We start from the raw sequence: 72089 nt of genomic DNA, 5'->3' as shown, positions 1-72089 counted from the left end.
TCATCACTTCATAAGAGATCACGTAGCTAGGGGAGACATTGCACTCACATATGTTGAGTTAAAGTCAAACCTAGCTGATATTTTCACCAAACCCCTTCCGGAGAATGAATTTAGTCATTTAAGGAGGGAGTTGGGAATGTGTTTGGCTCCTTAGGCCATTAGAACTTCACCATGATCAATAAGGACTATTAAATTGACAAGAGTAATTGGGACAATAATTTGGGCAACTTGGGAACATCTCACACAATCTATAAGGTTTAACAAAATATTTTTGTTTGCTAGAAATGGGGTGAGATACTAGGAACAACCAAATTATTCAAAATGTATCATGCATCTCTTGAATAATTAGGTTGAAGAGACATTAATTGAGTATGGGGAACACCATTACATAATTCATGTGTAATTGGTTCCTAGATCTTACTCATATATTCCAACCAAGGAAACTTGGTTGGGCCTTTGCCTAGATTTGATCTGATTTTGATTAATGGGTTGTTTGATATGGCTGTTCATGATTTTGAATGAAAAATAAGACAGGCTATTGAAGTAATTCTAGCATTTTGAATATATTTTGACAAACTTGAAACTGTACATAACAAAGGTGAAAATTTTCAATTTTCAGGCCTTAAGTTGTTTGTTTTCTAAATGTCTGCAACCTTAAGGCTATAAACAAGTTCAGACCATAACTTTTAGGTAAGAGTTATGCTTGTAGATCCTCCAGGTTCTAGGCTCTGAACTTGGAAATTTTCCTAGAGAAACTTCCACGAATTATCGAACACGAGTTACTGAATTTACTATTTTCAGTTACTGAAATTACGGGAGATACTAGTATCAGACACTGATCGGTCTACGGACCGATCAGGTCAGCCTGGAACGCTTGAGCCCGCTACTGATCCCTTTCTGATCGGTCTACAGACCGATCAGAGAGTTCCCTGATCGGTCCAGAGACCGATCAGATCAACTCGGCACAAAACCCACTGATCAATCTCTGATCGGTCTACCGACCGATCAGGAATCTCGCTGATCGGTCAAGGGACCGATCAGTGAGTACTGATAGTCTCCTGATCGGTCCGTGGACCAATCAGGATGTTCCTGGATCGGTCCAGGGACCGATCAGGAGGCTTCTGATACCTTCTGATCGGACAACCGTCCGATCATTTCTTCACTGTACACCCATCTAAACCCTTAAAACCTCCCGATCCCTTCTTTTCCTCGTTCACGCGAAACCCTAGCCGACTCTTCCCACCAGCTCACCCTTTCTCTTCTCTTTGCACGCCAAACCCTAGCCGAAGCTCTAGCCCTCGGAAGCCCTAGCCTAAAGTTCAAATGGCACCAAGGTAACTTCTTACCTCTCTAGAACTTGGCATTGTGTTTTCATTCCTCACTGAATCTTCTGTTGTTCTGTTGTCTCGGTTCTTGATTGTTGGTGGCTCCGGTGCTCACTCATTGCCCCATTTTACCACATTGCTAACCCCTTAGGAAGAAACCAGTAGGTGAGGGTACTTCCAAGTCCAAAGATAAATTCAAGTCCAAAGAAACCTCCCGACCTCAACCGTCCAGTTCGGGGAGATTCCTCAACCAACAGTTTGAAAAATCCTTTAAGGAAAGGACCTTCAAGTTGCTCCCATGTAGATCAGTCGATAAAAACTACATGAATGAGTTTTGTCCAGCGATTACGGAGACCATAGCCTACTATAAACTTGATTCCTTGGTATATTTAGAGAGGGATATCAACCTTGACCTAGTTTCTGAATTCTATAACAACCTTCATCAGACTATTGATGGTAGTTATAGATCAAGAGTGGCTAAGCAAACCGTTGATTTCAGCTTAATTGCCTTCTTTGATTATTTAGGCTGTCGTTTGTGTTCGGGGACGGTGTTCTCATTCTATCCTGCTATGTCTGAACCCGTGCCTCATCCTCTTGATGTCTCATCTGACTCGATTTATGAGTACTTCTTTGGACATCCGAGACCGGATGGATTAGATGAGTTAGATGTCGACTTTCCTACATTTGTAGCCCTTGGCCTTTCTGCTCCTGATTACATTCTTTTCAAAATTGTCACAAACTGTCTACTACCTATTACTTCTAAACCATTGGCAGAGATTCGACCGTATCATTGTCTGATGCTTTATGGGTTGCGTAGGCGTCTTGACTTTGATATCATGTCAAGTGTCTATACTTCTATCATATCCCATAGCGAGCCAAGCGGTTACACCATCTATATGCCTTATGGGCATGTAATTACTGACTGGCTTGAGACCCTGGGTATTGACGTCTCTAAGGGGAGGATAGTAAAGATGGTTAGGCAGGATTGTCGACTTGGGAAACGCGCATTTTCCAAGTCTGGAATCTTAGGACAGGCTGGGGCGGTTAGGTGGAAGGATGGGAGGGCACTAGGTGAGTTACCTCGACGACAGGTTGCTGCTGCATATGGCGAGGCGGATCCAGATCTGCGCTGGCAGATCGCTGAGTTGGAGAGCCAATTTGATCGCCACGAGGAGATGATGGCTGCTGAGTTCGATGGGCTACACGTCCGGATTGACCAGCGCTACGATGATTTGCGCAGTCAGCAGCTGGCGACCCATCAGACGATTATGGACTGGATGGCCAGATATCCACCTCCGCAGGATTTCCCGGGCTATCCATCTTCGAGCAGCGGCTTGCCACCTCAGGGATCCTTTCCTCCCGCTGATATTGCTGATGCTCCTCATGATGAGGAGGCTGACTGAGACACACTGTTCTATGATATCATATTGATTGTATGTTTTGGATGATGGTTGCTAGATACTTATGTCTAACCTGGTTGATTGCTACTTACTGTTACGCTACTCATTCTTCTTTATATATTTGCTGTTCTTTTCTTGGTTGTTACTATACTCTTCATATGTCTTTTATTTCTTTATTCATTTACTGTCCTAAAATACACTTAGAAGGAACTCTAGGGGGATTAAGTAGAGGACAGTATGGATTAAGGGGGAGCTCTTTAAGTTATCTTACCTTGTTCACTCCTTTTCGGTGTTTGACAAAGGGGGAGAAGATAACTAAGTTTAGTAATGAATGAAAGGTTGATTTAAGGGGAGAGGATGACTTTGAGTCTTTTTGAATCCTCTTACCTAATTCGCACCTATTCGACTAAGTTAAGTGATGAATTGACTTCATCAAGTCAATATGAAAAAGGGGGAGAAGATAACTAAGGTATATCCGTCTTAGGGGGAGGATCCTGATTTCCCTAAAATTATGGGTATATAAGCATTTCTGATCTAAACTTAAATCGTGTTGTCAAACAACAAAAAGGGGGAGATTGTTGATACAGTCTGACCTGGATGTTGTTTTGCTGTTGACACTGATTTAAGTTTGTATCAGATATTTAACTCAGATTAATGACTAATCTAGGTTGACTAGGTTGACCTGATTGAGAAAGTCCTAACCGGGATGTTAGGCAGTTGGAAAGTCCTGGTGAGTGAAGCCAGGCAGATTGGAAATCCTGGTGAGTGAAGCCAGGTGAAAATCCTAGTGAGTGAAGCTAGGTGCAAGTCCTGGTGAGTGAAGCCAGGCAAGGGAAAATCCAGACGGATCAAGGGTGATCGGACATCTGGTGTTGAAAAGTCCAAGAAGGAAACTTGGCATGCGGAGTCAGAGAGGGTTCGGTAGCTCGTTCTCTAGGACCAGATGAAGTCGGAGAGGGCTAGGGAGCTCGTTTCTCCGGACTAGGTAAGAGAGGGCGCGACCCGAACTGAGTCAAGAAGCTGGATCGGTCGGCGGCCGTCGGTGGCTGGACACTGATCGGTCGCCGGCCGATCGAATCGATCGATGGCTCGAGCGATCATCGATCTGCGGACCGATCATCGATCGATAGCCTACTATGATTTTACCGATCGTTCGCAGATCGATCGAAATCGATCGGTAGCTCATCGTGATTTACCGATCGGTGCGGAGACCGATCGAGGGTAAGCGCTTGGGAAGAGCGACATCTGATCGGTCTCGGGACCGATCAGATTAGTGCCTGATCGGTCCGCAGACCGATTAGAAGCTGCGCGTATTTGGAAAGAGCGACATTTGATCGGTCTAGGGACCGATCAGATTAGTGCCTGATCGGTCCGCAGACCGATCAGCGATGATCCAGAAAGCGTGGATCGGTCTGCAGACCGACCCACGGTATTGTTTGTTTTGCATGCACTTTTTCTTCTTGCCGTATTTGTTTTCACCCGTCTGTTTTTAACCATCTGCTGTGAGTCTTTTTAGCTTGCAGGTTGCAGGTCACACTCTCATGGTTGAATTCAAATTAAGCTTCATTAAGAGAAGAAGACAAGTGCTCTTTTCACTGTGATTTGCTGCAACAGATGCATTTGAGGCATCAACGTTCACTGGCGAATCTGATTGCGTTTGGGCTGCGCTCAGTTTGACCTCTACTTATTGGTTCGTATCCAGAGACGCCAGTGATGACTGTGATTTCATTGGTGTGAGTTCAGAGAACCAGGTAAGGAGAAAGAGGGATTGGCTGCAGCACTGATTCGTGCAGTCTGACCATGATCGGGAACAGGGCTTCAGAAGCAGTAAAAACAGCGAGAGGAAAGAAGAACACAACAACAAGAAAGCTGAAAGAAAAGTCTGTTGGGTGTGAAAAACTTCTTCAGCTCTCGGGTGAACTGCGATCTCTGTTTTCCTTCACTGATCCTCGCGTGGTTGTAAGCATTTTTCATTCTTCTCTGCCACCGAGCTTCTGTAAGTCTTGTGCTTTAACTTAGATATTTCTTGAGACTTTGTGGAAAGGTTACTCCACCTAGAAGGAGGATCTTTAGCCGGAATTCTTCCGGGGTGCGATCTACCGAAGATCAAGGAGTCGTCCACCTTACGGACACGCCGAGGAGTAGGGGCAAGTTATCCCCGAACCTCGTAAATCTGTGTATCAGTGTTTGTGTGCTGGTTTTCGTTTTGTTTTAGTTTGCTTATTCCGCTGCGCTAACTAGTTTCTGTGTAGAACTCTCTGCTTAAGTTTTTAAAGAGGCTATTCACCCCCCCTCTAGCCATCTAAGATCCCAACAACCCTTACCTGACCAGAGTCAGACTGAATTTCCAACTCAAGTTCAAAAATTTGAGGAAGAAAATTCAAGTCTAAAAAATCAGGTTAAAGATTTAAAAACTACCTTAGAACGATTTTCTTTGGGCTCCAAGAACTTGGACTTAATTCTTGGGACACAAAGGGCCATTTACAATAGAACTGGGCTGGGATATAAAAGTAAATATAAATCTTACTTATCCTTAATAAACAAACAAAGTAGTAACTCAGTCCAAGCATGGGTCCCCAAGTCCAAATTGATCAATCAAGTTGGACTTGGTCAATACTGGGTCCCGAAGGATCAAATACACTACCTCGATAGACCATATCGAGGCCGTGATCCAGGGGGAGCAAAAAGAAAAACGATATTAAAAATATAAATTCAAAATTCAAAATTAACCTAGAAATTCAAAATTTGAAATTAAATTATAAATTCAAAAATTAAATTCAAAATTCGAAATTAAATTATAAATTCAAAAATTAAATTCAAAATTCGAAATTAAATTATAAATTCAAAATTCGAAATTAAATTATAAATTCAAAAATTAAATTCAAAATTCGAAATTATAAATTCAAAAATTAAATTCAAAATTTGAAATTAAATTATAAATTCAAAAATTAAATTCAAAATTCGAAATTAAATTATAAATTCAAAAATTAAATTTCTAAATTTGAAATTAAATTATAAATTCAAAAATTAAATTCAAAATTTGAAAATTCAAAATTCGAAATTAAATTATAAATTCAAAAATAAAATTTAAAATTAAAATATCGAAATTAAAGTTAAATTCGAATTTAATTAAATCAAATTAAAAGGAAGGCTCCAGATTATCTGGCACCTCCAAACTTAATCAACCCGATAAGAGTAACCAAGAGTAGACTACCCGGCAGGGTAATTAAGGTTAGATAAAATGAGCTAGGTTTAACTTGACCCACGGTACTGGTGATGTTTTTGGATGATAGTACGTTAGGGAAGCTAGGGCATCGCATGTCTAGGAAGATATGGCTTCGACCTGGTGCATTTGGTCAAGTAGAACTGACCGAAGTTACCCTTAAATGGATCCTAACTAGTTAGACCAAGGTTTAGTATTAAGCTCAATGGGTAGGACTATTTGGAAAACCTCGAAGGCATGGTTACTTTAATGAGCTCCTTGTGACTCATCATAGCCCAGAAGTTTATCCAAAGAATGCTTACTTGTTAAACCCAAAGCTAAACCTGAATCTAACACAAAGTTAAACACAACCCTAAAAATTGAAATAATTCATCTCACAAAATAATAGGATCCCCTGATTGAAAACAGACATCGCGTGAGATGACTAAGCAAATTAAAAATTGAATATTCCTCAAAGTTACTTAAACTAAATTTCAAATCAAATCAACTTAAACCATTTGAAAATTTGAATTAATTCTCAATTAAACATGTTAAAAATCTAGTCTACTTAAGCATCTTTAAGTTAATTAAAACATTAAAAAAAAATTCTGTATGGAAAATTCAAAAATAATAAATACTCCAATGGCAACCAACATCAATATTGACTCTGACCCAGTAGAAAAACCAGTAGACCCAAAATATTATAGAAGCGTAATAGGTAGTTTACTGTACCTAACTTCAAGCCGACCTGATATATTGTTTGCTGTAGGTATGCGCGCAAGATACCAATCCTGTGCAAAAGAGTCACACTTAACCTATGTTAAAAGAATACTTATGTACATTAAAGGTACACTAAATATAGGACTCTGGTACCCTAGAACTTGCACTCTTGACCTTCATGGCTATTCTGACTCAGATTACGCTGGATGCAAGTTAGATAGAAAAAGAACAAGTGGCATTTGTCAATTTCTAGGGCAATGCCTTGTAAGTTGGTCAAGTAGAAAGCAACATTGTGTTGCTTTATCTACCACTGAAGCTGAATATATAGCATTAGGTGAATGCGCATCTCAATTGCTATGGATGATGCATACTCTTAAAGACTATCAACTAGAATATCATAAAACAAAAATTTCAATTGATAATATAAGTTCAATAAATCTAACAAAAAACTCAATTCATCACTCAAGGACTAAACATATAGAGGTGAAGCATCATTTTGTAAGGAATCATGTAGCTAAGGGTGATATTATACTCAACTATGTTGAGTCGAAATCAAACCTAGCTGACATTTTCACAAAACCCTTACCTGAACTTGAGTTCAGCTCTCTTAGAAGACAAATAGGTATGTGTTGGGTAGAATAGATACTATAACCTTATATTCTTATTTTTTTAACTTCTAGGCAAAACTGATGTTCCAAATCCCCACTTTGCTAGACTTTCGAAAGTTGGATTTAGTCTAGGATTTAACCCTAGAAATCATGTTCCCCCAGGACTCAGCCAGAGCATCTCACAAACACCTAGGTTTACCTTGAGTGTGTTTTTAAAACATAGAACGGTGTGAGATGCATAGGGTACAGCCTAGACTCAAGAATGCTTATTTCTGTGCATCAATATGAGTCTGGGCGTTAAATATATGATTAACAGTAATCAAATCAAGTCTTCCAGCCTAAGCACAATCTAACTGGATCAATTGACTTGACTTGACTAACCAAGTGAACACTGTTACCCTCTAGGCAATCAGCAAGTAGCTAAACGGTTAGACAGTTGATGGAGGAAATAATAAGTTTAAGCATGTCTGTACTTAAGGGATCTGATACCTGATCAAAACAAATCTTTACTCATGCTTGGACTGTAGGGCTCTGATACCTTATTTAAGCTGAAACCTCTTCGAAATTTGGAAATTTCGAAATTTGGAAATTTGAGCTTAAAAACCTGAATATGTTCTTTCAAGAAATTTTTTTTGAAATTGAAAATTCTGCTTGAAAATCTTTAAAGTTGAAAATTTTATTAGAAAATTTCTGAAGTTAAAATTTTTTTAAAATTTCTGAAGTTGAAAATCTTGTTAGCAAACTTTTGACGTTGAAAAGTTTTAAAATTTCTGAAGTTAAAATTTTTTGCTTAAAAACATTGTCTACAAATTTCTGCAGTTAAAATTGTTTTTACAAATTTCTGAAGTTGAAAACTCTGTTAACAAATTTCTGAAGTTGAAAATTAGGTTTTTCAAAACTGGCTCATTTTTTATGTATGGCAAAGGGGGAGAGTAGAGAAATTCAAAGAAAGAAATAAATTCAAAGAAATTATTCTTAAAGGGAGCTTGTATTAAGGGGGAGCTATGTTTATGCCTATTTTTGCTATCACGCTTATCTTGCTTATCTTGCTTCTTGTGCTGCATAATTTTAACTTAACTTTGAATTACGTGTTGCCATAATCAAAAAGGGGGAGATTGTTGGTGGGGGAAGCATCCGACGATCGAACCCGAGTTTTGATAATGACAAAGGATTCAAAGTTAAGGTGTTTTGTGATCTGACAGCTTTTGCTGAGTGTTTCAGGAAAGTCCTAGCTGCGGTTAGGCAAGGGAAAACCCTAGGGGGCGGTAACCCTAGGTCATAGGGGGTGGTAACCCTATGCGGAAAGTCTTGGCAGGTCGATGGCTTCAGGCAAAAGTCCTAGGGGGTGGTAACCCTAGGTGGAAAGTCCTGGTGTCGCGAACCAGGTGAAAGACTGGACTAGCCGGGAAGCGGATGTCCAGCAGGAAGTCCGGAAGCATCGAGTGCTGAGCAAAAGTCCAGTCAATCTGGAGGATCGACTGGCAACAGGTAAATCTCCTGAGTGGAGTAGGTGAGGACGCGTTCCCCGTAGAGGGAACAGTAGGCGTCGGGTCGACCTAGGATTTCCGGTAGGAAATCCGAAGTCAGACTCGGACAGTCCGAAGACTGTCAATTATTCTTTACAATGTTTTATCTTATTCTAACACTGTCTTGCAGGGGATTTTGCTCGGACTAACCTTTGTTTGCAGGTGAGGAACCTGCTGGAAAAAGGCTGTCCGGGCGCCCAAAATTTATCCGCTTCGCCACGTGGAGCATCCTGGTTGGTTGGCCACGTCACACTCCAGGCGCCCGGAAGGGATCCAGGCGCCCGGAACTTCATATAAAAGAAGGGTCGAGGTGCAGCTTCAAAAATGACAACCTTCTAAGCAATCTCCCTGCGACAAGCTGCTAACGACTCGATCCAGAAAGTGCTGCAACGACACCCCGACAACCCGACAACCCGGAGCTTTAGATTTAGTCTTTTGTTGTCGGTATAATCTGTTTACTGCTTTGAATTGTAATTAGTCTGTAATATCTTTATCGTGCTTATAGTTGTTGCCCACGGAAAGCGATCAAGGATCGCGGGCCTTCGAGTAGGAGTCGCCTTAGGCTCCGAACGAAGTAAATCTCCTTGTCTCTCTGTGTTTATTATTTCTTTATTCCGCTGCATTTTTACTCGTTTGTTTTACGAATCGAAAGAAATAGCAACGAACGCTATTCACCCCCCCCCCCTCTAGCGTGGTCTCGATCCAACATTTTCTTTGGAGGAACCTGCAAACAAAACGATACCTTTCTCGGTTCCGGCGTTAGTCTGCTCGTGTAACTCAAGTTCGCAAAACAACTCATCTAATTTTAACTTAGAGAGATTCTTCAAAATCTTGTGGGCATCTACGATGGATGCCCACAATGCATTTCGAGGAAACGTGTTTAGAGCGTACCTGATTAAGTCGCGATTCTCCATTTGGTAGCCTATCGCGTGAAGTCCGTTGAGGATGTCTTTGATCCTCGCATGGAGCTGACTTGTCGTTTCTCCTTCCTGCATTTTAATATTAAATAGTTTATTTAAAAGAAGGTCGTGTTTAGTTACCTTGGCATCGCTCGTTCCTTCGTGTAGTTCGACCAGCTTGTCCCATAATTCCTTCGCATTTTGGTGTGGGCCCATTCAGTTCAGCCCTTCCCTCGTCAGTCCGCATTGCAATGTGTTGAGGGCTTTGAAGTCCGTTGAGGCTTTCTTTCTCATGTCTGGAGTCCACTGTTCTGGGTCCAATGGATTTCTGGAGTTGTCGACCGATGCCTTGTAGCCTCTGGTGACACTAAACCACTGGTCAAAGTCGGTCTTTATATAGACCTCCATTCGCTTCTTTTAGTAGGGAAAGTCATCCCCGTTGAATAGAGGGGGACAAATAGTGCTATATCCTTCGTTCAGGGTCATAGATCTTGCACACACAAAAAAAAAAGGAGAAAAATCCCAAGACTTGGTCTTAGATTAGTAGTGCTGATTAAATTAAAAACTAAATTGGTGTTGCACCAGTTCAACTTAATTGCTACAAACAAAAACTTCCAAAAAGGTAATAATACCAGTTTAGATTATAACGTAAAACTTAAATCCGAAAAAAAATTGGAAAAGAATTTCACCCCCTTGTCTGATTGGTGGTTGCACCAAACCAAAGCGGTATCTGCTATGATACCACTTGTTGGATCGTGAAAGTCGATAGAGGGGGGGTGAATATCGATCTAAAAGTTATTTGTAGCGAGTTTGCAGTGGAAAAAAAAAAGAGAACAATGCTAACAAGAACCAATTTACTTGGTTCGGAGCCTTGGTCGACTCCTACTCCAAGGCCCGCACTCGTTGAGTGCTTTCATTGGGCAATCACTAATAGTTTATAAAAATATTACAAATAAAAGTACAAGAACTTTAAAAAATACCGACAATAATAAAGGAAAGAAAAATTAGCACATTATCGGAGAGGCTTCGCAGCGTTGTAGGGGCATAGCGCAGTAAAGCAGATGTCATTGTTGTTTTTTGCTTCAGGATTCACCCTCCTTATATAGGAGGCTCCGGGCGCCCGGATCGCTTTCAAGCGCCTGGATTGTGATGTCGTCGAACCAATCAACGTGCTCCAAGCTGTCGGGGATAGAATTTGCCTTCCGGGTGCCCGGACCACCTTTCTCCAGAAAGTCCTTCTCCTGCAAGAAAGAGTTAGTCTGAGGCAAAATAGTAGTTTAAACTACCCTGCAAAACAAAAGTTAGCACACTAGAAAAAGAGTAGTAATTAGATTACATCTCACCGAGACCGGAATCTAGTCACGATCTCAACTTAGATTTCCGAAATGAATCTAAGTTGGATTGACGCCTAAGTTCCCTACCCAGGAACGCGCCCTCACAGTCACTCTCCTCCAGTGACTTACCTTAACTTACCTGCCAGACGTCCGGTCAGCCCGTCGACTCGTCTCTACTTCGTACCAGCTACCCGGTCAGCCCGTCGACCTAGCAACACTGAGTTAGCACAATAGATAAAAATAGTACAGTAAATCTAGGGTTACCTCCCTAGGGTTGCCTAGCTCCACTCACTAGGACTTCCATTGCCCTGCTTCACTCAACAGGACTTCCTCCACCTAGCTTCACTCACTAGGGTCCGACTTCACTCACCGGGACTTCCACCACCTAGCTTCACTCACCAGGGCCCAACTTCACTCATCGAGACTTCCACCACCTAACTTCACTCACTAGGGCTCGGCTTCACTCACCGGGACTTCCACCACCTAGCTTCACTCACTAGAGCCCGACTTCACTCACCGGGACTTCCACCACCTAGCTTCACCCACTAGGGTCCGGCTTCACTCATCGGGACTTCCACTTTACCTATCCTTTGGTTAGAACTTACCTTTGCTAGTCATCTAGTCCTGACTAGACTTCTCTCTCCCAAACATCAAATCCTGTTTGGGTCAACCCTTGGTTATATTGTCAAACATCGAACCCCTAGAGGTCGATTGCACCAACAAAAACCTTATCCTCTTCCAATGGCAAAATTTGCCTAATCGAAGGTGCCTTTTATAGGGTTGGAAGATACCTTCGTACTGTTCATCGAAGGCACCTTCCAGTCATGGAAGGTGCTTTCCATAGTGAAGGTACGGAGGCGCGTGGAGGTGCCTTCAACTCCCTTTGAAGGCACCTCCCGCAGTATTTCCAGCGTTCTTTTTGCTCTTCTGCTGCTCCGATCGCCTGGGTGATCATGGCCATCCAGGATAGGGCTCACTCAAACTCATTTTCCAGCCTTCTCCTCGAGCAGGCTTCCGCTTCGGCTTCTCGTCCCTCAGAATGTCATGCACGTCCTTCTCGTCCACTGGTGTACTCTTCCACAGCACCTCATCCCTTGGATGCACCGAGCCCGTCGGCTCCCTTCTCGTGTCATCTTTCTCGCTAGCTGCATCTTCCACTCGACTTCTTGTGTTCCTAAGCTCCTGTACACTTAGACACAAGGATCAAACACAACATGACCTAACTTAACCTAATTAATCACATCAAAACAACCACGGGGTTCTAACATGAAAAATCAAAAGAAAATTCAATCCAAATATGATTTTGGAACCCAATATAGGTTCCTTCCTACTGGGTTAATTAAAAATTTGGGGGCATATAACTTCTGGGGATTTTTCTAAGTTGACCCTTGTGAAATCGTAAATACTAATTTAGTCTACTGATAGGTTTAACATTTGATTGATTATAGGTATTTGTGCATGCAGAATTTTGTTTGAATAATTCTATTTTTTCTTTTAATTTTAATTTTATAACTTTAAACTATCAAATAATTCTAATGGGCATGCATTGGTTAATTGTCTTTTCAAATCAATATTTTTATTTTCTAATTTGCATAAATTTTTAGAAAGTATTTTGATAAATTGGAAAGATTGTTCGGGTGAAAGAGCACGTATCTCACTTACCTCGTGAACTGATACTCCCCCTTCATCGGAGCTTTTCTCTGATGATCCTCCTCCTTCATCGATGCTCATTTCTGAGCTACTTTCATCTTATTCTTAGTGGTCGGCCAGTAGAGATAGTCCGGCGTAAGCTTCGATCTCGGGCTCGGAGGACGACGATTCATCCCATGTGGCCTTCAAATTCTTGTGCTTTGGTCTGTTGCCCTTGCCATTCTCCTTCTTCTTTAGTTTGGGCCAGTCATCCTTGATATGCCCTTCTTCATTGTAGTTGTAGCATCAGACCTTCCTTTTATTCCAATAGTCCTTTTCATCTACGACTTAAATTTATTAGATCGAATAAATTTATTAAATTTCCTTACCAATAGTGCCGCTTCATTTGCGTCAATGGATGTTTCAGAGTCTGAATATGGTTCACCCTTTTGGTTGGTTTTGGTGTTATGTTATGGGATGCCTTTTATCCTTTGTTTCGCAAGTCTGCACATCTTGATTCGTGATGTTCAAAAGTAGAAAAAAGACTTTCTAATGAACTAACTTCGAGGTCATTAGATATGTAAAATGAATCGTTTATAGATGTCCACTCAGGTGTCCTAGGAAATGCATTTAAAACATACCTTAATAAATCTCGGTTTGTTACCTTTTCTCCGAGATTCGTGAGTCCGGTGATGAGTTTTTTTATCCTCAAGTGCAGATGTGCAACTGTTTCACTTTCTTCGATCCGAAAGTTCGTTATTGGTTCTGGAGCAGGTCCTGTCTCGCGAGCTTTACTTTAGAAGTTCCTTCATGCAGCTCCAAGAACTTCTCCCAAAGTTCTTTTGCTGATTCATAATTTTTGATCCGATTTACTTCCTGGGGTGGAAGTATGCTGAGTAGATGGAACTCAGCTCGTCCGTTTGCTACGAAATCTGCTTGCTCCTTTTTGGTCCATTAGTACTCTTCTTTTTCATTTCCTTGGGAGTCTTTGGGAGGTACAAAATTATATTTAATTATTAATAAGATTTCAAAATAAGTTTTGAAAAATACCTCCATGTGTTTCTTCCATGACGTAAATTCTCCCTCGAACTTCGATGGGAAGATTGTCGGTCTGGCCATCATTTCGGTGTTTTAATCGGCGGTTAGTCCTTCTGAGGCGGTTGAGCTCTGATACCAATTGTTGGTCCACTGGTGGTAGGCAAGAGGAGGGTGAATTGCCTATCAACAAAAACAACACCCTTCCCATTCTTTTAACTCTAATTAAAAGCAATAACAATAGTAAATTAAATTAACAACTAAAAAGACAAGGCACAAGATTTATTTCATTACAACCTAGGTGGTTGTTAATCCAAGGACAATGAAAAAGCTATAAAAGACTTCTTTTGATGAAGGCAGAGAAGGCTCTTACACTCGTTAATTACTCAAACAATTGCTAAGAAATGAATACTATAGTTAATATTTATTTCCTAGGTCCAGAGGTCTTTTTATAGTCCTTGGAAAATATTATCCGGGACTAGAAGGTGCCTTTAACAAGCTGGAAGGCGCCTCTAGCGAGGCGCCAAAGGATAAAGCTTTATCCTTTGGCAACGACAATATTTGCTTGGTCGGAGGCGCCTTCAAATGGTTGAAGGCATCTTCCCACTGAAAGGTGCAGAGGCGCATTTAACTCCTTTGAGGGTGCCTCCAACAGCTTCTTAGCTCACCCTTTTATCTCTCTTACTACTCCGATCGCTTGGGTGATTTCGGTCAACCAAAATAGGGCTCACTCGAACCCATTTTTCGACCTTCTCCTAGAGCAGACTTCCTCCCCAGCTTCTCGTCCCTTGAACCGCCGCATGCATCTTTCTCGTCTGCTGGTGTACTCTTTCGTAGTACCTCATCCCTCGGATGTACTGAACTCGTCGACTCTTTTCCTGTGCCATCTTTCTCGCTAGTTGCGTCTTCCGCTCTACTTCCTGTGCTGTTAAGCTCCTGCACACTTAGACACAGAGATCAAATACTAACAGAACCTAACCTGACTTGGTTGATTATATCAATACTACCATGGAGTTCCAACAGAATCAGAGTGATAGAACAGAAGCGCAGATGAATCATGTATTTTGAAGATGAGTTGGACTCTTTTTAATTTAATTATAAATTAAATTAGTTTGATTTAATTAAAAGAGGTTCTTAATTTTGAACTAAGATAATTTGATTTTGAACTAAACTTAATTTGATTTCAAACTTAAGATTATTGGTGTCAATTGTTCTCTGTCTGTCGTTTTCTTCTCTCCTTCTCGCGCCCGCGTTTTTGCGCCGCCACGGACGAAATGCAGCCATCCTCTCCCGACGCCTCCTCCCATCGCCGGAGCAGCCTGCCAGCTTTGGGGAAGCCATCTCCAGAGGGTGCCATAGACCGGCCGGAGTTGGACGCCAGCAGTCGGAGCGTCCCGTGCGCCGCCGCAACACAGCCGAACGCCATCGTGAGACAGCTTTTCGGAAGAGCTGTCCGGCCGACCATCGGCCTCTTCTAGTCGTCTGACGACCTCCTCGGGCAGCAACTATCGCCAGCCGGAGTTGGACGCCGCCAACAGAAGAAGGGCAGCAAACAAGAGCCACCGATGCTGTTCATCTTTGCGACAGCCATTTGGAAGGGTTGTCCAGCCAAACTAAGGTCACTATTGGTCGTCCGACGATTGATGAACGTCCAACAGCTCCTGCTTGTCGGGCAGCAAGGAGAACCTCCTCCTTGCTTGCTGCCGTGTTTTTCCATCCGCCGGAGAAGTGTTTCCAGCCGCTACGAGTTCGCCGGAGCACCAACAGTTGGTCGCCGGAACTGTCCCATCACTGGACCTGTTGCTGCTCATCGGCAGCAAGGTTCCGGGCCCAAAGAGTGACAACACAGGTTGTTATCACCGGGCCAATTTGTACCATTTGGTTGTCTCAACTGTCGGATGCAAATCGGACTGTGATCCCTCTCTTGGCATGCAAGAGTAGTGCCTTTCACGAGGATGGAACTCAAGACTTATCGAAGTTGTCTCGAAGATAGCTCGGCATGGATACAGAGTAGAGGCGAGGTTTCAGAGTGTCGTTTGGTTGATCTCCTTCCCACTCTGGATCATCCGATAGAATCTTCTACGCATCATCTGTCAGGTATACATAACGTAAATTTACTTTCCGTAAAATTTTAATTATGCGATCATATCTGGCATATTGTATCCTTGTATACGTGTGGTGTGTATGATATAATAATTAGGAATTATTATTATTTTTATTTTCTGCCGCACATGTTTACGAAACGTGTTCTAGTATAACCTGCGTCGGATTATCCAACACAGTCGACCTCCTTGATCGGCTGATGTAGTCGGTCGAGTTTAGGAATGCTAATCAATAAAGCTTGCTTGCCCGTCCGAGGTTGAGACAAACAGTCAAGCTGAATGGGAGGCCAGGTCGGACATTCACATTCAACTGGCTACATGGCCAGCTCGGGCACGCTGCTTCAATCACTTCTTGACTTTGACCTCTACATTAGTCGATCTTCCCTATTTTGACTCATTTTTTTAGGGTCCACCTGATGGATTGAAATGAAATGATAGAGGGGGGGATGAATATTGCTCGTTAACAACTTTTCTTTTCGTATCGATTGGTAAAACAAATATCAAAGTAAGGCAGCGGAAAATAAGATAGCAAAAGAAAGACAGGTGACTCATGTTGTTACTTGGTTCAAAGTCTATGTCAACTCCTATTTCAAAACTCGCGATCTTTGATTGCACCGTTGGAAAATTCATTATAATTCTTCTTCCCAAAATCTTTGGAAGAAACAATTCATACAAATGAAAAGATAGTAACACACTACTATCTTTTAGAAAGTAAAACAATGCAAGTTTAACTAAAATTATATCGACAATAGGTAGGAGATGTAGCCACGTTGGCACTTCTTGATGGAGCAGCTTGCTTGTGAAGATGAAGTGCAGAGTAAGAGCATGAATAGCAGTTTTGCATAGCAATAAATTGAAAATCAATGCTTTTCCTCGGACCTCGAGCTCCCCTTATATAAGCCTAGTTCGGTCGATCGAAAATTCGTTCGGTCAACTAATCCTTTCAGTCGACTGATCTTCCGATCGGTCGATTAAACCCCTTGCTTTCCTTCTTTGACGAGATCCAATCTCTATGCATTTATGAGCATTTATGGTTTAGTCGACTGATCCCCATGATCGGTCGACTGATCTGTGTAGTTTTCCTATTCGTCGAGATTCTCTATTAATTCTTTGATTGTTCAGTCGATCGATCCCTGGGTTTGGTGGACCAATCGACCTGGCTTCCATATTTTCTTTGGCTCAATCTGATCTCTGCCATGTCACCTTTGTTCGGTTGATCGATCTGCTAGTTCGGTTGATCGATCAATCACTTTACCAAACTTTCGTTCAAACTGATTTCTATTCTGTATCAACCTGGTTTGGTCGACCGATCCTGGTGTGGTCGATCGATAACTTCAGTTCTTGCAAAATAGTGTTAAAACAAATACTCCTACAAAACAAAGTTAGTTCAGTGATAATATATGATGCATCAGTAATTGACAATAAAACTGTCTTGATCTCAATTTGGAAACCTTCTCAGTTTCTTCAGTTGGATCAACGACCTAAGGTTGTTACTTTCCATAACACAACCTCACCGTCACTCTTCTCCAGTTGCTTATCTCAACTTACCTGCCAAACATTGGTCCTCCAGACATGTTTGGACTTTACTGCTTAGCATCGGATCGGCTCACCAGGGCCTCCTCTCGATACCAGATCCTCCAGACCTACCAAGCTTCCTTGCTAAGTGTCGAGTCCTCGCAACCCCAATTGGACTTCCTGCTTGGCTTCCACGATTTGTTAAGTGTTTCCAGGTTGAGTAAACATCATGCACACTTAGTTAACTTATCAGATCACAACAATACTTAACTTGAACCTTTGACAACATCGAAACTCAGGATCGATTCTGGTGCACTTTGCACCAATAATCTCTTCCTTTTTATGTTTGACAACCAGAGTTCACAGTTAAGTTTATAATATACATAAAGATAAGTAAACAAATATTTTAACTTAACTCTCTCTGAGTTTATTAACTCCCCTTGAATTTTCTATCTCTCTCCCCTTTGACACACATCAAAAATAGAGGAAATACAAATAACAAATTTGAATATTTTTAAGTTTTAGAGTTAGAAATATTACTTGGAAAAATTTTGAAATCAAAGATTTTTAAGCAAAAGATTTGAAAATCTCAAAGAAAAATATGCCAAAAGACTTAGTTTAAAAATTTTCACAAGATTTCTAATAAATAAGTTTTGAAAACTACACTTTTAAAAATTATTTCTAAGAACAAAATACAAGATTAATATAATTGTTGAAAATATAAAGAAAAACAAAAATAAGATCGTTAACCAAAACCAAATGATGAAATTAGTGTTTAGAAAATAATTTTTAAAAAAGTAATATTTGAAAATATTTTGTAAAGAGAATTCTGAAATATAAGTGTGAAGACAAATTTTGAAAATTAAGTATTTTTAAAACATAAGTGTAGAATTTTAGAGTTTAAAATTTTAAGTTTAAAGTAAGATGAATTCCGAAAATAATAAGTATACAAGAAAGCAATTTTTGAAATATTTAAAGAAAATAGAAGAAATTTTATTAAATTGAAAATATATTAGTGTAAATCCAAATATTTGAAATTTTAAAATTCATAAATTTTGAAAAATTAGTAAAGAGAATAAAGTATGAAGTTTTGAAATTTCTTTGTCTTGAAATAAATCAAAAATGATATTTATGCTCCCTTTAAGTTGATATTTACCTAAAAGTCCAAGCATGATTTTTAAAAACTAAAAAATATGTCTTTATTATGAAATGTCCAACCTTCATACTTAGCTGACTACCACAAGATAGCAGCTGCTAACTTAGGTTGGTCAATCTGAGCTTTTGGTTTCAACTAAATTGTTACTAGTCAGATTACTCAAATTGATCGATATATTTTGTTTAACGTCTAGATTTATAACGATGCACTGACTAAAGTATCTAAAATCTTAGGCTAAGTCCTAAGCATCTCATACCGTTCTGTATTTCATAATACACAAGCAAAGTACCCTGCTGTACTTGTGAGATACTGACTACTAAAACTATAGGAGTATGCAATTCTACGATAAGTCTTAGGCTACTCCAAAAAGATAAAATATTTTGAAAATAATTTTAAAATAAATTTTTGAAAGGAAAATTTTGAAGGCTAAGTTTTGAAAAACTAATAAGTAATAAATTTCTAAAAAGTACATATTAAAAACTATTCTAGAAAAACACATTCCTAATTTGCACGAAAGAAAATAAGGATAACATTTAAGCAAAAGCTAAGCAAGCAACTAAAATATTCAATTATGCCATCAAGGCACAAATATGTCAAAATAAGTATCAATATCTAAAAGTCACTCGTTAGCACAAAAGCAATCGAACATCCTACGCTGCTCCTTCTCAAAAGCATCAGCTCAATCAATCATCTCCTGATGAAAATCAATAAGCTGTCCTTGGAGAGAGTTGTACTGGTTAGACATCTTGGTATCTAGGGAGTTGAACCGTCCAAAAATGTCATCTTGGAGATGATTAAAAAAGTCACTGGTTGGTGGAGGAGGTGTGTAATGCATTAGCTTGCATTGAAAATGGGTGTCATGGTGAATCCTGGATTAAAAGGTGGCTGATGTGGCTCCTCGACTACTATTGACTCATCCTCAACTATGGCTTCCTCTCCTATAGGTGGGGTGTATCGTAGATGGATCTGCTTATACACCAATTCCTTTGCGTTAATCCTGATCCCAGCCAAAGACATTTGTTTGATCCCAACTAGATCAAAATCAGATAACTCTATTAACTCACCTCGATGAATTCCTACCCCTAGTGAAGCAATGCATGCAGTGAGAATATGACATTGGATCATATGAACTTTATTTGAGGTATTGTACCATAATAGTAGATAATAGACCTAAACACCTAGTAGCCTAAGTCAAATTCTAGTCGGTGTCTCAGTGAGTACATCAGAAAAAGATGCATTGAACATAGAACTCCCTGATCTCTAGATGACAGAGGATGAATGAATGCAAGATATAACCATCTTATAAAGTGCGTTGTCATGTAGACTTAGTGGTACAGATGCCATCTTTTTGGGATGTTGTCCCTCAAAGAAGTCAGATGAGTGAAAGGATTGGGTAGTACATCAGGAAGAGAGGCACTGAAAAAGATACGGTTAACTGACGGTCGAATTCACAAGAATCTAAGAAACATATTAAGATCAAACAACATATCTCTGGTAGCTACTTTGGTTTTGTAGTGATGGGAATTAATTTCACGTAATTTGTGATAGAATTCAGAAAACAGAATTGGATTATATACATGTCGACAGAAAACAATGCTATCAAATTAAAAATGTTGAGTTATATCTATGACCTCTGGACAATATGTTTGATAAAATGTGAGATCCAGATAGCGAGTGCCTATCACTTTGAATTTTTTTATTCGGAAATGACTGACGTAAATCTTCAGTCAAAAACCTAGGATCTTGTTTGAGATTCAAGGAGCTAACCTCCCATTGAACTGTTGTACGATTTTTTCACTATGATTAAAAGAACTCGATAAATAGCAAAAAAAAAAAATAGAAATTGAAAGAAGGAAGATATAGATGTTACTAAGGCATCATGAGGCTTTAGCGAAGAGAGACCATCAGTGAGAATTAAGTACTCGACAGGGAGAGGATCACCGATTTTGACACCTCAGACCTCTGCCATGCCAGTTCTTTTATAAGGTTTTATCGATCGACCAATCATAGGGATCGGCCGACCGATCCCTATGATTCGTGTAAGTTCGACGAATCAGGGATAGGAATTAGGTTTTTGATCGATCGAAAAAGTCATTCAGTCGACCGATAAATTGAATCTGTGCGACCTTTTAGTGCCAACCGTGTAGAATTAGGTGTCTGGTCGACCGAAAAATAGTTCGGTCAACCGATAAATTAATGATAATTGTTGTTTAGTTTTTGGTCGACGGATAAGGGCTTCGGTTGATTTATTAATTGAATTAGCCTTAAAGATTATCTGTTTTTTTTCGGTCGACGGAATATGAGGTTTGGTTGACTGAAAATGATTTTTTTTATTTAAATTTAGTTTTAGTTTAAGATTTTATTTGAGTTTAAGTTAAGTTTAAGTTTTAAGTTTTAATTGATTTTAATTAAGTTTACATTAAGTATTAATTTGTTTTTTATTTTTTTTAAATTAATTTTGGTTTAATTTTGAATTAATTTGAAGTTTTAATTGATTTTGAATTATGTTTTAATTAATTAAGTTTTCATTTTAGTTTTAATTATGTTATTAAGTTAAGTTTTAATTAGTGTTTTAATTAATTTTAAGTCTTTAATTTTAGTTAAGTTTTTAATTAAGTATTTACTTAATTTTAATTTAAGTTTTTGAATTAAGTTTTTAATTAATTTTGAATTAAGTTTGCATTAAGTTTGTAATTAACTTATTAAGAATATTAAAAAAGGTTGTTTAACCCATGTTAGATTCAAACTTAATTTTGGGTTAATCAAGTAAGCTTAAGGATAGGTTTTCAGTCAGTGGCGAGATATATGACCTTCTTGTATATCAATGGTGGACCACTTTCTGAATGCTTTCTAAAATAGTCCTGTCCAAAAAATTAAATAATAGGTTTTTGTCTAACTAGCTCATGTTTGATTGGGATAGCTTCGGCCAGATACATTAGGTTTAGTGTACCAGGTAGAATACACATGATTCAGCCTAGACATGCCTTCGATAAAGTTTTCTTGGTGTATTATCATTTCAATTCATTCCGATGCTATGTTATTAAGGTTCGGTAAACCTTTTTAACTAACCATTCTAAACTAAGCAAAAAAGTAAACCTAATCCTAAGCATCCATAGTTGATTAATCAAGTAAGTTGAACAGTTTTTCTATTTACTCCCCCTGAGTCATAACTTAGATATGGTCTATTTAAGAAATGAATTTGACTCTTAGGGATCAAATATTGGTTTGGTTAAACATTTTTTAGGAACTCATGCTTGGACTTGATTTCTAACATTTTGGCTAATTAATGATAGATATGGTTTGTTGGTTTTATTTGGGTTATAGCCAAGTCTAGATTTATTGTACATGGCTCGTTGCAATCTAAGTACTATATTTAGACACTTGGATCCTAATTCGAACTTTTCTAACGTTTTCTTGAGTCGCTCCATTTGACCTTTCAAGTTGGAATTTTTTTTCCCTCAAGTTTTGTAACTTGAGTTGAAGTTTCAACCTGAAGTTGGTTAGTCAAGTTACTCAAGTTAACTTACTCCTTAAGGTGGTCAATTTCCTTAAGTAGTAAGTTATTTTGTTCCTTATACTTTGTTAATTTTTTTAAACAAACATTTAACTACTTTAAGTAAATTTGACTTTGAATAAAAAGTTACCATATCGGGACCTTCAAAAATAGATACAGATCCATGGCTTCTCTCGGACTCAGTATCGGTCTCGGACTCATACTCTTCCTCAGACTAGGAATTTTCATTTCTTGCCATAAAGGCAAGATGACTTGAGTGCTTCAGTTCTTCCGGGTCAAATTCCTCAGAATATGACCCCATGTCACTTGTAAGACTTTCTTTTTTCTTGTTGATATAGACTTTTCCTCCTTCCGTTTTGGGCATTCGTGCTTGAAATGCCCCTTCTTGTTGCATCTATAATAAATCATTCTGATTTATTTTGAGTCTAGTCTGTCAGGATTGTTGGCCAGCTAGAAGGGGGGTTGAATAGCCCTGCACAATTAAAACAAACGAACCCTTCTCGGACTTAAAAGAACACTTACATAAAACAATTAAATAAACTGAAAAAGTAGAGGCTCAGAGGATTTACTTGGTTACAATCGGGGAGGTTGTTAATCCAAGGAATAGAGTAATACTAAATTCTTCTTCAGGCGGAGAAACCTCTTTACAACAGTGTAAGCACAGAAAATGAGAAGCTAAACTAGAAAGGAAAGCGCACAAGTGTTGTTTCAGTAATTGCTTGTTCTATTCTAGCTTCTAGACCAAGACTGTATTTATAGCCTTGGTCGGGGCTTCTGGAAGCGTTCTAGATGCCTGGAGTGGGATAGAATTCTATCCCTAATGCAACGGTCAACATCCACGGCGAAGTGGATAAAAATGGGGTTCCGGGCGCCCGGACCCTAAAAGTCAATAGAGTTGACTTTTTCGGTCTAAGCCCTCTGCTCTGGTGCTACTCGCCTCGGTCCGGGTCTTCCGCTCCGGCTCCGCTCACTTGGGTGATTTCGACCATCTGGAATAGGGCTCACCTGAACCCAACTTCCGGCCTTCTCGAGCAACCTTCCGTTTCGGCTTCTCGTCCATCGGAAACATCGCGCGCCTCCTTCTCGTCCGCTCGCGTACTCTTCCACAGCACCTTGTCCCTCAGACGCACCGAGCCCATCGGCTCTCTCCCGTGCCATCTTTCTCGCTAGCTGTGTCTTTTGCTCGACTTCCTGTGCTCCTAAGCTCTTGCACACTTAGACACAAGGTTAAACACAACAGAACATAACTTAACTTATTTGATCACATCAAAACTACCTTGGGGTACCAGCAATCTTCTCCCTTTTGATGTGAGCAACCCAAGTTAAGTTAGGGTAAACTAACATAAACATAAAGGCAATTAAAGTGAAAATTTTAATTTTAATCTACCAATCTACCTCCCCGTAGACTTAATCTTTTTCTTCTCGCCCTTTGATCACATAAAAAATGAGGTACTAAGAAAAATCTAAGGGTAATTCTGATTTTCAAATAATTTTGAAAAAACTTATCAAGTTTTATAAAAATTCTGAAAAATATTTTGATATCAAAAAAAAAATTGTAATAATTTTAGAAACTTTAAGTGTTGCAAAAAAATTCTAAATAAGAAAATTTCAAGCAGAAAATTTTTCTAAGTTTAAAGATAAAAAAAAATTTGTGCAACGTATAAAATAAATTTTGGTAAAGTGAAATTTATAAAAGAACTTAAAAACTTTAAGTTAAACAGATTAAGAAAAATGAAAAAATTTTCTAAGTTAAACAAATTTGCCGAGAAAAATTTGTAAATTTTCCAAAAATTTGAGTAACTATTTAAAACATTATCTAATTTCAATTTTTATGCTCTATCAGTTAGTCAATTAAGCATTTTATTTCAATATTTAGCTTCTAGGTTGTGGCAAGACACTAGGCCTTCTTGGTTATTGGAGCAATAACCACTTTCTAGACAAAACCTCATAAGGAAATTAAACGTCTAATGTACTCTCTGAAAGCCCTAAGTCCAATTAAACTTTTAATTAAGACAAGACTTTGGAACCCAGTAAAGGTTCTTTCTAATTGGGTTAATTAGGAATTTCTTAGGGACATATTTCTTTGAAATATTTCTAATTTGTCCTTTATGATATTTTAAATACCAGTTTAGGTTGTATTTTCTAACACTTGTACTATGTGTGCATGTATTATTTATAGTTGCAAATTGTCATTTTCTAGTTTTATTCTGTCAAAATCTTCTAATGGACAAGATTTTTCTAGAATTAACTTTAATTTCTTAATTTCTTTTTCAAGTTTGTAACAATCTTTGATTAATAATTTCATAAATTTAAATAATTTATCGGGAGGTAAAGATCGTACCTGACTTACCTTGTCGATCTCGTTATTTGTAGCTCCTCCTGAACTGCTGCTTTCTTCCGATGTAGCTCCTCCCCCTTCATCGATGCTCTCGATACTCATTTCGGACGAGCTTGCTTCATGTTCATCTTCTTGATGACTTGTCATTAATGCAAGTCCGGAGAAAGCCTCAACTTCCGATTCGGACGACGTTTCGTCCCACGTCGCCTTTAAAGTCTTGTACTTGTTCGATTGGACAGACTTCTTTCTTTCGTCCGTATCCTTGTTCCTTAACTTAGGGCAGTTGTGCTTAACGTGCCCTTCTTCGTTGCAGTGGTAGCATCTGATTGTCCTTTTCTTTATACCTTGTGGGTGGTTAGTTTTTCTTGATTTAAATAACTTTTTAAAACGCCTTACCATCATTACCATTTCATCATCATCGAGAGAGGATTCTGACTCATGTTCCTCTCTCGTTGCCTTGAAGGCGATGTTGTGCTTCGGCTCCTTCGTATCTGCACATCTCGATTCATGCACTTCAAAAGTTGAAAATAATTCTTCTAAGGTAATAGATTCTAAGTCCTTAGAGATATAGAAGACATCTACTAGTGATACACATTTTGTATTTCTAGGGAATGCATTAAGAGCATACATTAGCGAATCTCGATTGCTTACCTTTTCTCCGAGATTTGAAAGTCCGGTGATGAGCTCCTTAATCCTTGAGTGAAGGTGTGCAATCGTTTCGTCTTCTTCAAATCGTAGTTGGTGAGCTGGCTGCGAAGTAAGTGTCGTCTCGCGAGCTTGGCTTCGGGCGTCCCTTCGTGTAGCTCAAGAAACTTCTCCCAAAGCTCCTTTATTGAGTTGTAGGTGCCGATCCGGTTGACTTCTTGTGACGGAAGGGCGCTCAGCAGATGGAACTCTGCTTTGCCGTTTGCCACGTAGTCGGCCTGCTCATTCTTCATCCATTGTATTCTTCCTTACCCTCGTGTGCTACAAAACCGAACTTCATTATTAAAAGTAATTCAAAGTCGATTTTAAAGAATACCTGCATTCTATTTTTCTAGCTAACGAACTCCCCTTCGAACTTTGGTGGGTATATGCTCGGTCCGGCCATTGATCAATGCTTCGATCGGCGGTTAGTCCTCCTGAAGCGTCCTAACTCTGATACCACTTGTTAGGACCGTTGGCTGGCTAGAAGGGGGGTTGAATAGCCCTGCACAATTAAAATAAACCAACACTTCTCGGATTTAAAAGAACACTTGCATAAAATAATTAAATAAACTGAAAAAACAGAGGCTCAGAGTATTTACTTGGTTACAATCGGGGAGATTGTTAATCCAAGGAATAGAGTAGCACTAAATTCTCCTTCAGACGGAGAAGCCTCTTTACAGCAGTGTAAGCACAGAAAATGAGAAGCTAAACTAGAAAAGAAAGCACACAAGTGTTGTTTCAGTAATTGCTTGTTCTATTCTAGCTTCTGGACTAAGGCTGTATTTATAGCCTTGGTCGGGGTGTCTGGAAGCATTCCAGGTGCTTGGAGTGGGATAGAATTCTATCCCTAACGCAATGGTCTACATCCATGGCGAAGTGGATAAAAATGGGGTTCCGGGCACTCGGACCCTAAAAGTCAATAGAGTTGGCTTTTTCTGGTCCGGACCCTCTATTCCAGTGCTACTCGCCTCGGTCTAGGTCTTCTGTTCCGGCTCCACTCGTTTGGGTGATTTCGGCCATCCAAAATAGAGCTCACACGAACCCAACTTCCGGCCTTCTCGAGCAACCTTCCGCTCCGGCTTCTCGTCCCTCGGAAACGTCGCGCGACTCCTTCTCGTCTGCCCGCGTACTCTTCCGTAGCACCTTGTCCCTCAAACACACCGAGCCCGTTGGCTCTCTCCCATGCCATCCTTCTCGCTAGCTGTGTCTTTTGCTCAACTTCCTGTGCTCCTAAGCTTCTGCACATTTAGACACAAGGTTAAACACAACAGGACCTAATTTAACTTGTTTGATCATATCAAAATTACCTTGGGGTACCAACATAGTCGATCGATACCTTCTTGGTGCTCCTCTTGAACTTCTTCCTTGTCAGCAATCTTCAAACCATGTTGACCAGTTCTTCTTAATTTGTTGAGTCTGTGTCTGACTCACTTTCTGATTCATTCTTTGTTTTTGATTTGGTCTCCTTGCTTGGTCTTGCATACATGACAATTCTTTTCTCGACTTGACTCAAGTTAGTCTGCTCATGTAATTCTAATTCACAAAATAATTCGTCTAACTTAAGAATTGAAAGACCCTTGAAACTTTGTAAGCATCTATTATAGATGCCTACAAAGCATTTCGCGGGAAGGCATTTAGCGCGTACCTTATTCTGTCGTGGTTCTCCAGGTGGTGTCCAATCAGATGGAGGCCATTGAGGATATCTTTCAGTCGCGCGTGCAGTTAGGTAGTTGTTTCTCCGGGAAGTATTTTAATATTAAATAAATTATTTAATAAAAGATATCTCTTATTTACCTTTGAATCATCAGTTCTCTTGTGTAGTTTTACCAGGTGATTCCAAAGTTCCTTTACATTCTCGTAGAGTCTGACTTAGCAGTTCCTCCATAGTTAACCCACACTGGATAGTGTTAATCGCCTTGTAATTCAATTGTGCCTTCTTGATCATTGGAGGAGTCCAGTTTTCTGGTTCTAATGGCTTTCTGCCTTCCATCGGAGGTGTGTATCCTTTTAATATGGTGAACCAGAGCTCGATATCGAACTTGAGGTAGCACTCCATTCTTTTTTTTTAGTAGCAGAAGTTTTCCCCTTTGAATAGCAGGGGTGGACCGTGCTGTAACCTTCTTGGTAGGAGTTCGACATGCTTGCAATCACAGAATTGACAAAAAGAATTTCCAAGACTCTCGTCTTGGGATTAGCAGTGCAAGATAAAAGGAAATAAGCGTATAGCAAGAAAAATCTTTTTAAAGAATGAAAAAGTTTTTAAAATTGCTCAAAAAAACTGTCAAGTAAATTCAGAGCGACGTGCTCTGATACCAATTGATGGATCGAAATGAAGCGATAGAAGGGAGTGAATATCGCTCGTTAAAAACTTTTCTTTTTGTATTGATTCGTAAAACAAATATCAAAGTAAGGCAACTGGAAATAAGATAGCAAAAGAAAGATAGGTGACTCAGGTGGTTATTTGGTTCGAAGCCTATGTCGACTTCTACGCCAAAACCTGCGATCTTTGATCATAACGTTGGGAAATTCACTATAATCATTCTTCCTGAAATCTTTGGAAAGAAGCACTTCATATAGATGAAAAGATTACTATCTTTTAGAAAGAAAGTAAAACAATGCAACCTTAACTAAAATTATACCGACAATAGGTAGGAGATGAAGCTCTGTCGGCACTTCTTGATGGAGCAGCTTGCTTGTGAAAATGAAGCACAGAGTAAGAACACGAACATCAATTTGCACAGAGATGAATTGAAAATCAATGCTTTGCCTCGAACCACGAGCTCCCCTTATATAAGCTTGGTTCGGTCGACCAAAAACTGTTTGGTCGACTGATCCTTTCAGTCGACTGATCCTTCTATCGGTGGACTGAACCTCTTGCTTTCCTTCTTTAACGAGATTTAATTTCTGCGCATTTATGGTTCGGTCGACTAATCCCCTTGATCAGTCGACTGATTTGTGTAGTTTTCCTGTTCGTCGAGATTCGCCATTAATTCTCTAATTGTTCGGTCAACCGATCCTTGGGTTTGGTTGACCGATCGGCTTGGTTTCCATGTTTGCTTTGGCTCAATCTAATCTCTACCATGTCACCTTTGTTCGGTCGATCGATCAATCACTTTACCAAACTTTACTTCAAACTGGTCTCTGTTTTGTATCAATGTGGTTCGATCGACCGATCCTGCTGTTTGGTCGACCGATAACTTCGGTTCTTGCAAAATAGAGTTAAAACAAATATTCCTGCAAAATCAAGTTAGTTCAGTGATTATATATGATGCATGAGTAGTAATGTGCATGAGTAGTAATTGACAGTAAAAGTGTATTGATCTCAACTTGGAAATGTGCATGAAGTACACAAGCCGATCGGTCGACCAAACCCAAGGATCGGTCGACCGAACAATTAGAGAATTAATGGCGAATCTCGACGAACAGGAAAACTACACAAATCAGTCGACTGATCAAGGGGATTAGTCGACCGAACCATAAATGCGCAGAAATTAAATCTCGTTAAAGAAGGAAAGCAAGAGGTTCAGTCCACCGATAGAAGGATCAGTCGACTGAAAGGATCAGTCGACCAAACAGTTTTTGGTCGACCGAACCAAGCTTATATAAGGGGAGCTCGTGGTTCGAGGCAAAGCATTGATTTTCAGTTCATCTCTGTGCAAATTGATGTTCGTGTTCTTACTCTATGCTTCATTTTCACAAGCAAGCTGCTCCATCAAGAAGTGCCGACAGAGCTTCATCTCCTACCTATTGTCGGTATAATTTTAGTTAAGGTTGCATTGTTTTACTTTCTTTCTAAAAGATAGTAATCTTTTCATCTATATGAAGTGCTTCTTTCCAAAGATTTCAGGAAGAATGATTATAGTGAATTTCCCAACGTTATGATCAAAGATCGCAGGTTTTGGCGTAGAAGTCGACATAGGCTTCGAACCAAATAACCACCTGAGTCACCTATCTTTCTTTTGCTATCTTATTTCCAGTTGCCTTACTTTGATATTTGTTTTACGAATCAATACAAAAAGAAAAGTTTTTAACGAGCGATATTCACTCCCTTCTATCGCTTCATTTCGATCCATCAATTGGTATCAGAGCACGTCGCTCTGAATTTACTTGACAGTTTTTTTGAGCAATTTTAAAAACTTTTTCATTCTTTAAAAAGATTTTTCTTGCTATACGCTTATTTCCTTTTATCTTGCACTGCTAATCCCAAGACGAGAGTCTTGGAAATTCTTTTTGTCAATTCTGTGATTGCAAGCATGTCGAACTCCTACCAAGAAGGTTACAGCACGGTCCACCCCTGCTATTCAAAGGGGAAAACTTCTGCTACTAAAAAAAAAGAATGGAGTGCTACCTCAAGTTCGATATCGAGCTCTGGTTCACCATATTAAAAGGATACACACCTCCGATGGAAGGCAGAAAGCCATTAGAACCAGAAAACTGGACTCCTCCAATGATCAAGAAGGCACAATTGAATTACAAGGCGATTAACACTATCCAGTGTGGGTTAACTATGGAGGAACTGCTAAGTCAGACTCTACGAGAATGTAAAGGAACTTTGGAATCACCTGGTAAAACTACACAAGAGAACTGATGATTCAAAGGTAAATAAGAGATATCTTTTATTAAATAATTTATTTAATATTAAAATACTTCCCGGAGAAACAACTACCTAACTGCACGCGCGACTGAAAGATATCCTCAATGGCCTCCATCTGATTGGACACCACCTGGAGAACCACGACAGAATAAGGTACGCGCTAAATGCCTTCCCGCGAAATGCTTTGTAGGCATCTATAATAGATGCTTACAAAGTTTCAAGGGTCTTTCAATTCTTAAGTTAGACGAATTATTTTGTGAATTAGAATTACATGAGCAGACTAACTTGAGTCAAGTCGAGAAAAGAATTGTCATGTATGCAAGACCAAGCAAGGAGACCAAATCAAAAACAAAGAATGAATCAGAAAGTGAGTCAGACACAGACTCAACAAATTAAGAAGAACTGGTCAACATGGTTTGAAGATTGCTGACAAGGAAGAAGTTCAAGAGGAGCACCAAGAAGGTATCGATCGACTATGTTGGTACCCCAAGGTAATTTTGATATGATCAAACAAGTTAAATTAGGTCCTGTTGTGTTTAACCTTGTGTCTAAATGTGCAGAAGCTTAGGAGCACAGGAAGTTGAGCAAAAGACACAGCTAGCGAGAAGGATGGCACGGGAGAGAGCCAACGGGCTCGGTGTGTTTGAGGGACAAGGTGCTACGGAAGAGTACGCGGGCAGACGAGAAGGAGTCGCGCGACGTTTCCGAGGGACGAGAAGCCGGAGCGGAAGGTTGCTCGAGAAGGCCGGAAGTTGGGTTCGTGTGAGCTCTATTTTGGATGGCCGAAATCACCCAAACGAGTGGAGCCGGAACAGAAGACCTAGACCGAGGCGAGTAGCACTGGAATAGAGGGTCCGGACCAGAAAAAACCAACTCTATTGACTTTTAGGGTCCGAGTGCCTGGAACCCCATTTTTATCCACTTCGCCATGGATGTAGACCATTGCGTTAGGGATAGAATTCTATCCCACTCCAAGCACCTGGAATGCTTCCAGGCACCCCGACCAAGGCTATAAATACAGCCTTAGTCCAGAAGCTAGAATAGAATAAGCAATTACTGAAACAACACTTGTGTGCTTTCTTTTCTAGTTTAGCTTCTCATTTTCTGTGCTTACACTGCTGTAAAGAGGCTTCTCCATCTGAAGGAGAATTTAGTGCTACTCTATTCCTTGGATTAACAACCTCCCCGATTGTAACCAAGTAAATACTCTGAACCTCTGTTTTTTCAGTTTATTTAATTATTTTATGCAAGTGTTCTTTTAAATCCGAGAAGTGTTGGTTTATTTTAATTGTGCAGGGCTATTCAACCCCCCTTCTAGCCAGCCAACGGTCCTAACAAGTGGTATCAGAGTTAGGACGCTTCAGGAGGACTAACCGCCGATCGAAGCATTGATCAATGGCCGGACCGAGCATATACCCACCAAAGTTCGAAGGGGAGTTCGTTAGCTAGAAAAATAGAATGCAGGTATTCTTTAAAATCGACTTTGAATTACTTTTAATAATGAAGTTCGGTTTTGTAGCACACGAGGGTAAGGAAGAATACAATGGATGAAGAATGAGCAGGCCGACTACGTGGCAAACGGCAAAGCAGAGTTCCATCTGCTGAGCGCCCTTCCGTCACAAGAAGTCAACCGGATCGGCACCTACAACTCAACAAAGGAGCTTTGGGAGAAGTTTCTTGAGCTACACGAAGGGACGCCCGAAGCCAAGCTCGCGAGACGACACTTACTTCGCAGCCAGCTCACCAACTACGATTTGAAGAAGACGAAACGATTGCACACCTTCACTCAAGGATTAAGGAGCTCATCACCGGACTTTCAAATCTCGGAGAAAAGGTAAGCAATCGAGATTCGCTAATGTATGCTCTTAATGCATTCCCTAGAAATACAAAATGTGTATCACTAGTAGATGTCTTCTATATCTCTAAGGACTTAGAATCTATTACCTTAGAAGAATATTTTCAACTTTTGAAGTGCATGAATCGAGATGTGCAGATACGAAGGAGCCGAAGCACAACATCACCTTCAAGGCAACGAGAGAGGAACATGAGTCAGAATCCTCTCTCGATGATGATGAAATGGTAATGATGGTAAGACGTTTTAAAAAGTTATTTAAATCAAGAAAAACTAACCACCCACAAGGTATAAAGAAAAGGACAATCAGATGCTACCACTGCAACGAAGAAGGGCACGTTAAGCACAACTGCCCTAAGTTAAGGAACAAGGATACGGACCAAAGAAAGAAGTCTGTCCAATCGAACAAGTACAAGACTTTAAAGGCGACGTGGGACGAAACGTCGTCCGAATCGGAAGTTGAGACTTTCTCCGGACTTGCATTAATGACAAGTCATCAAGAAGATGAACACGAAGCAAGCTCATCCGAAATGAGTATCGAGAGCATCGATGAAGGGGGAGGAGCTACATCGGAAGAAAGCAGCAGTTCAGGAGGAGCTACGAATAACGAGATCGACAAGGTAAGTCAGGTACGATCTTTACCTCCCGATAAATTATTTAAATTTATGAAATTATTAATCAAAGATTGTTATAAACTTGAAAAAGAAATTAAGAAATTAAAGTTAATTCTAGAAAAATCTTGTCCATTAGAAGATTTTGACAGAATAAAACTAGAAAATGACAATTTGCAACTATAAATAATACATGCACACATAGTACAAGTGTTAGAAAATACAACCTAAACTGGTATTTAAAATATCATAAAGGACAAATTAGAAATATTTCAAAGAAATATATCCCTAAGAAATTCCTAATTAACCCAATTAGAAAGAACCTTTACTGGGTTCCAAAGTCTTGTCTTAATTAAAAGTTTAATTGGACTTAGGGCTTTCAGAGAGTACATTAGACGTTTAATTTCCTTATGAGGTTTTGTCTATAAAGTGGTTATTGCTCCAATAACCAAGAAGGTCTAGTGCCTTGCCACAACCTAGAAGCTAAATATTGAAATAAAATGCTTAATTGACTAACTGATAGAGCATAAAAATTGAAATTAGATAATGTTTTAAATAGTTACTCAAATTTTTGGAAAATTCACAAATTTTTCTCGGCAAATTTGTTTAACTTAGAAAATTTTTTCATTTTTCTTAATCTGTTTAACTTAAAGTTTTTAAGTTCTTTTATAAATTTCACTTTACCAAAATTTATTTTATACGTTGCACAAAATTTTTTTTATCTTTAAACTTAGAAAAATTTTCTGCTTGAAATTTTCTTATTTAGAATTTTTTTTGCAACACTTAAAGTTTCTAAAATTATTACAATTTTTTTTTTGATATCAAAATATTTTTCAGAATTTTTATAAAACTTGATAAGTTTTTTCAAAATTATTTGAAAATCAGAATTACCCTTAGATTTTTCTTAGTACCTCATTTTTTATGTGATCAAAGGGCGAGAAGAAAAAGATTAAGTCTACGGGGAGGTAGATTGGTAGATTAAAATTAAAATTTTCACTTTAATTGCCTTTATGTTTATGTTAGTTTACCCTAACTTAACTTGGGTTGCTCACATCAAAAGGGAGAAGATTGCTGGTACCCCAAGGTAGTTTTGATGTGATCAAATAAGTTAAGTTATGTTCTGTTGTGTTTAACCTTGTGTCTAAGTGTGCAAGAGCTTAGGAGCACAGGAAGTCGAGCAAAAGACACAGCTAGCGAGAAGGATGGCACGGGAGAGAGCCGATGGGCTCGGTGCGTCTGAGGGACAAGGTGCTGTGGAAGAGTACGCGAGCGGACGAGAAGGAGGCGCGCGATGTTTCCGATGGACGAGAAGCCGAAACGGAAGGTTGCTCGAGAAGGCCGGAAGTTGGGTTCAGGTGAGCCCTATTCCAGATGGTCGAAATCACCCAAGTGAGCGGAGCCGGAGCGGAAGACCCGGACCGAGGCGAGTAGCACCAGAGCAGAGGGCTTAGACCGAAAAAGTCAACTCTATTGACTTTTAGGGTCCGGGCGCCCGGAACCCCATTTTTATCCACTTCGCCGTGGATGTTGACCGTTGCATCAGGGATAGAATTCTATCCCACTCCAGGCATCTAGAACGCTTCCAGACGCCCCGACCAAGGCTATAAATACAGTCTTGGTCTAGAAGCTAGAATAGAACAAGCAATTACTGAAACAACACTTGTGCGCTTTCCTTTCTAGTTTAGCTTCTCATTTTCTGTGCTTACACTGTTGTAAAGAGGTTTCTCCGCCTGAAGAAGAATTTAGTATTACTCTATTCCTTGGATTAACAACCTCCCCGATTGTAACCAAGTAAATCCTCTGAGCCTCTACTTTTTCAGTTTATTTAATTGTTTTATGTAAGTGTTCTTTTAAGTCCGAGAAGGGTTCGTTTGTTTTAATTGTGCAGGGCTATTCAACCCCCCTTCTAGCTGGCCAACAATCCTGACAGACTAGACTCAAAATAAATCAGAATGATTTATTATAGATGCAACAAGAAGGGGCATTTCAAGCACGAATGCCCAAAACGGAAGGAGGAAAAGTCTATATCAACAAGAAAAAAGAAAGTCTTACAAGTGACATGGGGTCATATTCTGAGGAATTTGACCCGGAAGAACTGAAGCACTCAAGTCATCTTGCCTTTATGGCAAGAAATGAAAATTCCTAGTCTGAGGAAGAGTATGAGTCCGAGACCGATACTGAGTCCGAGAGAAGCCATGGATCTGTATCTATTTTTGAAGGTCCCGATATGGTAACTTTTTATTCAAAGTCAAATTTACTTAAAGTAGTTAAATGTTTGTTTAAAAAAATTAACAAAGTATAAGGAACAAAATAACTTACTACTTAAGGAAATTGACCACCTTAAGGAGCAAGTTAACTTGAGTAACTTGACTAACCAACTTCAGGTTGAAACTTCAACTCAAGTTACAAAACTTGAGGGAAAAAAAATTCCAACTTGAAAGGTCAAATGGAGCGACTCAAGAAAACGTTAGAAAAGTTCGAATTAGGATCCAAGTGTCTAAATATAGTACTTAGATTGCAACGAGCCATGTACAATAAATCTAGACTTGGCTATAACCCAAATAAAACCAACAAACCATATCTATCATTAATTAGCCAAAATGTTAGAAATCAAGTCCAAGCATGAGTTCCTAAAAAATGTTTAACCAAACCAATATTTGATCCCTAAGAGTCAAATTCATTTCTTAAATAGACCATATCTAAGTTATGACTCAGGGGGAGTAAATAGAAAAACTGTTCAACTTACTTGATTAATCAACTATAGATGCTTAGGATTAGGTTTACTTTTCTGCTTAGTTTAGAATGGTTAGTTAAAAAGGTTTACCGAACCTTAATAACATAGCATCGGAATGAATTGAAATGATAATACACCAAGAAAACTTTATCGAAGGCATGTCTAGGCTGAATCATGTGTATTCTACCTGGTACACTAAACCTAATGTATCTGGCCGAAGCTATCCCAATCAAACATGAGCTAGTTAGACAAAAACCTATTATTTAATTTTTTGGACAGGACTATTTTAGAAAGCATTCAGAAAGTGGTCCACCATTGATATACAAGAAGGTCATATATCTCGCCACTGACTGAAAACCTATCCTTAAGCTTACTTGATTAACCCAAAATTAAGTTTGAATCTAACATGGGTTAAACAACCTTTTTTAATATTCTTAATAAGTTAATTACAAACTTAATTCAAAACTTAATTCAAAATTAATTAAAAACTTAATTCAAAAACTTAAATTAAAATTAAGTAAATACTTAATTAAAAACTTAACTAAAATTAAAGACTTAAAATTAATTAAAACACTAATTAAAACTTAACTTAATAACATAATTAAAACTAAAATGAAAACTTAATTAATTAAAACATAATTCAAAATCAATTAAAACTTCAAATTAATTCAAAATTAAACCAAAATTAATTTAAAAAAAATAAAAAACAAATTAATACTTAATGTAAACTTAATTAAAATCAATTAAAACTTAAAACTTAAACTTAACTTAAACTCAAATAAAATCTTAAACTAAAACTAAATTTAAATAAAAAAAATCATTTTCAGTCAACCAAACCTCATATTCCGTCGACCGAAAAAAAACAGATAATCTTTAAGGCTAATTCAATTAATAAATCAACCGAAGCCCTTATCCGTCGACCAAAAACTAAACAACAATTATCATTAATTTATCGGTTGACCGAACTATTTTTCGGTCGACCAGACACCTAATTCTACACGGTTGGCACTAAAAGGTCGCACAGATTCAATTTATCGGTCGACTGAATGACTTTTTCGATCGATCAAAAACCTAATTCCTATCCCTGATTCGTCGAACTTACACGAATCATAGGGATCGGTCGGCCGATCCCTATGATTGGTCGATCGATAAAACCTTATAAAAGAACTGGCATGGCAGAGGTCTGAGGTGTCAAAATCGGTGATCCTCTCCCTGTCGAGTACTTAATTCTCACTGATGGTCTCTCTTCGCTAAAGCCTCATGATGCCTTAGTAACATCTATATCTTCCTTCTTTCAATTTCTATTTTTTTTTTTTTGCTATTTATCGAGTTCTTTTAATCATAGTGAAAAAATCGTACAACAGTTCAATGGGAGGTTAGCTCCTTGAATCTCAAACAAGATCCTAGGTTTTTGACTGAAGATTTACGTCAGTCATTTCCGAATAAAAAAATTCAAAGTGATAGGCACTCGCTATCTGGATCTCACATTTTATCAAACATATTGTCCAGAGGTCATAGATATAACTCAACATTTTTAATTTGATAGCATTGTTTTCTGTCGACATGTATATAATCCAATTCTGTTTTCTGAATTCTATCACAAATTACGTGAAATTAATTCCCATCACTACAAAATTCCAGCTTTAACCAAATAAACAAGCCAAATTCGATCTTGAGCTTGCAATCCATATAAATGAACATGTTTACATGTCACCCTAGATGATTTAAGTTCACGAGTCTATAAATGAATTTGTTCATCAACCTTTTAATCGAGCCGAGTTCGAGTTCGAGTTTATGAGTATATAAATGAATATATTCTCGAGCCCTTTAAACGAGTCGAGCTTGAATCCGAGTTCGCGAACCTATAACCGAACATGTTCGCGAACTCACAAGCCGTTTATCCTTAAGCTCAAGCTCGACTTGATAAGACTGCTGAGTTCGAAATCGAGCTCGAGCTCGAGCTCGGCTTGATAAGATGAACAAACGAACTTGAATAAATTTTTTACTGAATCAAGATTCAAATAACTCACAAACTATTTAGTTCATTTACATCCTTACGTTCCACCATTTACCATGTCGCATCATTATCCAAGAGCAAATCTAAAACTTTTTCCTTCATACAGATGTAGCTACCCCTATTTGTTTAAATGATAAAAGTTCACTTAAAAGCATTAAAATTACAATATAAAATAGATTAATTTTGTGAAGCTAAGATTAGTTTAGGTGGGAGAAAGTGTGTGAACAATAAGAATTTAAAAAGTGTAGGGCGTAATTTGGAATTTAAAAAAAACGCATAAAGGTAACCGCAATGATAGGTTTATAAGACTCAAGTAATTGGGTTTTGTAAATCCAGCCGTATTGTAAGATTAGTTGGTTTTTAAAATATCTAAATTTTGATGTTGGTTCGGTACAATTTTTTTTTTTTAAAAAAATAGTTAATGGCGGGCTTTACCTTTGGTGGCTAAGGCCCCCTTCATTTTTTTTATTTTTTTAAATATATAAATTTATATCAAAATCAAATGGACAAACATTTTTTAAAAAATTAATTTTTTAAATGTGCACACCAGTTAGAAACGATAATTTTTTTTATTAAAAATGATTATATATATATATATATATAGATATATTATATATATATATATATATATATATATATATATATATATATATATATATTATAAATATATATTTATGATACATAAAAATATTAAATAAAAAAATAGATAATGATGTGATGTGATTTAATATAAAATTATTTTTAAAGTTTATGATGGTAAAGATAGAAGTTTATGAAAATTATTGGTTTTTTATTTTTAATGCGACAATAATATGATAGAGTAAGTTTTATGATGAAGTTAGGTTTATAGGCTTAGAGTTACTTACCCTAATTGTGAGGTTTGGGAACTTCAAAAATATAGGGCGTGATTTGAGATGTAGTTCGTAACTATACGTCGATCAGGGATGTTATTTGGGAATTATGAAACTAGACGTATTTACTGAAATTTATCTTGGGTTTATCTGGAATAGGGCACCCCTCTTACACTGCCTGATCGATAAGGAACTTTTGCAGCTAGATCCAGTTCTTCATTTTAATTTCTGACGTAGACACCTCAAATCTATAGACTTACCCTCTGTTTGGGAGGAGGTGAGTAAAGGGGAGAGAAAGGTAAACATGGGTAAACAAAATTTTTACACTTGTTTGGGAGAGAGTGAGCCATGAAGGGGAAGGGGAAGGGGAAGGGGAAGGGGAAGGGGAGAGAAGGGTAAAACTTCCCCTTGCATGCTCGGAAATCAACGAAATTCCTTACACCCCAATTTGGGAGAGAGTGAGCCATGAAGGGGAAGGGGAGAGAAGGGTAAAGCTTCCCCTTGCATGCTCGGAAATCAACGAAATTCCTTACACCCCAAATTGGGGTGTAAGGAAGGGTAAGGAAAAATTATCCTAATTTTATCCTTATTTATATTTTCACATGCAGATTTATTAAAAAAATAAGAGGATATTTTTATAAATTTGTATATTTAACCTTCATTTCTATCCCTTTGAACTTTCCCTCCCTTCTAAACAAGGACAAGATAAATATATTACTTTCCCTTCCTTCCCCTTCCATCCCCTATGAATCTTACCTCACCCCATCCAAACAGACAGAACAGCAGGGGTTACCGGTCAAAGGTCATGAAGAAAACCCTCGACGAATCCGGTCTCCTACGGGTGGCGGAGCTCGTCCTGCCACGGCTCCCTCCGTCTGATCTCGCCGCCGCCGCATCCTCCTGTAAGGCCTTCGGCCGCGAGGTCGCTTCAATCTCCTCCCGGCGGGCGTCAGACGCTTCCCGAGGCGTCGAGAGCCACCCGATTCCCTTTTTCAACCCCACCCTCGACGGCCAACCCTACTCCTTCTTCCTCTACACTCGCCTCCCCGTCTTACCATCCTCCTCCATGCCTCTCTCGGCTCGGCCGTGGGGAGGCGTAGACCAACCCGATAAAAGTCGCACCTTGGATGACGCTTCTTCCATGTCGGCGTTCGCGTCTCCGATCGCCGGAAGCGAGTCCGGTTGCGGCTGCAAGGATTGCTCTTTCGGAGGGGAACTCGGCATCTGCCCGTGCTTGAGCCCCGAGGAGGGAGCTTTTCTGGCTTCCGGCCCCGGAATGGAGCTGATGCTGGAGTGCGGGGCGAACTGTTCTTGTGGAGATGAGTGCCTCAATCGGTCGACTCAGCGAGGTGTTTCGGTGAAATTGAGGATCGTGAAGGACGAGAAGAAGGGATGGGGATTGCACGCGGCTCAATTCATTGCAAGAGGGCAATTTGTTTGTGAATATGCTGGTACAATTCTTCATCTTCTACTCTTCCCTTGCTCACTCCATGTTTACATATCAGAGAATTGGGGATGGATTTAAATGAGTTCATCCGATCATCCTCCTGAATGATATAGATGCAACTGCAAACAATAAATGAACATGTTGTGAAAATGAAGTTAAGACTTAGATGTCCTGTAAGACTTAGCATGTGTTTCCTATGGGGAAAGTGAGGTGGGAAAAACACCAATAAAAGGGGGAAAATCTGTAGAAAACCAATGAAAATATTCTCTTCCACATATTTCCTATGAAGGGTGCAAAGTCTTTTGGAAGAAGAGATGTAAACCGACAATCACAAGGGAACAGTGGTGTCAACAAATTTTGCTCCCATTTTGGCCTGGAAACTTTCGGATTTAGAGAGATTTAATTCCTTCTAGGAAAGTTTCCCTAGCAATTTTCGCTCCTAATGAAACTAGGAAAAAGTAATACTTTCCACCTTGTTTCCATAACCACTTTTTCCATCCTTAGCCTTTTCAGCCTTAAGATACAAAGTCTTAAGGTCAGATTATTTGAATGGAGATATGAAAGGAGGGAAAGGATCATAAAATTATATGGGGAGCTCCATCATTTATGTATAGTTTTTTTTTTTGTCATTTGTCCTCTCCTTTTTACCTTCCATCCGAGTAATTGAACCCTTAATGTTGAAAGTGGTAGTCAGGCTACGATGGTAACACGATGGAAAAAATAAATTGATTTGGTCGCATTACAAGTCGAGGTGGAACTTGCAGAAGGGAGAGAGACGTTGGGAATGGGCTCAGCCAGGGACATCGGATCCTCTGTCCTCAAAATCCCCTGTCCCCGTGTCCCTTTTGTCGCCCTAGTCCATCGCCAGCGGCCGCCTGATCAAAACTATACCTTGGGGGGAAGGTGAACCTAAGGGATCACCACCGGTACGATCGACGTCAAAATCCGGCCGGATCTGAGCAGAAGCTCAGATCGACGACAGAGGAAAGCCTGCTCCCAGGGTATAGTTTTGGTCGGTCTGGCGGTCCGCCAGTGATGGGCTGGAGGTGATGAGTGGGACACGGAGACAGGGAAAAAGTGGGACAAAGGATTCGATCTCTTAGCCAGGACATACATCAATTGTCAAGACGGTACTTGCTCCAAGAGATAAGGAACAAAGTGAGGAGCATGCATACTTTTGCCATTCTCCCGGTAAGAGGCCAGCAAGCCCCGAGTGCGCTTGACTACTTATAGGTCCCAGGAGCAAGCAAAGCATCAGTTGTCGCATATGATTAGCATCTATTGAATTGACAAGTTTTAGATGTGGCCGACATGTGCATTATTGCTGCCAAGTCAAGAACCACACTGAATGTGAGATTGGTGACTGATCCTGTTCGAAAATCAAGAAGATGGTTAGCTGAGGATGTGACTGCTGCGTTGATTGGATGTAGACTCCGAAACGTCAATGCTGAGCCAGGGAAGGGGTCCCCGGTGTTGGCCCTCCGACGCTCAAGTTAGTCACCGGAATAGTAAATGAGCATAAGTGTGAATAGTGAATAACGTGTACCTTCGTCAATGCATGTACCCCTTTATATAGTGCCCCAACGGGTGATGTGTACGCTCTTCGAGGCATGGACACGTTCTCCAATTTATCTTATGAAAGGACCTGTTAGGAAAGTGACATCAATGATCCCTCTGCTTGGTCGAGCGGGATAGTCGCTCGGCTGGGAACTCCTCCGCTCGAACGGACTTGGCTGCTCTTCCCTGTGGTGTCTCGTCTCGGTAGCTTGTTTTCGTCCGACCAGACTAACGTTCCAGTCATCCCAACGTTCCTCTACTCCATGATGAATGTCTGATGATCTTGGTTGTACGGACGTTCTGTTTGGACCAGCCTTTGCCGGTCTGGTGATTCATGCTTGATCAGCCACTGCAGGAGAGCTCTACTCGACCACTGCAGGAGAACTCCGCTCGACCCCCCTTTGGTGAGCTCGTTGGTTTTGCAGGGGAGCTATGCTCGACCACTGCAGGAGAACTCCGCTCGGCCGGTTTTGCAGGGGAGCTCTGCTCGACCACTGCAGGAGAACTCCGCTCGGCCCCCCTTTAGTAAGCCCGTTGGTTTTTTAGCGTTGACCTCCTTGACTTTGACCTTCACGTTGGTTGCTATCTCCGTCCTTTGACCCGCACTTAGTGGGCCCCCCTTTATCACTGTATCACAAGTCTGCCCCTCAAGTCTAGTCAAAGGAGGTTGCAAGTTCGACTGACTGGACAAGTAGCGCCTTTGGTGACATCCACGTCCGATCGGACCTTCTTTATTCTTGAGTTCCTGATCGGATCACATAATCTTCGTCGTTCGGCTCCATTTTGCTGACTTGGGTGTGTAGTTGTCGCTTGGACCATACCTCCTAAGGTTGGTGGTGGATCGGCTGCTTGGCTATATCATAATCAGATATCTGTGCCGATCGGGATGGTTGACGACAACACTTAGCGAATTTATCTACGCTTTCTTGGATGAGTGCCTAATGATAATGGCTGACATCATCTCAATTTCTAGAAGACCGTGTAAATCTCTAATCATTATGGCCAAGCACGCCGCTTATGTCTTTTAATTAAGCCCCATTAATGTTTTCCGATAGCCAACCACCATGTGTTCCACTTTCTGCCGCTGTATGTTTGACGTGACAGACGGATATCCGCTGATGATGGAATCGACGTCTTTTCAAATTCCACGGCCAGATCTCATTCTAGTTTTGCGCAACCCTTGATTGGACGGCTTGGAACAATCGCTCGCTAGGCTTTATAAGCCGTTACTCACTTGTCATCGTCTCTATTCCTTCTCGTGTTTTCAGTTTTGAGCACGTTCTGTGAAGCTTCTTCGCCTCCTCATCTTCTCCGACGATCTTTTTAAGGTTCTTCTTTCTTTCCTTTGTTGAATCCGTGCTTCGCTTTTTCTCAATTTCTTTGTTTTCGATGACCGATTCTCCACAACCTCCTGTGTCCATCGCTGGACTGGTATACTTCTACCGAGTCGAAGTTCAACGGAGATGAGATAGGCCAGATGAGGTCTACCTACCATTTCTCCTTTGACTATCAGATATACAATCCCTTCGCCTATAACCGGCCCCATGAGTCTCCAGCTGGCTTCCTGTCCTTCTTTAAGGACCAATTTTGTGCTAGTCTTCAATTTCCCGTTCATCCTTTCTTTTCCGTCGTCTGTAAATATTTCCATATCTCTCTACATCAATTAGTCCCGAACTCCTTTAGATTGCTGTGCGGGGTGGTCGTGCTATTCCATTTGCACGACATTCCCTTAACGCCTCGGGTATTTCATTATTTTTATTATTCCAAATTATTCGAGCCGGGATTTTTTTGTTTCAAGCCCGAGTGGGCTCCGTCTTTTTTTATAAGATGTCTTCCTCCAATAAGTACTGGAGCGAGTATTATTTTTTCGTTCGCTTTCCCATTCGGCCTGACTTCCCGACCAGCTGGCAGATGGAAGTGATGAAGCCTTAGTCGCTGAGCGGATACCGAAGCCGGTTGGACTATCTCCAGGCTACCGCCAGTTTGGCCGGTCAAAAATATCATATCCACCGGCTGCTGTTGGAGTGTGTTCTATACATGTTCGGATTGAGCCCGATCCGAACGCAGCTGTCATCCAGCCTATGTATGCTCTTTCTTCTTCTCATTTTTGAATCTAACTAATTTTCTTCCTTTTTTGCAGACCAAATCATGCTAAGGGTGTGTTTGAGTGACAAAAGCAGGCTTGTGGACGCCAAAATCAATACTGCGGGTGTGGCCGAGAGAGTTGTGGCCTATAGCCGGTCACCTACTCTGACGATCTGCTCGGTGAGGCTAGAGGGACACAAGCGCGGGCTAGCGAGGGTGGAGCGAGTCAGACGGCGACTAGCGATGCTGCTGCTGCTACAACAAACTTGCCTCCCGAACGTCCTTCCATGTTGTCGATCGAGGTGCCCTTGGAGTCGGCCACATCAGGTGAGCCTCTAATACGACACAAGAGGCATCGTGGGGAAGCTTCTTCCTGATTGGCCACTTCCGCCTTGCAAACCATGCATGTACCGGTTCGCGCCTCTCCTCCGACCGAGATGAAACTTCATCACCCGCATTTCCCGAGCCGACGGGCGCCCTGATCCTTACATCCGTGTCATCCGATCGGACGTCTTCTCTGTCCGGGCTGCCGTTGGGGACTATCTGTGCGCCACCCATCGTGTTCATGCCACCGTACCTGCCGGCCGCACAAGTGTCCACCATCCGACCGTCCTCGATGCCCAACTCCACGGGCAAAGCGACTTCTGAGCCCTCTGATCCGAGCGGCCAGAGGCATATAATGACCATCATCTACTTGCCCACTGTTAAATGACGTTAATCGAACGACGCTTAGGCCCTTTCCCCCGGACCAAATTTGGATCCAGGGCCGCTAGCATAGGTGTGGGTCGATGCTAGGGCCCACGCGGTGGTCATTTCCACAGAGGAGCTCGCGGACAGCGAAACCCGAATGACCACTGAGGTATGTATATTGCTTCTAGATTTACTTGCTTGTACCCAGTTCAACACTTACAATCTTATTGCCACCGCAGTACTTGGTTGAAAGTCTAGCCATGTGCCAAAGGCTAGCTTTTTTAGAGCACAAGGTCCAGCTGCTTCACGCCCCAAGCGACGTCTCTGAGGCCTCCCGTGCTCAAGTTGAACAGTTGACCACCGAGGTTGCTCAACTAAAGGTCGATCTGCAAAAGTGTGTCGAGCTGCTACAGGCATAGAGGAGCAAGAGTGCCGAGCAAGCTTCGCAACTGGTGAAGCTCAACAAGCAGGTCAACCCCTTTGAGTCGAAGATCAATTCCACCAATGCCAGGAAACTCCGAGTCATTGAGGACCTAGATATTAAGAACAAACAGGCTCGGGTCTTGGTTCAGAATCTGAAGGAGTCTGAGACAGCTTTAAGTGTCGAACGACAGAGTTGATCGGCAGAGCTGATCAGTTGAACAAGCCTCAGTGAAGATCTAGTTCGTCGCCAAGGATGCCGAGTTGGCCTCATTAAGGATCGAGTTGGAGGCATCTCGATCGACCTTCAAGATCTATCAAGAGGGGGAGATCGGCCGGTTTGAGGTTTTCAAGCATGATTATCTCCGCTCGGACCCCTTCAACGATCGACTCACGGACCAAGCGCTTCGCCTCTTCAACTTCGACATTGATGGGACCCTCGACCAGTTGAAGGACGACGGCTATCTCTCTACCGTAGTGGGCAACAAGATCATCAATCGGGAGAAGATGACCGAGTCTCTACAAGACGACATGCTGGATTATTTCGAGTGACCGCCCCTCTCTGCTTTGCAGGCCTCCTTTTGTACTCCCTCTAGATGTTGTGTAAAAATTTTCTAAGTATTAATGAATGATCGCTCGTCTGACGCATCTTTCTTCTGTCAGATTTTGCAAGTATTAATGAATGCATCGTCGTTCGACTCAAGTGGGTTGTATACCACTTAGTGTTTGCGAAAATTTTCCAAGTATAATTCCCCACCATCCCGATCGTCGATGTAACTGGTCGCTAAGATGTCTGATTGATCACCTCAGCGTGACTGAATGACTATATTTTAGCGAAAGATTGCTGCTTCTAGTCGCAACTTGACTTCTTATCAGGTGTTCTTGGCTTGCATAGTCGTCAATCGGTTTTATTTGTCATCAGATCGGGTTTATAGCCGCCGCTCGGCTATTGATTTTGTAGACTCGGGTTTATAGTCATCGTTCGACCCTTGACATAGATAAGGGTTTATAGTCGTCGCTCGACTGTTGTTGGCGTAGACTCGGGTTTATAGCCGTCACTCGACTGTTGATGTTGTAGACTCAGGTTTATAGCCGTCGCTCGGTTGTTGATAAAGACAAGTGTTTATTAACTATTGATTGGTCGACAAGGGGTTATAGTCGTCACTCGACTGTTGACGAAGACAAGGATTTGTAGTCGTCGCTCGACTATTGATTCGTCGATAAGAGTTTATAGTTGTCGTTTGACTATTGACGAAGAAAGGGTTTATAGTCGTCGCTCGACTGTTGATTTGTTGACAAGGGTTTATAGTCATCGCTCGATTGTTGACGCAGACAAGGGTTTATTGTCGTCACTCGACTGTTGATTCGTTGACAAGAGTTTATAGTTGTCGTTCGACTGCTGACGAAGACAAGGGTTTATAGTTGCTGCTCGACTTTTAACTTGGCTGATCGGTGCAAGAGTCTTGGAACACTTGTGAATTTTATTCAATGTTCACCTGCATTTACAGGACATACGATGATATAATTTTATTTGGATTTAACCACGCACCTCTCATTCGACCCTATAAGGCTGGAGATGGTTCGCGCTCTAAGGTCGTTCATGCCTTCTCCCGTCCTCGTCCTGCAGGTAATAGGCTCCCGAGCGGAGCTTCTGAATGACTCTATAGGGTCCTCCCCATGGAGCTTCTAGCTTGGTGATGTCGTCGATCGACTTCACTCTTTTCTAAACCAGGTCGCCGACCTAGAATGACCTTGGGATCACCCTTCGATTGTAGTTCTGCTTCATATATTGCCTGCACGCCATGAGTCGGACAACGACCTTATCCTGAGCTTCGTCCACTAGGTCGAGCTTCATGAATCTTCGCTTGGCGTTCCCATCATCATAGAGATGTACCCGATCGGACTTTACTCCAACTTCCACTGGAACCACTGCTTCACCTCTGTACACCAGATGGAACGGTGTGACGTCGGTCGCCTCTTTTGGTGTGGTGTGATGTGCCCACAAGACGCTAGGGAGTTCATTAACTCAGCTTCCTCCAACGTAGTCGAGTTGAGCCCGTAACCCTCTGAGGATTTTCTGGTGGGTGACTTCCACCTGACTGTTGCTTTGGGGTAGGCTATCGAGGTGAAAGCCTGCACAATGCCATAACTTTTGCACCACTCCTTGAGCCTCTGTCCTGCGAATTGTCGTCCGTTGTCCGAGATGAGCCGATGGGGGATGTCAACCAACATAAGATATTTTGTTATAGAAATTGACGACCATATGCTCGGTTATTTTGGCTAGCGACTCGGCCTCCACCCACTTTGAAAAATAATCTATTGCGACGAGTAGAAATCTTTGCTGACCGGTTGTCATTGGAAATGGTCCAACGATGTCTATGCCCCATTGGTCGAACGGACAAGACACTATGGATGCCTTCATCTTCTGAGTGGGTCGATGCGAGATGTTATGATATTTTTGACATGATAAGTAGGTGGTTACTGTCTTATCGGAGTCATCCTGTAAGGTGGGCTAAAAATATACCACCAACAGGATCTTTCAGGCTAGTGATCTGCAGCCTGGGTGATTTCCGTAGGATCCTTGATGTACCTCTTGCAAGATGTATTCAACGTCCTCCGATCCCATATACTTTAGCAGCGGCCTTGAGAAAGCTCTTTTGTAAAGTTGATCCCCGATCACGGTGAACCACCCGACCCTCTTCTTCAACAGACGAGCTTCTTCTTAATGTGCCTGATCGGAGGAACTCTATCAGTGACGTTCTTTAGTCGCTCGGAAAAATTATTCCATCCATCCTATCGATGTTCGCCACTAGTGAGACCTGTTCGATCGGCTGATGTATCACTATCGACGATAATGAACTGGCTAATTTAGCCAGCTCGTCCGCGACCTGGTTGTCCGACCGAGGGATCTTCTGTACAACCACTTCCTGGAAGTTTGCCTTCAACTTCTCAAAAGCTTCTGTATAAAGCCTGAGTCGAGAGCTGCTTATCTTGAATGTCCCAAATAGTTGCTGAGCCGCCAGCTGAGAATCCGAGTGAATGAGAACTCTCGTGGCTCCTACATGCTGAGCTGCCTATAAGTCGGTTATCAGGGCCTCATACTCGGCTTCATTATTTGTGGCACTATAATCCAGCTGCATGATACTGTATGTCGAATACTCTCAGCTCGGTGGCCCATTAGATCAGTCGTCCGGACGTTTCTGGGTTAAGGAGAATTCTTCCTAGTGCGTTGTTGGTCATCACCACAATTGCACAATTGGGTGTGAGAGAAAGTACGGATGAAGCCTTCGAGCGGCGAGTACGAGTGCGTACAATTTTTTGAGATTGGTGTAGCGGAATTTTGTATCTTTTAATATATGACTTAAAAAGTACACGAGTTGTTGCTCAGAGCCGTTCTGGCGCATCAATGCCGAGCCAACCACATAGTTGGTTGATGACAAGTAGATCCAAAGCGGCTCGCCAGCGCTTGGCTTGGCCAATACAAGTAAGGAGGCGCAACACCTTGAAGATTGGGTGACTCCGGTTAGATGATTTGGAGATGAACCTTGATAGCGCGGTGATCCGTCCAGTCAGCCGTTGAGCCTCCTTCAAGTTGCGGGGCGGGAGCATGTCCTGCAACGCCTTCACCTTACTTGGGTTCGCCTCGATTCCTTGTTTGGTGACAATACTTCTTGCTCTGAACAGACACTTGTTCAGGTTCAACTTTATTCCATATGCCCTCAGGGTTCAGTAAGTTTTTTCAATGTTTGCACAAAGGTCATTAACTTGGAGAGATTTTATTAATATGCCATCAACATATACCTTCATGTTGCGGTCGATCTTCCGTTGGAATACCTTGTTCATCAGACTATGATAGGTGGCGCTGACATTCTTCAATCCGAACGACATCACATTGTAACAGTAAGTCCCGTCGGCCATAATGAAGCTGACCTTCTCTTGATCTTCACGGGCGAGTAGCACTTGATGGTAACCTTGGTGATCCGGTGGTGAAGGAGGAGGTCCGATTGTACAGTGGTCAACGACATGTGGAAGTCAAAGTCAAGATGGTCAGCCTAAGGGTCTCGCCGATCAGAGGGGTCACCTCGCCGATCGGCTTGGATAGCGCCCGGGCCGGCGCGAAGACATCTCGACCGCAGGTCGGGTTTCCAATGCTCAGGGATTCTCGTATAGAAGAGCCGATACGCCGAGCCGTTCTGTCCGCTCGGCTGAGTTACGAACAACTACGCTGCATGCCTGTTCGAGTAGATGACCGAGCGGTTTTCTCGCTCGGCCTAGTACGTTTTCCACTCTTGGACGCCAAGAAGGCCGAGCGGCCCCCCCACTCGGCCTAGTAACGGACAAAAGACACAAAAGAAGACAAAGTGGACAGCTGGTGATATCCTTCTCGAGACATGCGCCGCCGATGGACAGCATGGTCAGTGGTCGGATCGGACAGAAGATCGTACGGTGGAAGTTTCCACTGTCATGTCAAAGATATGCTCGGACGGTTGCGGTATAACGTCAGACACACTTTTCTGACACGGCCATTCTGAGCTATGCTTTGGGAAGCGTGCACGTCTCGAAGAGCGTGCACGCGCCTCCCTGGGATTCTATATAAGGACCCCTAGACTTCGACGGAGGTATGCAAGATTCTTCACTGTAACTACAGTCTCGTTACTCTGCTTCTGCTTCTGCTTCTGCTTCTGCTTCATCTCATCATTGCCTGACTTGAGCGTCGGAGAGTCATTGTTGGGAACCCCTTCTCGCCTCGGCTTTGTTGTAGGTTCGCTGAAGGCCCACGTCATCTTGGAGGTCATCCGAAGGCAACAGAGAATGCTACGTCCCCAGCGTCCGTCGACTCGACTCTCGGATAGGATCAAATTTGGCGCCGTCTGTAGGAATCGCACCTGAATCCGAGCAGAGAAGATGGAAGGAGCTGGATGACCACACACTGTGACGCTCTCTCTAGAGGAGCTCGATGCTCTTATCGAGGCAAGAGCAGCAAAAATTGTAGAGCAACAACAACAGCAGCAAAAAGCGTTAGCCGAGTGGATGGCGCAGCAGGCGACCTCGGCATCGCGCGACCGAGTGGCACAAGAATATCGACCGAAACAGTACTCCACTCGGGCATAGAATAAAGGGCAGACCGGCACACCAGGACATGCGCCGTCCGCCCCCATTCCTTTCCATCGGGCCCTGTTCCAAACTCTGTTTGAGCTAGCTCAAGCCAACCAAGGATCATCTGATGAAGCCCCTGCCCGGGATATCAGAAAGGGCAAGGCGCCTCATACCAAGTCATCTCCCGAGCAGATTAATCGCCAATTCTCCGAGGCGATCTTACAGGACCCGCTCTCGAAGCACTACGCCCCACTGTCGATTGAGAGTATAGCGGCGTAACCGATCCCGACGACCATCCTGGTAAGTTCGACAATGCCGCTACCCTCCACCAATATACTGACGGAGTTAAGTGCCGAGTCTTCCTTACCACGCTGTCCGGCTCGGCTCAACGTTGGTTCCGAAGACTGCCGGACGGATCAATTCGGAGCTTTAAAGACTTCTGAACGGCATTCCTCCACTACTTCGCCAGCAGCCGACGCTATCAGAAGACCAGTGCCAACTTATTTTCTATGAAACAAGGATCGAGAGAAACCCTCCGAGCGTACATCCAGCGCTTCAACCAGGCGGCGATGGACATCCCCACGGTCTTATCTGAGACAATGATGCATGCCTTCACTCAGGGCCTAGTCGACGGGGATTTCTTCTGCTCGCTCATCAGAAAACCGCCCCGCGACTACGATCATATGCTGAAGAAGGCAAGCGAATATATCAAGGAAGCCCAGGCGGCTAGGAAGAAAGAAGCGCCATCTGAGCCCTTGCCTTCAACCGAGCAGCGGCCGATGGTCATCCACCAGCCACCAAGAGGGCCCTGCGCTGAGGGGGCACATCCTCATCATGAAGCAAAGCCGCACGCCGTCTAACATATATCGGCCGATCAACCCAAGCAAAAAGGAAAAGTATGGACTCCCATGTTTTGTTCACTCCACCGGTCAGCGACCCACAACACCCGTGATTGTCGAGGGTTCGTTCCAATCGCTCATCCGACGCCAAGAAGCTACCGCCGCCGATCGCCTTCACCTGATCGACGACGTCGACCCCAGAGTACCGGGCGGCGGGTAGCTAGGGAGTCCCCCGAACGGCAACATCATCACCAGCCGAGGGTCAATCCCCGAGCCTCGCAAGAGCAAGTAAGACCATCCGCTCGGGAGGAGGAAAATAGAAGCAACGTTGCTCGGGGTGAGATCAACATCATTGTCGGCGGAACAACGGGAGGTGACTCCAACCGTGCGTGGAAGTCGCACGCCCGGCAGCTCAGGATCCACGTGGTTGGATGCAGTCAGGAGCAGGCACAGGGGCCCGAGGTCAGCTTCGGGTCCCGAGACCTAAGAGTTGAAGTGCCGCACGACGACGCCCTCATCATTCGAGCGGTAATAGCAAATTATACTATGCACCGCATATTCATTGATACAGGTAGCTCGACCAACATTATTTTCAAAAAGGCATTCGACTAACTTCAAATTGACCGAGCCGAGCTGCTTCCGATGACAACTCCGTTATATGAATTCATCGGCAATGAGGTAATGCCGGTCGGCCAGACTCGGCTAGCTATATCACTAGGCGAGGAGCCACTTCGGAGGACGCGGACCACAAACTTCATCGTGGTCGATGCCCCCTCCGCCTATAATGTGATCTTAGGGCGACCGGCTCTCAATGAGTTCCGGGCAGTCGTCTCGACTTTTTGTCAAAAGATCAAGTTTCCCGTGGAGGACAAGGTGGGGGAGGTCCGAGGAGATCAGCTTGCCTCCTGGTGATGTTATGTGGAGATTGTCCGAGCAGAGTCAAGGTCCGCTCGGAAAGCGCTGCGCCTGGAGGTAAACACCATAACCGAAAAGCCTCCAACTTTAGTTTATGAAGAGAAAGAGGAGGTGCAAATCCAGGTTGGCCGACGGGAGGCCACCACGTTCGTTGCATCTGACTTGGAAGCAGGCCAGAAGGAAGAACTGATTAGGTGGCTGCGGCTCAACCACGACGTCTTTGCGTGGTCAACTTATGAGCTACCGGGCATCTCGCCGAGCGTCGCGCAGCATGAACTCCATGTCCGACCGGACGCGCGGCCGGTAAAGCAGAGGAAGAGGGACTTCAGTGCCGAACAGAACGTCATCATCAGGGCGGAAGTCGAGAAGCTCCTGGAGGCTGGCCATATACGGGAGGTGCAATTCCCGAGTTGGCTCGCAAATGTGGTGCTGATTTCCAAGCCTGGTAACAAGTGGAAGGTCTGCATCGACTTTCGGGATCTGAATAAAGCGTACCCGAAAGATTTTTACCCTCCGTCCCGAATCGACCAAATGGTGGACTCGACCGCTGGATGCGAGATGATATGCATGCTGGATGCCTATCAGAGATACCACCAAGTGCCACTCGCCCAGGATGATCAGGACAAAGTGAGTTTCATTACGGCGGGCGGCACCTACTACTACAACGTGATGCCATTCGGATTAAAGAATGCCGGTGCCACATACTAGCGGCTCATGAACAAGGTGTTTTGGAAGCAAATCGGACGGAACCTCAAGTATATGTTGATGATATACTCATTAAATCACTCTGAGCGGCCGACCTGTGCAGATATAGAGGAGACCTTTCGGACGGTGAGGACCTACGGTGTCAAGTTGAACCTGCAGAAGTGTCTGTTCGGAGCGAAAAGCAGACGCTTCTTGGGCTACATTGTCACCAAGCGAGACATAGAGGCGAACCCCAGCAAAGTAAAGGCATTGCAGGATATGCCGCCTCCCAGAAATTTGAAGAAAGTGCAACGCCTTACCGGTCGGATAACGACCTTGTCGCGGTTCATCTCCAAAATGACCGATCGGAGCCTGCCTTTTTTCAAGATTCTACGCCGAGCCACCAAAGTCCAGTCGGACAAAGAATGTGATCGAGCGTTCGAAGAATTGAAGGTTTATCTAAACTCTTTACCTGTATTAGCTAAGCTAACTACTGGCGAGCCACTCTGTGTCTATTTATCCTCGATTGAGCATGCTGTTGGCTTGGCATTAGTACGGCAAGATTGCGAAGAGCAGCCTGTGTATTTTCTGAGTCACATTCTAAAGGATGCCGAGTCCCGCTACACTGGTCTAGAAAAGCTTGCCTTTGCGTTAGTCCTCGCCGCTCGGAGGCTCCAGCCATATTTCCTGGCACACACAATAATCGTCATGACGAGCAGCCCTCTAGGGAGAGTTCTCCTTAACCCGGAGGCGTCCGGGCAGTTAATTAAGTGGACAACTGAGCTCAGTGAATTCGATATCCAGTATCAGCCCCGCCCGACAATTAAGGCGCAATGCTTGGCAGATTTCGTCACCAAAGTGCATAATCCCGAGCTTGAATCTTTATGGAAAGTATATGTGGACGGGTCCTCCACTCGGCTCTGGAGCGGTATTGGTATTTTATTGATTTCTCCCCAGGAAGAGCGGGTGCAGCTGTCCGTCCGGCTGGATTATCGGGCAACCAATAATGAAGCAGAATATAAAGCCCTCATCGCTGGATTGCAGGCTGCTCGGCATACAGGAGCAACCCGAGTGGTGATCTACTCAGATTCTCAGCTTGCTGCTCAGCAACTCTCAGGAGCTTTCGAGATAAACAATGTAAGACTCAAGCTCTACGCGGAGACCTTCGAAAAGCTCAAGGTCAACTTCAGCGATGTGATCATACAAAAGATCCCCCGAGTGGAGAACTAGGCGGCGGATGAGTTGGCTAAGCTTGCGTGTTCGATATCTCCGATCGTCATACAACAACCGATTGAGCAGGTATCATTAGTGGCTCGCATTGACAAGATGACGGGTCTCACGTTCCCTAGTGACTGGAGGACAACCATAGTGGAATTTTTGCGATCGGGAGTTACGCCGTCCGATCGGGAAGAGGCCCGGTTGATAAGGAAGAGAGCGGATCGGTTCACCCTCATCGGGGAACAGCTCTACAAAAAAAGCTTTTTCTCGTCCGTTACTAAAGTGCGTCAACTCGGAGGACGCGGAGTATATACTAAAGGAAGTGCATCAAGGATCTTGTGGAGGGCACCCGGGCGGCCGCTCGTTGGCGAGAAAGATTCTGCTGGCCGGGTACTTTTGGCCGACTCTCTAGGAAGATGCTACTCGGACCGTCACTACCTGCCTGTCCTGTCAAAGATATCATAACTTCTCCCATCGGCCAACGGAGGAAATGAAGACGTCCATAGTGTCTTGCCCATTTGACCAATGGAGCATGGATATTGTGGGACCTTTTCCTATGGCGTCCGGGCAGTGGAAGTTTTTACTCGTGGCGGTAGACTGTTTCTCCAAATGGGTCGAGGCCAAGCCATTGGCAAAAGATAACCGAGCAGATGGTCAAGAAGTTCATCTGGCAGCACATAATATGTCGGTTCGGCATTCTACGTCGGCTCGTGTCCGACAATGGGCGGCAGTTTATCGGCCAGCATCTCTGAGAATGATGTGAGGGGTACGATATTCAGCAGCACTTCACCTCCGTGGCCTACCCGTAAAGCAACGGACAAGCCGAAGTCACCAATCGGGAGATCCTTCGGATCCTTCGAGTTCGGCTCGACCATGTCGGAGGCAGCTGGGTGGACGAGCTACCAAGCGTATTATGGGCGATACGCACGACCCCTAAGTAGGGAACGGGGGACACGCCTTTCCACTTGGTATACGGAGGGGAGGCTGTCGTGCTGGTGGAGGTCGAAATAGAATTCGATCGGGTGCAACAGTACGACGCGGATAACGCCGGGCGGAGGCAGCTGGAGCTGGATTTGATAGATGAGGCGCGAGCCAAAGCAGTCATTCGGCTATTGGCGTACCGGCAAAGGATGAAGCAGAATTACAACAGGCGAGTAATTCCCAGAGCGTTCCAGGTGGGCGACCTAGTATGGAAGAAAATGAAGCCGGTCGGCGACGTAAGCAAGCTGGAGGCTCCCTGGGCTGGGCCCTTCAAGGTCATCGAGAAGCTCCGATCGGGCGCCTATTATTTGGAAGATGAAGATGGATGGCGGCTAGAACGGCCCTGGAGCGCTAACCATCTCCAGCCGTACCTAGCTGGGTTAAAGGTGCGCCAGTGTAATTCATTTTGTATATTTCCGTTCTGCGGTGCCTTTTGACTACAGGAATGGAATCATAAAACACAAAGGTATTCCAAATCCACGCCAAACGACTGAGCTCCATCCGGCGACTATAAATCTCCCGGCCTGAAGATCGTCGAGAGGCGACGTTAAACGCTAGAGTCGAACCGGCGATTATAAACCTCCCGGCCTGAAGACCGTCGAGCGGCGACGTTAAACGCCAGAGTCGGACCGGCGACTATAAACCCCCCGACCCGAAGACCGTCAAGCGGCTACGATGTGGCTCGACATTTAGTGATGGTCAAGGGGCGACCATAAATCTCAGGGGTAAGGAAAGAACCATGACCCTCTGGCATGGCATCGAGTCGCATGACTATTTACACCAACTAGAAAAAGCATACTAATCGGGAGAGAAAGCAAACAGGATAGCTTCATTGAAAATAAGGTTTTCCGGCCGAGCGGCAGGATTACATGAACACTTGGACCTCACTCGAGGTAGTTAAAAAGGTGTTTAGGTATGGTGCAGAGGAGTGCGGTGTGTTCCTGGACGGGGATGGTCAGGGACTCTGCGAGGTGACCCTTGGCTTTCAGAAGATCCGCCGTAGCAGTAATGGCTAGCTCAAAGGCGAGAATGAGCTGTTCGCAGACCTTCTGAACGAATTCGATCGAGCGAATGTAGTTCTGCTTCAGTATAGCGAATCGGCTTGGCTTGCCTCTTGATACTCTTTAAAGGCAGCCCGGGAAGCCTCAAGTGCATATTGAAGGGTCTTCATTTCCTCCTCCAGAGCGGCCACCTCCGCCGAGCGTCCTTTTTTCTCGACGTCCAGCAGGTCGGCCAATTCCTTCACCCGCTGCTCCAAGGCTCGGGCTTCTACGTTCTTCGCGTCCAGATCGGCGATGGCACAATTCCTCTGAGTAGTCGCTAGCTCTATCTTGTGGTCGAAGGCTTCAACCTGCTTCTCGAACTGGCTCAGCAGCTTCGCCTGATCAGTCGATTTCTGTCGCTCGGCCTCCAACAGTCCCTTCGTCTTGGTCAGCTCTGCCTGCAACTCGGCGTAGGACGGTCCCCGAGAGGAAGACGACCCGCCGGAGATTTTGAGCTTCTTCAGCTCATCCTCTAGCATCGCCATACGATTGGCAACGGCCACGCTTTCCACCCAGTTCTGTCAAATAAGGAGCCGTTGAATACCGCTAGGAAAGATTACGCGAAAGAGTTCTTGACAGAGAATTTACGCCGGTAGCGTGTTGCAGGTAGCAGTTGGCCAGCACACCGGGAGGTATGGCAGCGACACGAGCTCGGGCGCCCTCGCATACTTTGGCGAGTGGTCCTCGGATGGTGATAACATGTTCAGGGGCCGTAGGCCGATCAGATTCCGCCATGTATGCCTCCGTCAGAAGGTGCAGAACGACCTTTATTGTTCGGCGCCCACCTGGCGTTGTGTGAGCGGACGCTGAGGGACCGGATAGCTGATCGGCTTGTGCGGAGAGTATGCCCGAGCGGCGGAGCCTCCGACGCACTGGAGGCAAGGAGCTAACTGGCTGCGCCGCGATGGGGTCCGTTGGCAGATCTAGCTGGGAAGGGGTCCGATCAGAGGAGAGGGCCTCAATAGAGGGAGGATTGTCTCTGGGGGTGACCAGGGCCGCCTGTTCGGACGATTGGACTGTCGAGGCGGCCGATCGCAGAGGTGTCCCCGATCTGTGTCGTTTCCGTCCGATAAGGGGAAGATCGTCTCCCGACTCAGAGTTGTCGCCCCGAGCGGCAGGCTGTTTGCTAGAAGTTGCGCTCGTCTCAATGGGAGAGGTCTGAGCGACGGGCTCCCCCACGACTGTTTCGCTCTCACCCTCATGAGAGCCGACCGGAGCGATGTCAAGTCGCTCCATTTCCTTGGCTGCTGCCGCCTCGATCGTGTTGGCTTTCTTCTTCAGGATGTCGAACAGCACGGACTCCATCATGATGTTCGCTGCGAAAGCAAAGGAAGAAAATCAGTTAGACTCAAAGTAAAGACACAAGTAAACTCCTTACCAAGGTTGCTCGGGAGCTTTGTCCGGCTCGGACTCAGGCCGAACATGTACATCACCCCCTCTGGTAGCAGCTTATGGATATCAAGCTTCAGGCCGGCTAGCATATTTGCAGCTTGGAGATAGTCCGGCCGGGTCTTATATCTCTTCAATACGGGAGGAGTAGGAAGTCCGACCTGCTACTTTGTTCGGAAAGGAGGCAGTTCGAGGAGTCGCAGGAAGAAGAAGTAATCCTTCCAGTGTTTATTAGAGGAGGACATCTTATCAAAAAAGACTAAGCCGATCCGAGACTGGAACAGATAAGTGCCTAGCTCGGATTGCTTGGGATAGTAAAAGTAGTAAAAAACCTCCGGGCGGAGAGGTATACTGTGGATTTTGAATAACACGACAACCCCACACAAAAGGCGAAAGGAATTAGGGACAAGCTGGGCGAGCGGAATGTAAAAGAAGTTACAGACTTCGATAATGAAAGGGTGGATAGGAAACCGTAGTCCGGCCACAAACTGATCTCGGAAGAAACATATTGTGCCGCGCGGCGACATGTGTGGCCGGTCGGAAGGCAAAGCTAGAATGAGTTCAAAATCAGAAGGAAGGTCAAAGGCGTTAATCAGGTTCTCCGCATCACTCGCATCGAACCGTGACTCCATGGTCGTATACCATGGGCCAGGTGCAAGTTCAGAGGGCTGAGACGTACTGGCCATCGACGGAACAGTACAATGAACGAGAAAATAGATTGCGATGGAAAAGGTAATCGGAGAACACCAATGGACGTGGAAAAAACACTGATTGAAGGAGAAGCGAGCCACGAAAAAGTAAAAGGGAGAACAAAGGAGCTTACTGAACAGAGGGTGGGCGAAGAAAGAACGGAGGATCACCGGAAGGCTGAAAAGTCGGGTCGCCGGAGCACTGAGCATAGGCAAAGATGTTGAACGGGAGCACGATGATGCGAAGCGGCAGAGGAAGAAGAAACGACCTTATAAGGGTTGGGCTCGATCAACCGGAGCCATCCAATTCAAAGGGCCAAGGGTCACATCAGCCCTGACAACTCGAGCAGGCGGTGATGGCTGCATAGCCACGTGGCCGTAACTCATAGGGAGCATTTTATGAACTCCATTACGCAGGCGTGGTCGTGTGCTCGGCCTTAATGGCAAGGATTTGTACGAATTCCGAGGAGATCCTAACGACGTCAGCGCAAGCAAAACTTTTCAAGTCCCAGCGGGTGGGACGCCGAGCGGTTGCGGGGCACCTTCACAGTGCTCGGGCGGAGAGGCACTCATGTCAGTGGCCGAGCGGCCGTTACGCCACCAAACTAATAGTCCAGTCAGTCGGATTTACCGCCTCCTTCGACTAGACTTGAGGGGAAGGCATGTGATCCGGTGGTGAAGGAGGTGATCCGGCCGTACAGTGGTCAACGACACGTGGAAGTCAAAGTCAAGATGGTCAGCCCAAGGGTCTTGCCAATCGGAGGGGTCACCTCGCAGATCAGCTTGGATAGCGCCCGGGCCGGCGCGAAGACATCTCGACCGCAGGTCGGGTTTCCGATGCTCAGGGGTTCTCGTATAGAAGAGCCGATACGCCGAGCCGCTCTGTCCGCTCGGCTGAGTTACGAACAACTACGTTGCATGCTTGTTCGAGTAGATGACTGAGCAGCTTTCTCGCTCGGCCTAGTACGTTTTCCACTCCTGGACGCCAAGAAGGCCGAGCGGCCCCCCCCGCTCGGCCTAGTAACGGACAAGAGACACAAAAGAAGACAAAGTGGACAGCTGGCGATATCCTTCTCGAGACATGCGCCGCCAACGGACAACATGGTCGGTGGTCGGATCGGACAGAAGATCGTACGGTGGAAGTTTCCACTGTCATGTCAAAGATATGCTTGGACGGTTGCGGTATAGCGTCAAACACAATTTTCTGACACGTCCATTCTGAGCTATGCTTTGGGAAGCGTGCACGCGTCTCCCCGGGATCTTATATAAGGACCCCTAGACTTCGACGGAGGTATGCAAGATTCTTCACTGTAGCTACAGTCTCGTTACTCTGCTTCTGTTTCATCTCACCACTGCCTGACTTGAGCGTCGGAGGGTCGTCGCCGGGAACCTCTTCCCGGTTCGGCTTTATTGCAGGTTCGCTGAAGGCCCACGTCATCTTGGAGGTCATCCGAAGGTAACAGAAAGCGCCACGTCCCCAACGTCCATCGACTCGACTCTCGGACAGGATCATTTGGTATGCGTCGAGCATGCAGATCAGCTTGCAACCCGCCGTGGAGTCCACCATTTGATCTATCCGGGGTAGTGGATAAAAGTCCTTTGGTAGACATTGTTCAAATCACGGAAGTCGATGCAGACTCGCCACTTGTTACCCGGTTTGGAGGCCAGCACGATGTTGACCAACCAGTTCGGGAACTGAACCTCGCGGATATGACTGACTTCCAATAATTTTTCAATCTCCGCTTGGATGATTTGATTTTGCTTCGCAGTAAAGTACCTCTTCCGCTGTTTCATTGGTCGAGCGTCCTGTCAGACGTGATGCTTGTGTTGAGCTACGCTCGATGAGATGCCCGGAAGCTCGTGTGTCGACTAGGCGAACACATCATGGTTCTGCCTAAGGCAGGTGACTAACTCCGTCTTCTTCTCCTCTATCAGGTCGGCGGCGATGAAGGTGGTGGCCTCCGACTGGCTGGGATGGATTTAGACTTCGTCCTTTTCCTCATAGACCAGCGCGGAAGGTTCCTCCATGATGGCGTTCACCTCCAAACATTGGATCTTCCGTGCTGCTCTCGCCTCTGTCTTGACCATCTCGACGTAATATCGCCGAGCGACCAACTGATCACCTTTGACTTCGTCTACCTCATTGTCCACCGGGAACTTTATTTTTAAGCAGAATGTGGATACCACCGCTCAGAACTTAATGAGGGTCGGTCTGTCTAATATGACATTGTAGGTGGACTCACAATGAAATTTGTGGTCCTTGTCCTCTTGAGTGGTTCTTCTCTGAGCTATATGGTCAGCCATACTTGGTCGATCGACAACATTTCATTGCCTGTGAACCCGTAGAGCGGGATCGTCATTAGCTGCAACTCGTTTCGGTCAATTTGCAGTTGGTCGAATGCTTTCTTAAATATAATATTCACCGAGCTACCTGTATCAATAAAAGTCCGATGAATAATATAATTAGCTATTTTCGCCCAGATGATCAAGCGTCATCATGTGGGGTCTCTACTCCCTCCAAGTCTCAGAGGTCGAAGCTGATCTCGGGTCCCTCGACCTTCTCCTTGCTGCATCCAACAGCATGTATTTCTAGTCGTCGGGTGTGCGACTTCCTCGCTTGGTTAGAATCACCTCCGGTCGGCCCACTGGCGATCATTCCAATCTCTCCTCGAGCGGCGTTGTTTCGGTTCTCCTCCTCCCGAGCCGAGGTCCTAGTTCACTCAGCAGAAGCTCGGGCGGGATTTGTGTTATTTCTCCTTTGAGGGTGACGATGGCGCTACTCGTCCGCCTGCCTGTCTTCTTCCCTTCAACCGACTGATTGGCACCTATGACGCCAATCGGGAGATGGTGACCGACGACGATATCCTTGTGGAGTTGGTCTGCTTGCAATGGGTGTCAGGTCGTAGCAATCGCGCATGTTGTGCGTCGTCGGCTGATAGAAGGAGCAAAACAATGATGTCCATGACTTGCCTTTTGCAGTTTTCAGACGACCGACTGCTACATGCTGCATAGCATGTGTCCTTGGCTCCTGATGTGGCTGTGCTGCTCCCGATCGGGGGTCTTTTGGTGGTTGATGGTTGGTGGTCGGCCGCCGTTCCGCGGGAGCAGCATGCTTGGCAGGTGCTTTTTTCCTCCGTGCTACCTGAGCTTCCTCCACATTTATGTATTCGGTGGCTCTTTGGAGTAGGTGGTCGAAGTTCTTTGGTAGTCTCCAGATAAGGGAGCGGAAGAATTCCCCTTCGGTAAGCCCCTGGGCGAAGGCATTCACCAAAATCTCCAAGGAGACCGATGGAATATCCATGGCCATCTGGTTGAACCCTTAATGTAGGCCCTCGACACCTTTTTGGGCCCCTGCTTTAACGCGAATAAGTTAACACTTGTAGCAGCGACTGCTGGCGAAGTGGTGTAAGAACTCCGCTTGAAAATCCTTAAAACTGTGAATTGATCCGATCGATAGGCGTCTGAACTAGCGTTGTGCCGATCCGGAAAGGGAAGTGAAGAAGACCCAACACTTCACTCCGTCAGTGTATTGATGGAGTGTGACCGCGTTATCAAACTTGGCCAGGTGATTGTCCGGATCAGTCGTTCCATTGTACTCTCCGATCGTGAGTGGGGTGTAGTGTCTTGGCAGAGGATCGTCCAGGATCCATTGAGAGAACTGTTGGTTGATTCGCTCGGCCGAATCATCATTCCTTGGTGTTTTCTCTTTCCATGCGTCCCGAACAGGCGCGTCATCCGAGGAGGATCATCGTTCCTTGTCCGCTCGGCACTGCTCCTCTGATGGGGTTTGGAACAATGCCCGATGGAAGGGGATCGACGCATTGAGCGCATCTCCGTATGTGCCAGTTAGTTTTTCATTTTGGTCCCGTACGGATATATGCTCCACTCGGTCCCTATATCCGGCCCGTTGTCCCGCTGATGATGCCGTGGGCTCATGTACCTGGCGCTCGGCGTCTGCTATTATTACTCCACCATTTTTAGTGTTCAAGCTTGTATCAACATATGATGCCTCAGCATGTTAGGAGGCTTGTATTAGCATATGATGCCTCAGCATGTTAGGACCCTGAAGGATGGTCAAAGTATTCGTATGGATTGCATTCTTTTGATATGTGGCAAAGGAATGATTTTATACCCATTTTGATTAGTATGGTGTCCAAGGCATTGTAGTGTGAATTTGAATCCCCCTTTAGTTTGAAGTGAAGGGGGTTTCTCCTAGTTGCTGCGATGACAATTGTTTTGATCCTTTCTTCAAACGGGCATCCAATTTATACTCTTGCCATAGATACTAATTCCTCTGGGTTAAGCTCAAAGTCGAAAGACAGCTTCAAACACTTGGCAAACTGACTATCAAGTTATTAACTGATATACTCATGTGAAATGTTTAGGTTTTGGCATTAGGTTCTTAATTTCTTTGGGTTCTTGTTAACTTCTTTGACATTGCTTTGGAGTTATCTTTGTTCAGGTGAATTCTTGACAACAGAAGAAGCCAGGAGGAGGCAGCGGACATACGATGAGCTTGCATCGGCGGGCAAGCTTTCCCCTGCTCTTTTGGTTGTAAGGGAGCATCTTCCATCAGGCAAAGCATGCTTAAGAGTCAACATCGATGCTACTAAGGTGGGAAACATAGCTCGGTTCATCAATCATTCATGTGATGGTGGCAATCTTTTGACGGTTTTAGTAAGGAGCAACGGGTCACTACTTCCAAGACTTTGTTTCTTTGCCATGAAAGATATATTGGATGGTGAAGAACTCGCCTTTAGCTATGGAGTTTCTGATCATAGAAGAGGCCTTCCCTGCTACTGTGGAAGCCCTTCTTGTGTTGGCAGGCTACCATCAGAAGAAACATGATTGATTTTCCTCAAGAAGAGAATCTAAACAACAGTCAACCATGTAAGAGTCCTAAACTTATTTCTTTCCCTGTTTTCCACTGAGGATTGACTTTCAGCTTCTTTTAATTCATTCGCATCTCTGTAAATTAATTATTGTTCTTTCATCTACTTTCCTTTGTCGTCTTCTTTAACATATTGTTCAACTTATTAACTAGCAACAAGATCAGTTCCTTATCATATGCTCCTGGTTTGCAAGTACAAGTCGTGAAAACAACTCTTGCATGTATGGAACACAATCCAATTGGCGAAACAGATAGTGATATGCAATAGTTCGAAGGTGATGTTTGATTTCCCTGTTGAAAGCTTTGAGAAATATCATTCAACTCTAGTCAGAACCTGCCAAATGTTGATTGACTCCCTGAAACTTGTTAAGGATGCTCCTCTAGTTTATATAATCAATAAAACAACTGTTTCACATTCTCATAGTTTTTTTTTTTTGGCCTATTAGAACCTTGTTATTCACTTTCTAGGAATTAGCTATCTGGTCTTGGGCTGTCTTAAATAAATATTGATTGTAAACAAACAACTCGATATAAATAACTCATGGTTTATGATAAATTACTCTTTTCCATGTTCTTTGTTCTTGAAACAGCCAGAGGCCGTTTCACGTCAAGAACCCTTCAAAACCTAATTTTAAAACAGAAAATAACTCAAATTTCAGAGTAAAGCAAAGTGATGACTGAAATGTTCTCTCAGTATCTGCATGAGGCTACATCATTCATCAAGTCTTTTATGGGATATTTAGGCCCCCATGGCGTAGCGCAAATAGTGGAGACATAACATCTTTGACGTAATGGTTAGAAGTCAATTCTCAAGAACTGACAATTTGAGATTTATTTTACTATGCACCTATGATTTGTATATCTATATTTACCTCCCTCTATATCTGTGCGGTCGGTATTGGGGGTTATTAAGATAATGAATTTATTTTTTTTTATGGGTATTCAGTGAAAGACTCTTTCATTACGTTCATCTTGAATCCACAGAATTGCTTGCTAATCATCTACGTCTGTTTTTCCTTTAACATATAATTCATGCTTCAAACAATCCAATCGCTTCCTTATCACAATGTCTTTTTTTATTGACAATGGATATTGCGAAAGTACGATGAGTCCAATTGGCAGGACAGCAGGACAGTGACTAAAGGAACTTTAACTTATTGCAAGAAAACTGAAGTACGGAGGAACAAGGAACACTTGTTTAATGGAAAATGCAGCACAGTAGTTAGCTTTGAGGGAGGTTGAGATTTCAGAGCTACAATATTTCTTTCTACAAAAGTGTTTCATATAAATGACTTTGTTTAGCGTCTCCAGAGGTCATAGCTTATTGACTCTCCATTTTCAAGGAAAATCCCAGAGATTAAAGATTGAGAATTCATCTAATATATGGAACTAAAATCTACACAATTAAAGAACAAGAAGGGAAACACATTGAGAGGACAGTAGGTTAGATAGTGGCTTAATTGCCAATCATTTAAAGAAAAAATCATGAACTGGGTCTCTTTGAATGCTTCAAAGTTAGTCGGTAGATTCTGGGAACATTTCCATAACAAATCACATAGGATTCTAACAGTGCACTCACTTTGAGAATTTTTCCTATTAAGAATATGCCAGTAGCAAATTACACACTTTGAGAACATCCCGATAGCTGATTATACTCTTTGAGAACATCCCCGAAGTTGATTACACTCTTTGGGAACATTTCCGTTAAGTCAAATTCCTTTGAAGCAAACCTGTGATCGTTCCTGACAGCTACGGCCCTAACACAAGGCTACTAGTAGCCACCTTTGACAAGGCGAGCTACAAATGAGACTCGTAGTGGGTGTCCAGACCGTCTCAAAGGTACGGCATTAACGTTGTCGTTGCCTTGCACCTGACATAGCTCCATAATTGGTCTACTCCATCAACTAAGTCGGTCCTAAGCTGACATGGCGGCCGATGTGGATGGTAGCGCTCTCCGAAAAAAATTGGGTAGTGAAGGGAAGACTCTCTTGATCCCTCCTTATCTATCGTTCCTTCCTATTCATTTTCTCCTCAATTGACTACTTACATGACTGTTGGAGGATCATGTCGACATCCGTTGACATGTGTGTGTTGACGTGCAAGTGATTCTGTTCGAAATCTGAGTCAGAGGGACCATCAAGTGAGGTGAATGAAATGTTGACCGAATTGCTATGGTCCGGATTAGGGGGAGAGGTATGTTGAGATGATTTCTATGTTGACCAAGTCATCAAAAGTTCTATGATCAATACTACCTGCAGCCAGCGATCGGGTCGCCTCAGTCTCTGGTACTCTGATTCTCGAGACAGATCCAATAAATATATAAGAAACATGCTAAGATGTATAATAATGAAATGCGTATAGAATAAGAATGGAGAACGCACCCTGACCCATTGGGCACCCTCTGGTGGATTGGTGAGTTGGTCAAGATGCTGCTCACGTTGCCCTGACCGGAAAGGTAGATGACTTTGAATAGATTGGAGAGCTGGATCTGACAACGGGAAGCCGGACACGGTGACACGAAATTGGATGCGACCTCTGCACGTAGGCCGTGATATGACATTGACACGCAGGCCAGGATAAGATATCGACACGCAGGCCGAGATAAGATATCGGCACGCAGGTTGGGATACAATGGCTCCACGAAGCCCGGAACATAAAAACATCACACAAGTCAAACGACTACAATGTTGGAATATAACAACGCACTAGAGCGAAATGATAATAGATGCAGGGGCTCAGAAGCTGAAGACGGGTTCGATCGGCGAGGTTAAGCAGAATGTTGGAACGTCGTCAGACATGTATTGTTGGATGGATCAAAAGGGCATGCGATAAGGATGGTCCAGAGGATAGCTCAGTCGTTGATGATAGTGTCGCCCGACTGTGGGCGGTGTCGACTGGATGTGAGCGGCGTCGGCCGCCGGAGGCAATCGGTCGGATGTGGCGAGAAGGCGTATAGGCTGCCGACGTGTGTGAGGGAGAGAGCGGCGGGGCAGTGTTGGCCCACGATGTGTGACGACAAATGCAGTGTTGGCCACGAAAGCAACACAAAGAGGAAGGAAAAGGGCGGTTGGCCTCGAAGGCGGTTGAAGCCGGAGACGATGCTCCAATGGTATGCTCCCAGCGGCAGCGATGGCATGAGGAGGAGGGCGTGGTGCAATGGAGGAAAGTGGCAGTCGGCCTCGGAGGAGAGCAGAGACGGCGATGTTGGGAGAAAGCTCCATGGGTGGAGATGACGACATGAGGAAGAAGAGGAGGGGAGTGGCCGGCGACAACGAGGAGAGGAGCGTGAGAGCGTGGAAGGTCACCCCCTTGGCGGCGGAAGCGAACCCTGAAGAAGAAGCTCCCTTCCTGCTTGTGGTGGCGGTGACGAAGCCAACGAAGCCCCTCTCTATTTGTGGTGGATGCGACGAAGCCAACGAAGCCCCTCCCCGTTGGAACAATGCCTCCACTCCTTTTAAAGCCCTAAACAGTGATTTGACCAAAATGCCCTCACCCTTCTCCCTAATTATTCTTGGGTCCCTGAGACATATCCACATCAGCAAGCATAGAAGCAACTTGGACGGAAGAAAGTAAAGGCATTAGAGCATTTGTAATACTCTGTTAATAGGGGTGTTATAACACCTCTTGGTGTTAACACTTGTTGTGGAGGGGTGTTATAGCACCCCTCCACTTAAACGTGTTCAAAGAATTAAACGCGTTCAAGCAATGTGGGGTGGGCCAGTCAGTCTGTGTGTTTTTTTTTTATTTTATTTATTAAAAAATTAAATTTTAAAAATATTAATAATTTTAAAAAGTGAGATTATTATTAAAAATATTAATAATAATTAAAATATTTTAAAATATATTTATTTAAAAGGAATATAGTTGAAAGAGATATATTATTATAATGAGTATGTGACAGTGGACCCCATACTTTGATGTGGTGGCGAGTGTTATAATGATGATGCATTATGGATGCCCTTATCAGTAAGAACCCACCCACTCATAACAACAAAAAATAGTAGGTGATACGGTGCATAAAGGTGGGACCCGATAAGGTCAGGTAGTCAGAAGTCAAGGGGACGTGACAGTCAAGGATAGTCTAAAGTCAAGGGGACGTGGCGGTCAGAAGTCAAAAGTGTTAGGACCTTCGGACGCGGCTAGAGAGGGGGGTGTGAATAGCCGACCCCAAATTCTCATTTCTTCCTACAATTTGAGTTAGCGCAGCGGAAATAAAAGATAGAAACGAAACAGGAGAATATCAAACCTTAAACGCGACGATATAACGAGGTTCGGAGATGATACTCCTACTCCTCGGCGTGTCCGTAAGGTGGACGAATCCTATCAATCCGTCGGTCCGGAAAACTGGCTAATAAAAACTCCTTCTGGGTGGAGAAACCTCGCCACAATCTCTCTTGCAACAGCAAGATCAGAGTACAAGAAATACAGCAAGAAGTCAAGAACAATATGAATGTAAAAACACTAGTTTGCTTGCCTTCTCGTCGACTGTTGATGAAGCAGCAACTTCACGGATGCCAACCACAGCAGCAACTGTTCAGTTGAAAACCCAGCCGAGGGAAGCTCACACGAAGCTTCAGGAATGAAGAGCTCAGCAAAGCTCAGATCGCAGGAGCAAGAAGAAGTCCACACTTGCCAGCAGTTCAACAAAGCTCCACCTCTTGTTTTATATGAACCTGCGAAGAAGAAGACACAAAAATCTAGCCGTTGTGACTCAACGGCTAGACCTGGACCGATCAGGCTCCACCCTAATCGATCCAGGACTGATATGATCGGTCAGGGGACCGATCAGGCTCTAGGCTGATCGGTCCCCAGACCGATCCCAACTCTCACAGAGAGTTGGTTTAGGGCCCTGATCGGTCTGTGGACCGATCAGGCCATAGGTGGATCAGTCCACAGACCGATCCCTCCTATTTCTTCTCCCAATCTGTTTGGTTACTGATCGGTCACCAGACCGATCAGATGACCCACAGTGAGAATCAGTGTATCACTGGATCGGTCAGCAGACCGATCCAGATACCCATAGTATCACTGGATCGGTCAACAGACCGATCCAATTTCCCAGCCTTAAACCCTAAATCCTTCCTGATCTAGAGAACGAGCTACCGAGCCCTCTCTGACCTAGTCCGGAGAACGAGCTATCGAGCCCTCTCTGACTTCCACGTCCGGTCCAGAGAACGAGCTACCGAGCCCTCTCTGACCTAGTCCGGAGAACGAGCTACCGAGCCTTCTCTGATCTAGTCCGGAGAACGAGCTACCGAGCCTTCTCCGACTCCATCAAGTCCAGAGTACGAGCTACCGAGCCCTCTCTGACCTAGTCCGGAGAACGAGCTACCGAGCCCTCTCCGACTCCATCCAGTCCAGAGAACGAGCTACCGAGCCCTCTCCGACTCCATCCCATGCCAAGCTTCCATACTTGGACTTTTCCCGTGCCAAGCTCCCTGCTTAGACTTTTCCGTGCCAAGTCTCCATACTTGGACTTTTCCCGTGCCAAGCTCCCTGCTTGGACTTTTCCCGAATCAGGTCAACTCAAGTCGGGTCAACCAGGTCAACCTTGACCAAAGGTTGCACCCACAATCCCCCAAGTTCCTATTCTTGTCAAACATCAAAATATAACTTGAGTCAGGTCAACTCGAGTCGGGTCACCCAGATCAACCTTGTCCTAAGGTTTCACCAATAATCTCCCCCTTTTTGATGTTTGACAAAAACCATAATCAAGTTAGGTTAACCCGATAACCTAACTTAGGTTTTCCAATAGTTCTCCAATGTTCTTCCTTGAACATTCTCTGAATATTCTCCCCAAACTCCAATGTTCTTCCTTGAACATTCTCTGGATATTCTCTCCCTTTTTGACACACATCAAAAAGAGTGAATCAAGGTCAAGAGTTTCTTCCTAATGAAAGTCTCATACCTTTCATTGAAACCCTTAATTTCCCCCTTGATACTAAAGTCAACAATCAACTTAGTGATAATCCCATATCACTCATCCTCAGAAATCTTGACGAGTAAAAACTCCTCCTAAAAGTCAACTCCCCCTTGACCAATAGGTAAAACTCCCCCTCAAGGTCAACTCCTCCTTGACCATTGCACCAACAATATCTTGGAGAGTTTCAACCCTTTAGAAATCTAAAACACCAACTTCCACAGCTGAAATTTCAGACAACAGTCGAAAATCAGCATTTTGACATGCTCTGATCGGTCACCAGACCGATCAGGACTCCACTGGATCGGTCACCAGACCGATCCACACTGCCCTAGATCTGTCCAGTGACCGATCCAGACTTCCCTGGACCGATCAGAATCTTCTCTGATCGGTCCACAATTCTCTGATAAGAATTTTTAATTTTTCTCTCAAAATTCAGAAACCCCTAAAAAATTACAAAAAATTCTAAAAATTGTAAAATTTTGAGGATACATTCCCAATAACATATATTATCATGGAAAAATAGTTTTCTATGAAAATAACTCCCATTTTTTAATCTTGATACAAAGTTCGAAAGACTTTGAAATAGCTCAAGGTTAATCCATCTTTGTATCAACTTGCTCAATGATGAATGCTATCACTGGAAAAGCTTCATCAAGGTTTTTCAAATCAATTTTGAAATGATCTTAAACCATTCAATTTAGGACCACAATCTTAGGGCTAAATGTACATGACTTGTACACAAGTTTTCCCTATGATCCTCAAATTCGAATTAGGCTCATCTAGGTACAAGAACTATGCACATTGATCCTAACTCATAATCCTAATATCTCACACACATCTAAGGTGTATCAAACACATCCAAGTCAATTTTGATGTGAGATATGGGTTTAGGTCATCTTAAGCTAAGTTCTCATGCATTTTCTAAACAATAATTTGATCTCCATATCAAATTGTGTTTCTATCCTTAAATCAAATTAATTGATCATAAATGCAAGAGATGATGACATGTCATAAAATAATATCATAAGTGGAAACATGTGCCAATGTCATGATGTCATGTCATCAAGTATGAAACTTAAATAAGGCATGACATATAACTAACATAAGCATTATCATGACATTTCAAATGATAATAAAATAAATATGATGTCATGATATGGCATATGACAAACAATGTATGGCAAATAACATATAAAGGTATAGAAAATACCTAATTCTAGCCTTAGTTGCCATTTTTGATAATTTTGATCATTTTACCATAAATTCTATATTCCTAAGTGTAATAGACCTAAAATCATATACTAAAGATTTTTAGATCACTATGTGCCAATTAGATTGACCCTAGAAAACTCCTCAAATGTGGTTGGCACATCCTAATCACCTTAGGAATAATTTTTAATTTTATTTTCAAGGCTTGATTACACCTTGAAAATTCCTAAAATGCCACCTTTTGCCATGAGTAGGTTAACTACCTATCCAATTAAGGTTGGCACACCCTAAACCATCTAGCGTGAAGGAATCACGCTCCTAGGAACCCAATACCTATTTGAGCTCATTGGGTTCACTAAATATTCACTAGGGATGACTTCCCTAGCAACCCTCCTAATGACCCTCCTAGGCTTTAAAGCCTTGGTCATTTGGGACTCATCAAGATCAACTCTAGGGGTGACTCCCCTTGTGACCTTGGTGATGGTCTTCTTAGCCCTAGGTCTTGTTCCATAATCGAATGGAACATTATGATAAGCAGGCTTGACCACTTGAGACTTAGGTTTGTGACCCAAACCTCTCATGTCCTTGGGCTTTGATTTTTGACCCTTAGACCCTAGAGTTGACTTCTCCAAATTCTTAAGAGCCTTTTCTAAAGTGTCAAGTCTTGACCTCAAGACTTGATTTTCCTTCTTTAATACCTCAAGCTTTAATTTTCCATTTTTCATTGAGGTATTCCTAGGCATATGTCTAGTTGTTTTGGGATTCCTATCTAGGTTTTCCTTAACCTTAGATGAGTTAACTCTAGGGTTGACATTTCTAGCATTGTCCTTATCTAGGCTAACATGTTTGGCACCTAAGCACCTGTATCGGTTTCTATGGTTATCATGCTTATCATTATTGACAATTGCAATAAAACTACTAGCATGTGTCTTATTAGAATTGCAAGAATGTGCCTTAAAGGATACCTTAGGGTTTGCCTTAGCTCTCCCCATAGATGTGCTTGGTCTCTTGTCCTTGTGAGGTTGCCTCCCCCTTGGACATTGACTCCTATAATGTCCCCTTTGCTTGCATTGGAAGCACACCACGTGCTCCTTGCCCTTGCGTATCGGGACTCCGACTTCCCTGACTTTTGGTGCCGGTGGAGTCTTCCTAATCCTCTTTGGACATTTACTTTTGTAATGCCCATATTCCCTACACTCAAAGCACATTATATGTAATTTACTTGAAATTAAGTTGCTTGAGTTACCTAGGGTTGAGAATGGATATAAGCTCTCTCCTTCATCCCTTCCGGAGGTAGAGACTTCTTCTTCTTGCTCCAGTCTTGAAGAAGAACTCTCCTCCTCTTCTTCCTTAGATGTTGAGTAGCCCTCAACTTCTAATTCCATACCTCCATGATGTGAGCTACTTGGCTCACTTGACTCCTCTTCATGACTTGAATTGGAGCTCTCCTCATGGAACTTAGCCAAGTTGTTCCACAACTCCTTGGCATTGTTGTATCCACCTATCTTACACAAGATATAATTAGGTAATGAAAATTCAAAGATTTTCGTTACCTCGTCGTTAATTATGGATTGGTGGATTTGTTCCTTCGTCCACTTCTTCTTCTCGAGAGGTTCTCCTTCTTTATCCACTGGAGGAATAAAACCTACTTGTACACAATTCCAATTTACTAGGTTAGTCATAAGAAAATACTTCATTCTTACCTTCCAATACGCGAAGTCGTCGTGATCGTAGAAGGGTGGAATCGTGACGTCTTCTCCAAGTTGATCCATTCTCTAGCTCGTGCTCCCCCGGGTGTTAATCCGACGAAGAGCAACCTGGCTCTGATACCACTTGTTAGGACCTTCGAACGCGGCTAGAGAGGGGGGGTGTGAATAGCCGATCCCAAATTCTCGTTTCTTCCTACAATTTGAGTTAGCGCAGCGGAAATAAAAGATAGAAACGAAACAGGAGAATATCAAACCTCAAACGCGACGATATAACGAGGTTCGGAGATGATACTCCTACTCCTCGACGTGTCCGTAAGGTGGACGAATCCTATCAATCCGTCGGTGGATGAGACCCCGGAAAACCGGCTAATAAAAACTCCTTCTGGGTGGAGAAACCTCGCCACAATCTCTCTTGCAACAACAAGATCAGAGTAGAAGAAATACAGCAAGAAGCCAAGAACAATATGAATGTAAAAACACTAGTTTGCTTGCCTTCTCGTCGACTGTTGATGAAGCAACAACTTCACGGATGCCAACCACAGCAGCAACTATTCAGTTGGAAACCCAGTCGAGGGAAGCTCACACGAAGCTTCAGGAATGAAGAGCTCAGCAAAGCTCAGATCGCAGGAGCAAGAAGAAGTCCACACTTGCCAGCAGCTCAACAAAGCTCCACCTCTTGTTTTATATGAACCTGCGAAGAAGAAGACACAGAAATTTAGCCGTTGTGACTCAACGGCTAGACCTGGACCGATCAGGCTCCACCCTGATCGATCCAGGACTGATATGATCGGTCAGGGGACTGATCAGGCCCTAGGCTGATCGGTCCCCAGACCGATCCCAACTCTCACAGAGAGTTGGTTTAGGGCCCTGATCGGTCTGTGGACCGATCAGGCCATAGGTGGATCAGTCCACAGACCGATCCCTCCTATTTCTTCTCCCAATCTGTTTGGTTACTGATCGGTCACCAGACCGATCAGATGACCCACAGTGAGAATCAGTGTATCACTGGATCGGTCAGCAGACCGATCCAAATACCCATAGTATCACTGGATCGGTCAGCAGACCGACCCAATTTCCCAGCCTTAAACCCTAAAGCTTTCCTGATCTAGAGAACGAGCTACCGAGCTCTCTCTGACCTAGTCCGGAGAACGAGCTACCGATCCCTCTCCGACTTCCACGTCCGATCCAGAGAACGAGCTACCGAGCCCTCTCTGACCTAGTCCGGAGAACGAGCTACCGAGCCCTCTCTGACTCCATCCAGTCCAGAGAACGAGCTACCGAGCCCTCTCTGACCTAGTCCGGAGAACGAGCTACCGAGCCCTCTCCGACTCCATCCAGTCCAGAGAACGAGCTACCGAGCCCTCTTTGACCTAGTCCGGAGAACGAGCTACCGAGCCCTCTCCGACTCCATCCCATGCCAAGCTTCCATACTTAGACTTTTCCCGTGCCAAGCTCCCTGCTTGGACTTTTCCGTGCCAAGTCTCCATATTTGGACTTTTCCCGTGCCAAGCTCCCTGCTTGGACTTTTCCTGTGCCAAGCTCCCTGCTTGGACTTTTCCGTGTCAAGTCTCCATACTTGGACTTTTCCCGTGCCAAGCTCCCTGCTTGGACTTTTCTCGAATCAGGTCAACTCAAGTCGGGTCAACCAGGTCAA

General features: G+C 43.3%; 1 protein-coding gene across 2 annotated transcripts; it reads left to right on the top strand.

The window, feature by feature from the left end:
* Nucleotides 1-38379: 38379 nt before the first annotated feature.
* LOC122027553 (histone-lysine N-methyltransferase SUVR3-like) lies at nt 38380-61787 on the top strand. 2 transcript variants are annotated; one of them, XM_042586548.1, is made up of 3 exons: nt 38380-39100; nt 61166-61593; nt 61748-61787. In XM_042586548.1, exons 1-2 carry the CDS (start codon nt 38395-38397, stop codon nt 61549-61551), a joined length of 1092 nt encoding a protein of 363 aa, XP_042442482.1. In that variant the 5' UTR covers nt 38380-38394; the 3' UTR covers nt 61552-61593; nt 61748-61787. The 2 variants fall into 2 exon arrangements, with proteins under 2 accessions (XP_042442482.1, XP_042442475.1); XM_042586541.1 differs by having other exon boundaries at nt 61166-61787.
* The last annotated feature ends 10302 nt before the right edge of the window (nt 61788-72089 follow it).

Source organism: Zingiber officinale, chromosome 1A, assembly GCF_018446385.1.
Source record: "Zingiber officinale cultivar Zhangliang chromosome 1A, Zo_v1.1, whole genome shotgun sequence".
Lineage (NCBI taxonomy): Eukaryota > Viridiplantae > Streptophyta > Magnoliopsida > Zingiberales > Zingiberaceae > Zingiber > Zingiber officinale.
This window is presented reverse-complemented; position numbering and strand designations above follow the sequence as displayed.

Coding starts and splice junctions, on each gene's coding strand:
- LOC122027553 (XM_042586548.1), top strand. CDS start 38,395: ATGAATCTTACCTCACCCCATCCAAACAGACAGAACAGCAGGGGTTAC. Junction 39,101..61,165: donor ATTTGTTTGTGAATATGCTG/GTACAATTCTTC, acceptor ATCTTTGTTCAG/GTGAATTCTTGACAACAGAA.